Below are 72,089 nucleotides of genomic sequence, written 5' to 3'. Positions count from 1 at the left end.
TGAGAAAAAGGACCACAAAGTTAGTAATCTCGGGATTACTGCCTGTGCCACGCGACAGTGTGAGTAGGAATGAGATGAGGTTGAAGATAAATGAGTGGCTGAGGGATTGGAGCAGGGGGCAGGGATTCAAGTTTTTGGATCATTGGGACCTCTTTTGGCGCAGGTGTGACCTGTACAAAAAGGACGGGTTACACTTGAATCCTAGGGGGACCAATATCCTGGCAGGGAGATTTGCGAGGGCTACTGAGGTGACTTTAAACTAGAATGGTTGGGGAATGGGAATCAAATTAAAGAGACTAGGAGAGAGTAGGTTAGTTCACAAATAGGGAAAGCTAGTAGACAGTGTGTGAAGGAGGATAGGCAGGGGACAAAGATCAGGAACACTCAGACTAAAGATGTAGGGGACAAGGAAGAAAAAGATAACCAAGTTGTTTGCTCCATTAAGGATAAAAAGAGAGTAAGAGGTGGAGAGCTTCTTAAATGCATCTATTTTAATGCTAGGAGCATTGTGAGAAAGGTGGATGAGCTTAGACCATGGATTGATACCTAGGAATATGATGTTGTAGCTACTAGTGAAACGTGGTTGCAGGAGGGGTGTGATTGGCAACTAAATATTCCAGGATTTTGTTGCTTCAGGTGTGATAGAATAGGAGGGGCAAGAGGGGGAGGTGTTGCATTGCTTGTCAGAGAAAATATAACAGCGGTCCTCTGGCAGGATAGATAGTGGAATTGTCCAGGGAGGCTATTTGGGTGGAATTGAGGAATAGGAAAGGTGTAGTGACACTTATAGGGGTGTATTATAGACCACCTAATGGGGACTGAGAACTGGAGGAGCAAATTTGTAAAGAGATTCCAGATATTTGTAGTAAGCACAAGGTTGTGATTGTGGGAGATTTTAATTTTCCACACATAGACTAGGAAGTCCATTCTGTAAAAGGGCTGGATGGTTTGGAGTTTGTCAAATGCGTGCAAGATAGTTTTTTGCAGCAATACATAGAGGTACCAACTAGAGAAGGGGCAGTGTTGGATCTCCTGTTAGGGAATGAGACAGGGCAGGTGACGGAGGTATGTGTTAGGGAGCACTTTGGGTCCAGTGATCACACTACCATTAGTTTCAATATAATTATGGAGAAGGATAGGACTGGACCCAGGGTTGAGATTTTTGATTGGAGAAAGGCTAACTTTGAGGGGATGCAAAAGGATTTAGAAGGAGTGGATTGGGACAATTTGTTTTATTGGACGGATGTAATAGAGAAATGGAGGTCATTTAAAGGTGAAATTCTGAGGGTACAGGATCTTTATGTTCCTGTTAGGTTGAAAGGAAAGGTTAAAAGTTTGAGAGAGCCATGGTTTTCAAGGGATATAGGAAACTTGGTTCAGAAAAAGAGAGGGATTTACAATAAATATAGGAAGCTTGGAGGTGCTCGAAGAATATAAAGAATGTAAAAAGAATCTTAAGAAAGAAAGTAGAAAAGCTAAAAGAAGATACGAGGCTGCTTTGACAAGTAAGGTGAAAATAAATCCAAAGGGTTTCTACCGTTATATTAATAGCAAAAAGGATAGTGAGGGATAAAGTTGGTCCCTTAGAGAATCAGAGTGGACAGCTATGTGTGGAGCCAAATGAGATGGGGGAGATTTTGAACAATTTCTTTTCTTCGGTATTCACTATAGAGAAGGATATTGAATTGTGTAAGGTAAAGGAAACAAGAAGGGTAGTTATGGAAAGTATTTCGATTAAAGAAGAGGAAGTACTGGCGCTTTTAAGGACTATAACAGTGGATAAGTCTCCGGGTCCGGACAAAGTATTCCCTAGGACCTTGAGGGAAGTTAGTGTGGAAATAGCAGGGGCTCTGACAGAAATATTTCAAATGTCATTAGAAACGGGGATGGTGCCGGAGGATTGGCATATTGCTGATGTGGTTCCATTGTTTAAAAAGGTTTCTAAGAGTAAACCTAGCAATTATTGGCCTGTGAGTTTGACGTCAGGGGTGGGTAAATTGATGGAAAGTATTTTTAGAGATGGTCTATATAATTAACTGGATAGACAGGGTCTAATTAGGAACAGTCAACATGGATTTGTGCGTGGAAGGTCATGTTTGACAAATCTTATTGAATTTTTTGAAGAGGTTACTAGGAAAATTGACGAGGGTAAAGCGGTGGATGTTGTCTATATGGACTTGGGTAAGGTCTTTGACAAGGTTCCACACAGAAGGTTAGTTAGGAAGGTTCAATCGTTAGATATTAATATCGAAGTAGTAAAATGGATTCAGCAGTGGCTGGACGGGAGATGCCAGAGAGTAGTGGTGGATAACTGTGTCAGATTGGAGGACGGTGTGTAGCGGTGTGCCTCAGGGATCTGTACTGGGTCCAATGTAGTTTGTCATATATATTAATGATCTGGATGATGGGGTGGTATGCTGGCCTTTATTAATCAGAGCATTGAGTATAGTGGTTGGTATGTAATGTTGAAATTGTATAAGGCATTGGTAAGGCCAAATTTGGAGTATTGTGTACAGTTCTGGTCACCTAATTATAGGAAAGGTGTCAATAAAATTGAGAGGATACAGAGGAGGTTTACTAAAATGTTGCCTGGGTTTCATCTCCTAGGTTACAGAGAAAGTTTGAACAAGTTAGGTCTTTATTCTTTGGAGCGTAGGGGGTTGAGAGGGGACTTGATAGAGGTGTTTAAAATTATGAGCGGGGTTGATAGAGTTGACATGGATAGGCTTTTTCCATTGAGAATGGGGGAGATTCAAACAAGAGGACATGAGTTGAGAGTTAAAGGGCAAAAGTTTAGGGGTAACATGAGGGGGATCTTCTTTACTCAGAGAGTGGTAGCTGTGTGGAACGAGCTTCCAGCAGAAGTGGTTGAGGCAGGTTCGATGTTGTCGTTTAAAGTTAAATTGGATAGGTATATGGACAGGAAAGGAATGGAGGGTTATTGACCGAGTACAGGTCGGTGGGACTAGGTGAGAGTAGGAGTTTGGCATGGACTAGAAGGGCCGAGATGGCCTGTTTCCGTGCTGTAATTGTTATATGGTTATATATTAATTTCCTTGCCTTGTTATTGTATCCACACAAACAATTCCTACTGCAAATACTGATCCAGCTTCCCAGATTTCATGGTCGCACATTCACATTCCACACCTCTGACCTGGTTGGATAACATTTATAAACTTGATCCAGTTGCATTAATGCTCAAAATTGTCTTTTTGAATACAGGTCATTGATGTAAATTAGAAACAATGGAAATTCCAGCTCAGGGCCCTGAGGCTCATGCACATAACTTCCCTCTGCAGGAAACAAAAATCCTTGTTTGCTGATTTAAGCTGCTGAAGTGACACTGGCAATGTAGAATTTTCATGGCCATGGGTCTCCCAAATTCAGTTAACTCTTTCTGTGCTAATACGTGGCCCTCCGTTGGTCAAGGTCAACCATGGATGTTGCATCCTAGCTCTCCATGTTGTTGGTGCAGCACCATCTGTGGCTGACAAGACCAATGCCAGAGTGGCAGAATCTGTTGCAAAAGATGCATCTATAAGTGATCTCAGCTCTGCTGGAGATGTACTATTCCTTTCTGTAGGCCCCTTTGTTGATGGTAGAATCCCAGGTGGTGATGAGAGGACGTACAGGAGTGACATATGCCAACTAGTGGAGTGGTGCATTCTGACTGGCTGCATCATTCTCTGGTAAGAGGGGGCTATTGCACAGGACTGAAAGAAGCTGCAGAGGGTTATGAATCTAGTCGGCTCCATCTTGAGCACTAGCTTACAAAATACTCAGGACATCTTCAGGAAGCGGTGACTCAGAAAGGCAGCATCCATTATAAAGGACCCCCAGCACCCAGGGCATGCCCTTTTCTCACTGTTACCATCAGGTAGGAGGTACAGAAGCCTGAAGGCACACACTCAGTGATTCAGGAACAGCTTCTTCCCCTCTGCCATACAATTCCTAAATGGACATTGAAACCTTGGACACTACCTCACTTTTTTTTAATATACAGTATTTCTGTTGTTTGCACGTTTTTTAATCTATTCAATATACACATACAGTAATTGATTTACTTGTTTATTATTATTATTATTTTTCTCTTCTAGATTATGTATTGCATTGAACTGCTGCTGCTAAGTTAACAAATTTCATGTCACATGCCGGTGATAATAAACCTGATTCTGGTTCTGATCCTACCGCTTTCAGGAATTTTCCTAGCCTGACTTGAGATGCTGTTTCAGGGTACTTCTCCACGTGGTGCGGTTGGCTGCAAGTTCACCCCAGGACTCAATATTGATGTCCAGCACTTTCATGTTCCATTGGCAGACGTTTTGTAGCACAGTGGCCGACATCATAGGCTGTGCTTGCTGGACATGATGTGTTCCTTTTTGGGGTGTCTTTGTTTCATGGCTGCCTTTGTACTGCACAGTCCCCTTCATGGTGTTCAAAGTTCAACTATATTTATTATCAAAATATGTGTACATTATACAACCCTGAGATTCATCTTCTAACATGCAGCCATGAAACAAAGACACTCCAAAAAAGAACACATTTGTGTGTGTGTATATATATATGACTATCTAACATTCAATGTGCAGAAAATAAAAAAACACATTATGCCCAGAAAAAAGAACCCATAAAAAATAAAAGAATAAAATAACCCATAAAAAAGACCCAATGTGCAATGCAATGATAAAAAACAGCATGCAAACAGTAACCACAAGCAAGTAATGTTTCCAAACTGAAGTCCTTAAAGCAAGTCCCATAGAACTGAATAAATGCCATGGAGCAGCAATGTGAACCAACCCCCACCTCACTTCAGGCCTCTACACCCTGACCTTTTCAATCTGGCCCAGTGCTTAACTCTACATCCAAACATTGGGTTCTGCCACTTCGAGCAGCGATCTGAACTGACCCATACCTTGCTTCGGCCTTGCTGTGGATGGATTTGTTCATGCTCTCTAGTCTTGGTGGACAGCCTGCCTTAGAGAGGACCTGAAAGAGGCCATCTATGCTGACGAAGAGAATGCAGCATAGAGGGGGTTCTTTTGTTCTCTGGATTTCTTCTGGAGTTGCTGGAGAGAGAAAATCATGTCTACAGTTGACCTTGCAGTACAGAAGCCACACTGTGACTCTGGGTAGACATGTTCAGCCAACATCTGTGGGCATACCAAGAAGACTCAGGCAAGGACTTTCCCAACAACTCTCAGGAGATGCCCCTCCTGCTGTTACAGTCACTTCTCTCACCTTTGTTCTTGGAGAGGGTAATGATCATATCCTGTGGTATGGCTCCTTCCTGCCAGCACTGACAAAGGACTTCATGCAGTAGGGTAGTCATGCAGTGCTTGATCAGGTCTGGGGGAATCCCATCATTGTCTGGTGCCTTTCTTGAGGCCAAGCTGCCAATAGCCTTGCTGACTTCCTCTACGGTTGGCTGTTCATCCATTTCCTCCATTGTCAGTAGGCTCTCAATGGCATCCAGGGCTGAGGTGGTGACAGTGTTCACCTTCGAATAGAAGGCAGAGTAATGTTCTATCCATCTTTCCATCTGTTTGTCCCTGATTACTTCCCCATTGATGGATTTGAGGGAAGCCACCTTGCTCTGAGAGGGACTGAAGGCTTTCTTGATGCCATGATACATACCCCTGATATTGTCTGTCACTATGTATGGAACCGGAGGAAATAGCAGAGGTACTTAATGAATACTTTACTTCAGCATTCACTATGGAAAAGGATCTTGGTGATTGTAGTGATGACTTGCAGCAGACTGAAAAGCTTGAGCATATAGATGTTAAGAAAGAGGATGTGCTGGAGCTTTTGGAAACCATCAAGCTGGATAAGTCATCGGGACCGGATGAGATGTACCCCAGGCTACTGTGGGAGGCGAGGGAGGAGATTGCTGAGCCTCTGGCGATGATCATCATCAATGAGGACAGGAGAGGCTCCGGAGGATTGGAGGGTTGCAGATGTTGTTCCCTTATTCAAGAAAGGGAGTAGAGATAGCCCAGGAAATTATAGACCAGTGAATCTTACCTCAGTGGTTGGTAAGTTGATGGAGAAGATCCTGAGAGGCAGAACTTATGAACATTTGGAGAGGTATAATATGATTAGGAATAGTCAGCATGGCTTTGTCAAGGGCAGGTCGTGCCTTACGAGCCTAATTGAATTTTTTGAGGATGTGACTAAACACATTGATGAATGAAGAGCAACAGATGTAGTGTATATGGATTTCAGCAAGGCATTTGATAAGGTACCCCATGCAAGGCTTATTGAAAAAGTAAGGAGGCATGGGATCCAAGGGGACACTGTTTTGTGGATCCAGAACTGGCTTGCCCACAGAAGGCAAAGAATGGTTCTAGATGGGTCATATTCTGCATGGAGGTCGGTGACCAGTGGTGTTCCTCAGGGATCTGTTCTGTGACCTTTACTCTTTGTGATTTTTATAAATGACCTGGATGAAGAAGTGGAGGGATGAGTTAGTAAGTTTGCTGATGACACAAAGGTTGGATGTGTTGTGGATAGTGTGGAGGGCTGTCAGGGGTTACAGCAGGACATTGTTAGGATGCAAAACTGGGCTAAGAAGTGGCAGATGGAGTTCAACCCAGATAAGTGTGAAGTGGTTCATTTTGGTAGGTCAAATATGATGGCAGAATATAATATTAATGGTAAGTCTCTTGGCAGTGTGGAGGATCAGAGGGATCTTGGGGTCGGAGTCCTTAGGACACTCAAAGCAGCTGCGCAGGTTGACTCTGTGGTTAAGAAGGCGTACGGTGTATTGGCCTTCATCAATCGTGGAATTGAATTTAGGAGACGAGAGGTAATGTTGCAGCTATATAGGACCCTGGTCAGACCCCGCGTGGAGTACTGTGCTCAGATATGGTCACTTCACTACAGGAAGGATGTGGAAACCATAGAAAGGGTGCAGAGGAGATTTACAAGGATGTTTCCTGGATAGGGGAGCATGTCTTATGAGAATAGGTTGAATGAACTTGGCCTTTTCTCCTTGGAGCAATGGAAGATGAGAGGTGACCTGATAGAGGTGTATAAGATGATGAGAGGCATTGAATGTGTGGATAGTCATGGGCTTTTTCCCAGGGCTGAAATGGCTAGCATGAGAGGGCATAGTTTTAAGGTGCTTGGAAGTAGGTACAGAGGAGATGTCAGGGGTAAGTTTTTTACGCCGAGAGTGTTGAGTGTGTGGAATGGGTTGCCAGCGATAGTGGTGGACGCAGATACGATAGGGTCTTTTAAGAGACTCCTGGATAGAAAAATAGAGGGTTATGGGTAACTCTGGGTAGTTTATAAGGTAAGGACACGTTTGGCACAACTTTATGGACCGAAGGGCCTGTATTGTGCTGTAGGTTTTCTCTGTTTCTAAAATCACCTGGGTCAGGAACACCTGGATACTATGGCTAATAGTATCCTAAACACAAGAGTTATGCAGATGCTGGATATCCAGAGCAATACACACAAAATACTGGAGAAACTCAACATTCAGGCAGCATCTATGAAAATGATTCTGGAGTTTCTCCCTTCCTTTCCAGTCCTGATGAAGGGCCTCGGTCTGAAAAGTTATTCATTGTCATAGATGCAGCCTGAGCTGCTGAGTTTTGTGTGTTACCAAAAGTATCCTTACATGACAACGTTGGCCACTGGGGTCCTCCAGTCATCCACAGAGTTGGATCCTCCAGATCGCTGGAGTTATAATATTGTACATGCCCCAATGATTTAAAATAGGTTCACACTCCTGAGTTTAGTCATTAATATACAGACATAGGACCCTTCGTAAGCGCTCATCACAGACATGTAATAGAAAAGCATAACACAGAAACAGGCCCTTTGGCTGATCTAGTCCATGCCAAATCACTTAAGCTGCTTACTCCTCTCGATCTGCACTGGGACCATAGCCCTCCATACCCCTACCATCCATGTACCTATCTAAACTTCTCTTAAACATTGAAATCGGGCTCATGTCCACCACTTGCACATTCCACACTCTCACCACCCTCTGAGTGAAGTTTCTCTTCATGTTGTCCTTAAGCTTCTCACATTTCACCCTTAACCCATGACCTCTAGTTGTCATTCTACCCAATCTCAGTGTAAAAAACCTGCTTGCATTTAATATTTCCAAATCCCTCATAACTTTGTATACCTCATCAAATCTCCCCTCAATCTTCTACATTTCAAGGAATAAATGAATAAATATGACTGAGGTACTGCAGACCCAGTAATGTCTTTGTAAATTTTCTCTGTATTCTTTCAACCTTATTTACATCTTTCGTGTAGGTAGGTGACCAAAACTGCACACAATACTCTAAATTAGGCCTCATCAATGGCTTAAACAACTTCAACATGACATCCTATGTTCTGTACTCAATACCTTAATTTATGAAGGACAATATGCCAAAAGTTTTCTTTATGGCCCTATCAACCTGTGATGTCACTTTCAATGAATTATGGATCTGTATTCCCAGATCCCCTTGTTCTACTGCACTCCTCAGTACCCTACTGTTCACTGTGTAAGACCTACCCTGGTTTATCCTACTGAAGTACAACTCCTCACATTTGTCTGCAGTAAATTCTATGTCCCTTTAACACTCAAGATCACCATGAATTTCCTCACCAGCTAGTCACTTTAACCTACCCATATTAGTCTAAGGAGCTTGCATGAAGACACAAGGAAATACTAAAGTGAAAGTCTGAAATGGAATAAACCACTGGTCCTCACCAGTCAAGGATTTATGCTGAAATACAGTCTGGTTGGATTTCTGGCAGACCAAAACCCTGCCCAGTTTTGTTTCCAACATCCAGGTTTCTTCCAGAAAGGAGATAGTCAAGAACAGAAACTTTCTTTATTACATTTCAGACTTTAAGGTATCAAAAATACAAGATTCATCATCAACTGGTTACCTCATTAAATTTGCATGAAATGTAATCATTTCAGAGAAAATAGATTTTGAAGAAAATCAATTAATATTTTAAGTGCTAAATAACATATGCACTTTGCAGTAACCATTCAGAGAATTTATCTTGAATTAATAAATAAAGTTGGAACTCAAGGGAAAGTGCAAGGGATTGTGTTATTCTCTGGTAGTGTGGCTGTAGGCAACATCACTGTATCTATTCATATGCTGATAGAATTCTCATCCATTTTACCTCTTGCCCACTCCTGGGTGGCCTCCCATCTTCTACCCTCCATAAACCTAAAGTCATGGAAAACTTAGTCATCCGTTTCCATCAATTCCCAAGTGTCATTTCAAAGCAATGTTAATAAAGGGCAGTGCTGCTGTCATTCCCATTTTCCTGCTTTTATATTCACAGTACATTTGGCATAATATAGACTGAGACAGATAAACCACAATGGATAACTAGATCAGCTAACAATCATCCTCAGTCATCCTCAGAGTTGGGTCCTCAATTAAACGTAGAAACATAGAAACATAGAAAATAGGTGCAGGAGTAGGCCATTCGGCCCTTCGAGCCTGCACCGCCATTTATTATGATCATGGCTGATCATCCAACTCAGAACCCTGCCCCAGCCTTCCCTCCGTACCCCCTGATCCTCGTAGCCACAAAGGCCATATCTAACTCCCTCTTAAATATAGCCAATGAACTGGCCTCAACTGCTTCCTGTGGCAGAGAATTCCACAGAAGTCAGTTTAGTTTACTTTATAGGATGTAGGGACAAGGAAAGCAGTTATTATCCTCCCATAACTGACTGCGAGTAGGTGGTGGTAAGCTGTCCTCTCAAACCTTTGCTGTCTGTAGGAAGAGTATATTGTGAGACTTGACCCAGCAACAGTAAAGAACAATAAGTGGATGGTATGCCCTACTACATTTGTCCCACTATTGTGAGCCATAGTTTCAGCTGTCTTGATTCTCAACACCAAATTCCCTTTCTAAGTCTGTGCATCTCTCTCCCTCTCCTCCACCTTTAAGGTACTGCTTGAGACAAGCCACCTATCTCATCATCGTTAACCGAGCATTAATTTTGGACAGTGTAGTATATTGAAATATTTTACTACATGAGAGTTGGTGTATCAGTGCAAGCTAATTTTACGATATTAGCTTCAGGAAGACCATACAGCATATTTTTCCTTACATCCCTTTTATTTGTGCTTCCACCATTTAAGCAGTTTATAAATGGCAAATTGTGATTGAGATGCTTATAGTTTGTGTTGAATAATACAATCCACTGCCTAAAGCAATAATCTGTTTGAAACAACACAGTGCTGATAGCTGAGTGATGATGATTGTTCCCCATCTATTATGTATGATGGGAATGCAGCTGTATTGAAGGATTCCTTCTCACATTTCACTCTCTTGCATAAAAGGGTTCAGGTAGCTGTCAGTCACTGTGCAGTCTTTAACATAGATTGGGCTCTCACCTTGTGGTGAAGTAGGCTAATGTAACCTAATAAACCACCCTCATTCAGAAAATAATTCACATTTTCCTTTTACATACAAAGAGTTTCACTTTCCTTTTCACCGCATAAGCCTCCTCTGGGATGGAATAAGGAAGATTTCTTTGAGAAAGACAAATTAAAAAATGACAAAAATGCAACTTTTTAACAAAGATAGTAAAAAAAAGTTGCATTTTTGTCCCATCTTCAAAACATCCAAACAAAATATTTTTGAAGCCAGGCAACTGTGGCATTTCCTTTATGACATCAGTGATCTATGGCAGACCTATAGTAAAGATGCTATTCTACTACATATCTCTGGAAAACTTATAGAGATTGGAATTCAAGTCAATCAGGGAAGCAATAAGCAAAATTGGTTGGCACTATTCCTGTCTGACTTTCAAGTCTGATATGTTTATCAAACAGTCTACTCGAGCAACTCAGCAGATCGAGCAGCATCTGTGGGGGAAAGGAATTGTCTTCAGGTTAAAGTCCTGCATCAGTTAGGTGGCTACTGAATGGCTGATTGGCCACAATCCATTTTGCCTCCTTTTCAGAGTTAAAATGTTTAAGCCCTTCAATTATATAATGCTTAATTGTGTTTATAAATGACAACAATATTAACTGAACTCTGGACTTTTATCTTTGAAGCTTCAAGGTGTTTGATTGGGAATGCACTGCCCAAAGGTTGTGTAGAGATCTCAAGATTCGATTAGATTCAACTTTATTGTCATTGTGCCGAGTACAGATACAAAGCCAATGAAATGCATTGAGCATCTGACCAGAAATGCAAAGAATAATGTTATTTATAAAATAACTGCGAATAAAAAGCAAGTGCTACAGCACACAAATATAAAAGTACTGAGACAGTACAATATGGTGCAATACTGCTCAGCGCTGTGATGTGAGGTTCAGCAGGGTCACAGCATTCATGGGTAAAGAGCAGGGAAATGGGGCTAATTGAATTGTCCTTCCAGAGATGGTTGGGTCTCGTTCCCTGATAGGTAGTGTTCAGACAGAGACTTCATCAGGGGTTCCCAACCTTTATTATGCTATGGACTTCCTACAATTACCCAAGGGGTCTATAGACCCCAGGTTGGGACCCCTGCTTTAGGTGTATAAATAAATGAATTATGTTCAAATATGCTGCCAATGACTTTATATACTGGGCTTGATCTGTGTGCAGTACAAAGACAAGGTGTTTCTATCTTGTGCTTCTCCCTCCCCTCCCCCCCCCCACCTTTAACTCTACTCCTCATCATTTTTTCTCCAGTCCTGCTGCCCAAAACGTCAACTGTACTTTTTTCCATAGATGCTGCCTGGCCTGCTGAGTTCCTCCAGAATTTTGAAACATAGAAGTCTTAAGCACATTTACAGGCTCTTCGGCCCATAATGTTTTGCTGAGCATGTAACCTATTCTAGGAACTGCCTAGAATTTCCTGACCTCTTTTTTTGTGTGTGTTGCTCGGCTTTCTAGCAGCTGCAGATTTTCTCTTGTTTGCAGTTAGTCTGTATTTTCTTTGTGACCTGCTTCCTGTTTATGTGGATTACTGGTAAAATATTAGTCAGCCATGAAGCTCTTCTATGATTTTCCTCTGACCACTTGAACTGGTTCTTAGACAGAGCTGTTTCAGCAGCTCGAAGCACTTCCACCACACTGAAATCATTCTAAGAATAATTGACTTGTATCTATTCCTGGAATGACCTCCCTAGGGCGGAAGTACTTAGCCACAGTGCTTAGTACTGCTGAATGAACACAGATTATGTACAGTACTGCTGGAATTTTGAAGTTCTGAGTGATCCAACAAATTTTACTGTCACATTGGTATTTTGGACATTTCTAAATACAAAATATCTGTCAGGTTTTACCTCACAAACCAAATTCTAGAATGGCTTAAAACAATACTCTTTTAACTCATTACATGCACAAGAAGATGTAGTTTATACTGGTATCATCAAAAAAAAAAGATTTTTAACTAATGGATGTTCATTTCAGTGATGTACACCATGCACAATTTCCCATCAACTTCTGCCCACATCCGCCTCTCAAAATTCTATCAATCATTTATACACAAATACCAGTTTAGAGTAGCCAATTAATGTAACAGCACATATCTTTAGAATGTAGAAGAAAACTGGAGCACACTGGAGAAACTCATACAGTCACAGAGAAAATGTACAAACTCCACTCAGACAGCACTCAGTTAAGATCAATCTCCTGTGACTTCCCCACTGTTGCTTATTTCAGTCAATTTTTATTAAGGGTGAATGAACATGAGGATCTGAATAAAGAATCATTTCATGTGAAGGCAAGAGGAGAAAGCCTATTATATAAACACGGTGAAATGAAGCTGTCTGCAAGTGCTTCCAATGGTATATACTTGGAAGGTGCAATTTCTCTTTTTTTCTCTTTTATTAAGCATGTATTTACTGATGTTTTTGCAGCTGTAAGTGGCTGTGCATTGAATGGTAGGTTGAATCTTCAGGCTTTCCTTTTGTCAGTTCTGAAGACAGCATCCTTCCTGTGCCTGAATGCCTGAAGCAGTCCATCAATATCATTATCCATAACGTGGATCTATACAACTGCACTCTTTTATTCCTTCTCTGATTCCCTGGTCAAACTTGCTCATCCAAATTTAAGGGAGGATTGCTCCAACTGATGAGCTTTATTCCATAAGTGTTTTAATAACCTTGTAATGTCAAAAATTGCTCTTCAACTGTGTATTTAGATCAAGAATATAGGCATGGAAATTGCCAGTGCAAAGGTCAAAAACTGGCCAAGTAGTGAATAAGGATTTGACTTATGTCTGAGAAAACTGCACAAAGAAGCAATTGAGCTTCTAAAAAATACACATACAATATGAATATACATTTTAAAGACAAGAAATGGAGAACATTTTCAGTGGAAAATGAAATCTTGACTTTCCTTCCTCTTTTCACGGAATTGAATGAATAGTTTTATATTGCTTTACAATTTAATGCTGAATATTATATTGATTTGATATTTCTAAATTTCCAGCTGCTCTTTAGCAATAAAATCAAAATATAATTCAATAAATTATGCATCAGAAAAAATATTTTTACAACGTTTATGTAAATAACTTAATAGAAGCAGGAAATTAGATTATTCGCTTTCCTGCACTGAACCTATTTTTATTCCAAACAATTTCAGCATCAGAGAATTAACCTATACCGACAAGATGGAATCAATAACCATTCAGGCTTTAGCACAGAGTTCCTTTTGGAACAGCTATGATTACTTTTTAAATCAATATATTGCTCCGCAGCTAATTACTGGCATTTATTTCAGAATCCTGCAGTTCTCTCTAAAAAGAATTAATTCTTGAAAGCTTTCCACAGGCTGTTCAATAGCTAAATACATATTCATAACATTGTTTCCATCTAAAGTGCTCAGGTTTGCTTAGTTTGGTCTGAAATAGAAAAGGAAATGGGCTGAAAATGCAGCATATGTTTGATTTATAGATCATTTTAAAGAGTTTAATTGCCATAGTAATTAACAGAACTTGCACTGTAGTACAAGTGAATTGATGAAAAATTGCCTGCTATTTAAAAGTCATTTTAAAATTATCAGTTGTCCATGTGGAACTAGAGTTATTATAGCAACAGACTGATGTTTTAAAGCTTTTTGGAAGATGGGTCTTCTTCTCCTCTACAATTATCTCTCCCTTTTTCTTCATTGCTTTGATTCATGCTGAAAGGTGTCAATAGCCATGAGCTATACTCAGCTACCTCACCAAATGAAACACAAAGCCAAAGTACGCATATCCCTGATTTAAACATATGAATATCACACACAGTGGGAAAATCTAACAAAAGGTAAGCGGATAGTAGAGACTCAGTGGGTCAAATTAAAGCAACATATTTAAAATTACAATGGGAGCTATGTATAGGTCCCCTGGTAGTAGCTGTGAAATGGCAGAATATATTAAAGCAGAGGTTAGTGAATAGTGCAGCAAAGGAAATGTGATCTTAGTGGGCATTTAAAATTTGATATGTATGGGTATAAGCAGAGATTTCAGAAGAGTGATATATTCCTTGGATAGATCAGGACAGTTTTTTGGGACAACATATCATAAGACCATAAGACGTATGAGCAGAATTAGGCCATTCAGCCCATCGAGTCTGCTCCACCATTCCATCATGGTTGATCCTAGATCCCACTCAACCCCATACATCTGCCTTCTTGCCTTATCCTTTGTTGCCCTGATCAATCAGGAAACTATCAACATCTGCCTTAAATATAGACATGGACTTGCCCTCCACTACGGTATGTGGCAGAGCATTTTACAGATTCACCACTCTTTGGCTCAAAAAAAAAATTCCTTACTTTCTCCTTACTTCTGTTCTAAAAGGTTGCCCCTCAATTTTGAGGTTGTGACTGTTAGTTCTGGATATTCCTACCACAGGAAACATCCTCTCCATAGCCACCCTATCTAGTCCTTTCAACATTTGGTAGGTTTCAATGAGATCCCCATGCATTCTTCTAAATTCCAGTGAGTACAGACCCAAAGCTGCCAAATGCTCCTCATATGTTAACCTTTTCATTCCTGGAATCATCCCCATGAACCTCCTCTGGACTGTCTCCAATGACAACACATCCTTTCTGAGATAGGGGCCCAAACTGTTGACAATACTCTAAGTGCAGCCTGACTAGTGTCTTGTAAAGCCTCAACATTATCTCCCTGCTTTTGTATTCTATTCCCACTGAAAAAAATGCCAACATTGCATTTGCCTTCTTTACCACAGATTCAAACCTGTAAATTAACCTTCTGGGAGTCTTGTACGAAGGCTCCCAAGGCACCTCTGATGTTTTAACCTTCTCCCCATTTAGATAATAGTCCGCACTATTGTTCCTTATACAAAAGTACATTATCATATATTTCCCAACGCTGTGTTCCATCTGCCACTTTTTTCCCCATTCTTCCAATTTGTCTAAGTCTTGCTGCAATCACATTGCTTCCTCAGCACTACCTATCCCATCCAACTATCTTCGTATCATCCGCAAACTTTGCCACAAAGCCATCAACTCTATTATCCAAATCACTGACAAACAACATGAAAAGTAACGGTCCCAATACTGACCCCTGAGGAACACCACTAGTCATTGGGAGCCAACCAGAAAAAGCCCCTTATATTCCCACTCTTAAAGATAGGGGAGTCAAGGGATATGGGGAGAAGGCAGGAACGGGGTACAGATTGTGGATGATCAGCCATGATCACAGTGAATGGCGGTGCTGGCTCGAAGGGCTGAATGGCCTACTCCTACACCTATTGTCTATTGTCTATTTCCCTTTACAGAAGCCATGCTGACTTTGACATATCTTATCATTAGTCTCCAAGTATCCCGAAGCATCATCCTTAATAATGGACTCCAACACTTTCCAAACCACCAAGATTAGGCTAAATGGCCTACAATTTCCTTTCTTTTACCTTCCTCCATTCTTAAAGTGTGCAGTGATATTTACAATCTTCCAGTCCTCCAGCACCATTGAAGAATCAAGTGATTCTTGACAGGCCATGACCAATGCATCCATTATCTCTTCAGCATTCTCTCTCAGGACTCTGGGATGTAGTCCATCTGGTCCAGGTGATTTATCCACCTTAAGACCTTTGAGTTTGCCAAGCACTTTTTCCCTTGTAATGGCAATGGCACTCACTCCTGCTCCCTGACACACATGGACCTCTGGCACACTGCTAGTATCTTCCACAGTGAAGACTGATGCAAAGTACCCATTAAGCTCATCTGCCATTTCTTTGTCCTCCATTACTACTTCACCAGCTTCATTTTCCAATGGTTCAATATCAACTCTCACCTCCTTTTCACTCTTTATAGAACTGAAAAAGCTTATCGTCTTTATATTATTGGCTAGTTTGCCCTCATATCTCATCCTTTCCATTCTTAGAGTACTTTTAGTTGCCTTTTGTTGCATTTTAAAAGCTTCCCAATCATCCAACTTCCCACTCACTTTTGCTACCTTATATGCCCTTTCCTTGGCTTTTATAGAATCCTTAACGTCCCTTCTCAGCCACATTTGAAAACTTTTTCTTCTGTGGGACATATGTACCCCGTGCTTGTCATAAGGGGGCATTGGTGGCAGACCCAAATGCAAGACACAGGCACTGAAGTACTAGGAACAGGACTAGGAGTGTCAAGAAGGCAAGGGAAGTCAGGAGGAAATGATGCTGGACATGAACGCAGATCCTGGACAAGACAAGAACACTGGGCCAGGGCTAGGGCTTGATTAGGATAGTGGAACCAGGACATGGAATTAGGAACTAGGAGCCTGGGCTTGGACTCCGAACCAGAGACTGGAGAAGGACCCGAAACATGGGTCTTGACTCAGGCTCGGACACCGGATCTAGGCGAAGACATGACGAGGCTTGGGTTCTTCAAGGCTTGGGTATGGACTCCGAGCCAGAGACTGGGCAAGGACCCAGAGCCTGGGACTGGGCTCAGACTCCAGAACTAGGCGAGGACAAGACATGGGTACAGGATGAGGAGAGGCAACAGGACTGGACGTGAGACCCTGGACAGGACAAGAGAACCCCAGCACAGGACAAGGGAGCCCCAGCACCGGGCTGGGCAAGTTACTCCTGGGCTGGGCGAGACACATGGACAAGACGAGAACACAAACCCATGGCTAGGACAGAACAAGGTTCTTGGATCATGGCTAGGACAGGACAAGGTTCTTGGATTGTGGCTAGGACTGGACGAGACCCCGAAGCCTTAACTTGGTCGGGGGAGAGACAAGGACGCAGAGCCTTGGTCGGGGGAAACAGGAACATGGTACACCGAGCCAGGACCCCTCCTTGGAAACAGGACGTAGGGCTGGGATTCATACACAGAATGCAGAATATGATGAGACGGTTCCAAACACAAGGCAGCAGTAGATGGCTGGACCTACCTAGCAAAGGCGTGGACACAGACAATTCCCAACACTAGGCAACAGCAAACGGCTGGACCTACCTAGTGAAGGCAAGGAAACAAAGACAGATTCCAACACTAGGTAGCGGCAAACAGCCAGACCTACCTAGCGAAGGCGTGGACACAGACAGTTCTAAACAACAATAGACCGTTCCTTATCTTGCTACGGCAATGGAACTTGACAGCGGTGGAGGCAAGGGGAGGCGAAGGGAAGGCAGGGGAAGGGATACAGACAGGGGGTATAGACAGGAACAGTCCAGCAGCCAGAGGCTTCTTCTACTTCTTCTTCTATTTCCGGCTGTTTAGATGCATCTAGGCATATTACAGCCCTCTGCAGGATGTATAATTAATTATAGAACTTCAAGGAATTCAAATTCTCGATTATAACCTAGTCTCATGTATAAACTGAATAATAAACTATTCAATCAGATGTTGATTCTCTTGATAGCCAAACAAAGATTTAATAGAAAACCAAAATAAATTTAAGCCAGATAGCCTCTTAAACAACATGCTTCTTTCAATTTTGTATTGATTACAGCTCAGCGAAACATGCTGGGCTGTCTCTGGACTACCACAGTCACATAATCCAGTAGGATGTTTTCCTATTATCTTTAAATAATAGTTTAACCCACAATGCCCCAACCCAAGTCTTGTTAATTTCACCATATCTCTGCGATTTAAAAGGTAACAGTCTGAGACCTTTTTAACTAGTGGGTGACTAGAAAAATAATGCCTGCCCCTTAATTCATTTTTCCAAACCTCCTGCCACTTCTTCTCTATACCTTTTTTAATCCTACTTCTCAATTCTGCTCTGCCTAGGGGAACTCTAATTTCTACTTGCCTGCTCTGTAAGGAAGACTTTGCAATGCCATCCACAATTTCATTTCCCTCCACCCAGCATGCCCAGGTATCCATGAAAATCTAACTGCACAATTCACCTTCCCTACTGTAAACAACACTAAGAGAATCTCAATAACTATGTCAGGACGAGCTTTTGATTTACTCCATTTCCAGCCAGAGGCTGAATCATGAAGCTATTTATGAAGCCAGCCCAAACGAGAATCAGCCGCCTCAACAGAAACTGGGGAAAACCGGAAAACCTGGAATAAGGAACATGGACCGGACCATGAACCGGAATGCGGATTTCACGGACTGAACCATGACAGTGCCTTGTGAACTATTCCCGGGAACTTCAACCATCTCTGCACTGCCGCCATCCCTGCCAGTATCCTCCTCCAATCCAGCTGTGCAAATTCCTTTCTCTTGTCTCTGTAATTCCCTTTATTCCATTTGATATGTGACTTATGCTTCTCCCTCTTAAAGTGCAGTATGGATTCAATCATATTATAATCACTGCCTCCTGAGGGTTCCTTTACATTAAGCTCCCTAATAAGATCTGGGTTATTATACAACACCCAGTCTAAGATAGCCTTTCCCTGAGTAGGCTCAAGCACAAACTGCTCTAAAAAGCTACCTTGTAGGCATTCAACCAATTCCCTCTCTTGCGATCTGACACCAACTTGATTTTCCCAATCTCCTTGCATATTGAAGTCCCCCATTACAATTGTGACATTACCCTTATTACAAGCCTTTTCCAGCTCCCTTTGCAATCCAACCCCATATCTTGGCTACTATTTGGAGACCTATATATGATTCCCATAACGTTTTGTTTATCCTTACAGTTTCTTAACTCCAGCTACAAAGATTCAACATTCTCTAACTCTCTGTCACCTCTTTCTAAAGATGTAATTCCATCTCTTAGCAACAGAGCCACACCACGGCCTATGTCTTCCTGCCTGTCAAAATATATCCTTTGATGGTAAACTCCTAACTATGGCCTTCTTTCAGCCACAACTCAGTGATGTCCACAATGTCATACCAACCAATCTCTAATTACACCACGAGTTCATCCACCTTATTCCGAATGCTACACGCATTTAAATATAGCACTTTCAGTCCTGCATTCTTCGCCCTTTTGAATTTTGCCTCTGTGGTACAATTTTACTTTTTGCTCTGTCTGCATTTGTACTCAGTCAGTGGCTTGTCCTTCCTTAAATTCGTGTTAAATGTATCATCTACTTGTAAACCTGCTGGCTCATCCTCAGCTCTATCATCCTGGTTCCCATCCCCCTGCCATATTACTTTAAACCACTCCCAACAGCTCTAGTAAACATGCCCACAAGAATATTGGTCCCTCTTGGATTCAAGTGCAACCTGTCCCTTCTGCCTCAGAAGAGGTCCCAATTATTCAGAAATCTGAATCCTTGTCCCCTGCTCCAATTTTTCAGCCACACATTTATCAGCCAACTCATCCTATTCCTATCCTCACTATCATGTGGCATAGGCAACAATCCTGAGATTACTACCCTTGAAGTCCAGCTTCTCAGCTTCCTTCTTAAATCCCTGTATTCTGTTTTCAGGACCTCCTCCCTTTTTCTACCTATGCCCTTGGTACCAATATGTACCACAACGTCTGGATATTCACCCTCCCATTTCAGAATATTGTGGTCACATTCAGAAACATCACGAACCCTGGCACCTGGGAGGCAAACTACCATCCGTGTTTTCTTTTTGCATCCACAGATTCGTCTGTCTGACCCCCTGACTATAGAGTTCCTCATTACTGCTGCCATCCTTTTCAGTTCTCTACCCTTCTGAGCCATGGGGCCAGACTCAGTGCCAGAAGCACGGCCGCTGTTGCTTCCCCCAGGTAGGTTGTCCCCCCAACAGTACTCAAAATGGAGTACTTATTGTTAAGGGACCACAGAGATGCTCTCCACTATCTGATGGTCTCCTTCCCTCTCCTGACAGTCACCCACTTACCTGTCTCCTGTAGCCTTGGGGCGACTACCTCCCTTTAGCTCCTATCTATCACCTCTTCACTTTCCCCAACAAGCCGAAGGTCACCGAGCTGTAGGTCCAGTTTCTTAACATGGTCTCAAAGATCTGCATCTCGATGCACTTGGTGCAGATGTGGCCATCGGCGAGGCTGGTAGTTTCCTGGAGAAGTGATTATATTTAAATTTGCACCATACCTCAAAGTGAACTAATAGGATAGACTGAGAAAAATAAGCTCCGCCTCTTCAAAGCCAAGAAACAAAATCTGAACTTTTGATATTAGGAAAAAACTGTTTATTCCAACATAAAATTTTGGAGCTCTCTGCTACAAATGGTTACTTGTTGCTAGGTCAAACGTTCACTTTAACTCTAAGTCTGGCAAATTTCTGTTAACCATAAGGGATATAGGGCAAAGATAGTTATATGGATTTGGATCAAGGATCAGTCATGGCCTGAATGAATATTGGAACAAGCTTGAGGTGTTAACTTGTCTACCTAGGCCACTGAGTCTATTGAAACACGTAGTAAATATACTTAAGAGAGGTAGAGGTTCTCATTAAAAGGCGACTAGGACAGAAAAGTGATAGAACTGCAGAAAAATACACACCTCTAAAAATAGTCCCCAAGAGACAACTGTCTTTAAACAGCTTTACAACTCAAAGAAGCCAGGTTTTCAAAATACGTTTTTATTCACATATTAATGGAATCAGACTGTGACCACCTCAGCATACAAGTACAACAAAGTGCTATTGGTCCTTAAATAGTGTTTGATGGATTGAAATGCTGCTCTGATTGAAGTACTACTTCTTTTTATTCTTGATGTACATTACATTTTGCAGTAGAAGGAACCACCAGGAAAACTAAATACGATTGTGTATACTGCAGGAACAAGGTAGGACCCTTGAACTTCAAATGTGTGTACAATCCAACTCAGATCTTGACTGTGCACAGCTGGCAAAATTTAACATGTGTTATGGACTTTCAATCCCACTTTGACCACCAGATGAGGGCTCTGTTTTCACTTGCACCTAGGCTGCCCATCTCCAGTTGATACCATATTCAGAATTATGTGTTCTTCCTTAATATCAAGCAGATCTATTGATAAATCTATATCATATCCAAGAGATTCAGGAAACCTACAAAAGGTAGTATAACATTTATAGTTAATATAGAAAATGCTGGAAAAACAACTCAGCAAGTCACACAGCACCCATGGAAAGAGAAACAATAAACATTTGAGGCTAAAGGCCTTTCATCAGAAGTATTTTTAAAAGTGGTGTCTTGCTGGCATAAGAAGCACAAGTACAGAATTTCTTTTTTTTAAATAATGAGGTTCAGGACTCCTTCCAATATATTAGTCTGAACTACCTAGCTTCACTATGGAGTATATATTAAGAAAATAAATTCCATTTGCATTAATTGAAAATCATTTCCTTATAGTTTTCTCCATAGTGGGAAAAGCAACATTCAGTTTAACGCAAAACCACACTTTAAATATTGGTACAAAGAGGCAAGTTATGTGAATCACAAACAAGAGAAAATCTGCAGATGCTAGGTGGATGCCTGTTATAGGTTGAGTTTTCATGTGATTCACTAAATTTATTCTATTAACCAAAAAAATATTGTGGTAAAATCCACCAACAACATTCTCCACTACAACAATCTGACCTTAAACAAGCTTTGATGTTGTATAAATCATCCGCAACTATTTCACTTAAGTGAACAATGAAGATTTTTTAAAAATCTATTGCATACTTCTGATCCAGCACTCTAAAGAAAGCATTATGAAGTGCTTTTAACTATCCTTGAGGTTGCTGTGGGCTGTACACTTGGACTGCAGTCAACTTTTCAGCATCAAGAACATGGTACGGTTGTTAATGGAAACTCTGAAAGAGAGCACAGGAAATAGACATCAATTCCTTTCACTCTAGTAATGAAACACTGTGCCACTGATTCAGAAACAGCACACTCCACTTAGCAATTTCCTCAGTAAAGTGGCATTAAAATGCTTTCTTCTCTTTTGCAGAGGCTTGTCCTTCCTCTGCTTAATAATGATCTGCCAGATGCCTGGAGGGTCAGGACATATTGAGAATCTGTCACTAGTTCAATACAACTTTCTGTAGTCTGTAATTATTTTTTTTCCTTCAATTACTCTGTTTCTGAGTCTGAACTCGTGATCCCCAAGATCAAAATGCTCCGTGGTGTCTTCTGATTCAGATTAAGTCTGGGCCTTTGCTCCTTCTGCTGTCAGTGGAAATGGCTCCGCCGGGCTTAGTAGCTAAACCACACGTGAAGGCCAGGAGCTGAACTTGGTTGTCAGAGGCTATTTGAGATGCACACCATTGGGAGCATTTAATCGGTAGTGGGAAATTATTCCCATTACCACCCCTGGCTATGACAGCCTAATGTAATCTGTTGCACTAGCAAAACAGTAAATAGCTTGCACATCACCCTGAGATGGGATATTGGTGGCTAGAAAGTTGTGAAATGGCTATAAAATAGTCAAGAATTTACATGAACATCAGACAAATTATGAAGATGACATAAATCATCTTAATGTCAGTTTAGCTCATGTATCCAGTTCAGATTTTAAACACCAGAATACAAGGTCTTTGAAAAAGGCTAAACAATATAATTAAAACACTTTATCATACAATATTAAACTTGCAAATCGATTTACCATAAATATTGATGACATTAACTTCATCAGTATTTTGGAAAACCATTTTGGGAACCTCTTGGCTTCTTGGGAAAAGTGATCACAATATAAATAATATTGAAAGAGAAGTGATATGACACCAGTGTCTTAAATCTAAACAAGGCAAAATATGACAAAAGGTTGACTATTGCAAAGTGAGAACTATATTAGGATTTATACAATAGACAAGCAATGCTCAAGACTGAAGAAATTAATACACAGTTTACAACAAATGCATATTCTCATAAGATATGAAAACTCAGAAAGAAAAGTAATCTTCTTGTGGTTTACAGGAAAGGTTGTGAACTAGCTACTAGGAAAATGCTTATGAATTGCAGTGAACATCAGGACAAGGAGAATTTCAGAAGTTGGCAAAGGAAGACCAAGTCATTGATCAGGTGAAAGTAGACCATAAAAGCAATTTAGTGAGAAACATAAAAACTGACGACAAAAACTGTAAATATATAAGAAAATTCTTTAACGATAGTTAAATTGACTCTATTACAGACAATGGAGAGAAATTATATTGGGAATAAGGAAATAGCAGAACAATCAAAAAATATTTTGAATCTGTCTAGAATTTTTCACATAGATTGGAAGGAGCAAATTTAACCATTTTTACTTAAGACGAAGAGAAACAGAGAACAACAAGTCTTATATCAGTAGGAGGGAAAACACTCAAATCAATATTTCACAATGCACCATGAAAATAATAATAGGACCGAGCAGAATTGATATAGATTTATGAAAAGGAAACCATGATGACAAATCTGTTGGCTTTTTGTTTCAGGATATAACTAGCAAAATAAAAAAAAGCAAACAATGGATGTGGCATACTTGGACTTTCAGGAGATGGTTCCAAATAGAATATCATTTAAAAAAAGGCTGCTGCCTGTGCAGTTGGGGTTCTATACAGTACTTGGCCTTTATTGCAAGAGGAAAGAGGCTTTGTTTTGTGCTTGTCACTCTATTTGTTGTTGTATTTATTATCACCAAGTATAGGATTTACTCTGAGAGCTTTACACAAGCAAGGAGTTTCATTGCACCCTGGTGTATATGACAATAAACTAATCTGAATCTGTAGAGATGCAATTGCTCAATATGTTCAAATCAGGGATAATATATTTTTGCATATTAAGGAAATTGAGGAATGTGAAGCTAATACAAAAAAGTAGCTGTGAGTTAATGACCATATTAAGTGGCATAACAGGTGCAAGGCAGCAAATGGCCTATTCCTGCTCCTACATCTTATATCCTTACTTAATTCTCCCATCTGCAAACAAAGAATGCTTCTCTTTTAGAAAACAGACCCTAATTAAAGTTGAGCACTAATTGGTTAAAAATATTTCATTTTAATCATAGTCAGATACTGATAAATTTAATCTTGTATCTGAGGACACAAATATTGACATTTACAGGTACTAATAGCTATGCTTCTGTTCAGGCTACGACAAAGCAGCTACAAGCAAATAATTGTTTCTTCACTTTCAAGTGCAGGGAATTATGTTTAATATTGTTATGTTTGATAACAGAATTTGATTAAAACAATCCTGATAAATAAACCTTTATCAGTTTTGGAAATTCAATGACAGAACCAGCATATTGTATTGATTTTTAAAGCTTTTGCTATTTCACAAATTAAATGCAATTATTAATCACTTTAACTGTATAAATTGATAAAATACAGATCACCTGCAAAAAGTAAATATACAAGTCCTTTTTTACTCTCCAAAGGCTTCTTGGAATTTATGTATCCCTTCCAATTCAACAGAAGATTTTAGTCAAATGTGCATCCCATCATATGCAGTCAATAAAACACACAGAACCTCTGGGCCTCTGTCCTCACTAGTGGCAACCTCTGTGACCTCTGTTGTAACTGGAGAACTTTCCCACTATTTGCTTATTACTGACAGTTTCAGCAACAGACAAACTTACTGTTTCAGATCCCTGCTTGGGTCAAGTGACTCAAGGTCATGCCGCAAAGCAAGTAGTCTAAAGCCTTCACTTAGCCATGGTAAAGTATAAGACAATTGTTAACTGACTGAAATTAGTGTGAACTAAATCATCCGCCAGCAACAAACTGCAAGGCAGACGAGAAGCCAAGGGTAACTGAGGAACCTGATTTAAGATAAGGGAAGTGAAGTGTGTACATGGAGAGGAATGTTTATTATTGAAATCGAAGGCATATAATAAACTGAAATCAGACATTGGGATCAGGATGAAAGAGATCTTCTATATACTTGCAGGAGGTGTAATGCAGGCAGCCTGCCTAAGCTCACTTAGGGCAAGATTCACATGAATTCAGAGTAGCTGATCAAAGAACACAATTTATCAATTTTACCACATTATTAGATACATACTAATATACAGGGTCATCAGCTATTCGGCTAATACAGAGAACCTTAAGTTTTCAACACCTTGACAGACAGTCAGCAATCACATTGTCTGTTCCTTTTATATGTCTTATTTTAGTATCAAATTCCTGTAAGACCAGGCTCCAACTTAGCAACATTTTGTTTTTATCCTTCATAGTGGCCAAAAACACTAGTGGGTTGTGATCAGTGTAAATTACCAGTGGTTTCCGTGCCAGACAAAATGTTGTAATGCTAGTATAGAAACATAGAAACATAGAAAATAGGTGCAGGAGTAGGCCATTCGGCCCTTCGAGCCTGCACTGCCATTTATTATGATCATGGCTGATCATCCAACTCAGAACCCCGCCCCAGCCTTCCCTCCATACTCCCTGATCCCCGTAGCCACAAGGGCCATATCTAACTCCCCCTTAAATATAGCCAATGAACTGGCCTCAACTGTTTCCTGTGGCAGAGAATTCCACAGATTCACCACTCTCTGTGAAGAAGTTTTTCCTAATCTCGGTCCTAAAAGGCTTCCCCTTTATCCTCAAACTGTGGCCCCTCGTTCTAGACTTCTCCAACATCGGGAACAATCTTCCTGCATCTAGCCTGTCCAATCACTTTAGGATTTTATACGTTTCAATCAGATCCCCCCTCAATCTTCTAAATTCCAACGAGTACAAGCCCAGTTCATCCAGTCTTTCTTCATATGAAAGTCCTGACATCCCAGGAATCAATCTGGTGAACCTTCTTTGTACTCCCTCTATGGCAAGGATGTCTTTCCTCAGATTAGGGGACCAAAACTGCACACAATACTCCAGGTGTGGTCTCACCAAGGCCTTGTACAACTGCAGTAGTACCTCCCTGCTCCTGTACTCGAATCCTCTCGCTATAAATGCCAGCATACCATTCGCCTTTTTCACCGCCTGCTGTACCTGCATGCCCACTTTCAATGACTGGTGTATAATGACACCCAGGTCTCGTTGCACCTCCCCTTTTCCTAATCGGCCACCATTCAGATAATAATCTGTTTTCCTATTTTTGCCACCAAAGTGGATAACTTCACATTTATCCACATTAAATTGCATCTGCCATGAATTTGCCCACTCACCCAATCTATCCAAGTCACTCTGCATCCTCTTAGCATCCTCCTCACAGCTAACACTGCCACCCAGCTTCGTGTCTTCCGCAAACTTGGAGATGCTGCATTTAATTCCCTCATCCAAGTCATTAATATATATTGTAAACAGCTGGGGTCCCAGCACTGAGCCTTCGCCTGCCATTCTGAAAAGGTCCCATTTACTCCCGCTCTTTGCTTCCTGTCTGCTAACCAATTCTCTATCCACATCAATACCGTACCCACAATACCGTGTGCTTTAAGTTTGCACACTAATCTCCTGTGTGGGACCTGTCAAAAGCCTTCTGAAAATCCAAATATACCACATCCACTGGTTCTCCCTTATCCACTCTACTAGTTACATCCTCAAAAAATTCTATGAGATTCGTCAGACATAATTTTCCTTTCACAAATCCATGCTGACTTTGTCCGATGATTTCACCGCTTTCCAAATGTGCTGTTATCACATCTTTGATAACTGACTCCAGCAGTTTCCCCACCACTGACGTTAGGCTAACCGGTCTATAATTCCCCGGTTTCTCTCTCCCTCCTTTTTTAAAAAGTGGGGTTACATTAGCCACCCTCCAATCCTCAGGAACTAGTCCAGATTCTAACGAGATTTGAAAAATTATCACTAATGCATCCACTATTTCTTGGGCTACTTCCTTAAGCACTCTGGGATGCAGACCATCTGGCCCAGGGGATTTATCTGCCTTCAATCCCTTCAATTTACCTAACACCACTTCCCTACTAACATGTATTTCACTCAGTTCCTCCATCTCACTGGACCCTCTGTCCCCTACTATTTCTGCAAGATTATTTATGTCCTCCTTAGTGAAGACAGAACCAAAGTAATTATTCAATTGGTCTGCCATGTCCTTGCTCCCCATAATCAATTCACCTGTTTCTGTCTGTAGGGGACCTACATTTGTCTTTACCAGTCTTTTCCTTTTTACATATCTATAAAAGCTTTTACAGTCAGTTTTTATGTTCCCTGCCAGTTTTCTCTCATAATCTTTTTTCCCCTTCCTAATTAAGCCCTTTGTCCTCCTCTGCTGAACTCTGAATTTCTCCCAGTCCTCAGGTGAGCCACTTTCTCTGGCTAATTTGTATGCTTCTTCTTTGGAATTGATACTATCCCTAATTTCTCTTGTCAGCCACGGGTGCACTACCTTCCTTGATTTATTCTTTTGCCAAACTGGGATGAACAATTGTTGTAGTTCATCCATGCAACCTTTAAATGCTTGCCATTGCATATCCACCGTCAATTCTTTAAGTGTCATTTGCCAGTCTACCTTAGTCAATCCACGTATCATACCTTCAAAGTTACCCCTCTTTAAGTTCAGAACCTTTGTTTCTGAATTAACTATGTCACTCTCCATCTTAATGAAGAATTCCACCATATTATGGTCTCTCTTACCCAAGGGGTCTCTCACGACAAGATTGCTAATTAACCCTTCCTCATTGCTCAAAACCCAGTCCAGAATAGCCTGCTCTCTAGTTGGTTCCTCGACATGTTGGTTCAGGAAACCATCTCGCATACATTTCAAGAAATCCTCTTCCTCAGCACCTTTACCAATTTGGTTCACCCAATCTACATGTAGATTGAAGTCACCCATTATAACTGCTGTTCCTTTATTGCACACATGATGGTCAGTAACTGCTTTTCCACAGTGGAATAATTTCTCTGATGGATATTAAATTTCTTAGAAAAATAAGTCACTGGGTGTTCAATTTCCTCTTTGTCTGTCTGCAACAGCACCGCCCCGGCTGCTTCGTCGCTAGCATCTGTTGCTAGAGAGAAGGGTTTTGAAAAGTCAGGCGCATTCAATACAGGGTGGTGACACAGAATCACCTTCAGACTCTCAAAGACTTGTTGACAAAGGTCGTTCCACACAAACTTTGCATTCTTCGGCAAGAGCTTAGTAAGAGGGAGGGTATTATCCGCAAAGTTTTTGCAAAACTTCCGATAGTACCCCACCATCCCCAAGAACCTTCTCAGGGCTCTCTTGTCCATCGGGATGGGAACTTCAGAGATAGCCTGCATCGGTGCCAGCTGCCCCCGTCCTACCACAAATCCCAGATATGTGACCTTAGCGTGGCTGAACTCACTTTTTGCGAGGTTCACTGTCAGGTTGGCTTCAGACAGCCGTTTAAACAGTTCCTCTACTGCCACAATGTGCTCCTCCCATGTGTCACTCCAGACCACTAAATCGTCAATATACGCTTCTGTGTTCTTTAACCTTTTTATCACTGAATTAATCATCCTTTGGAAGGTCCCTGGGGTGTTTTTCATGCCAAAAGGTAAAACATTATACTCGTATAACCCGGATAGAGTGACAAATGCTGAGATTTCTCTAGCCCGGTCAGTTATAGGAACACACCAGTACCCTTTCAGCAAATCGATCTTTGTGATGTACTTAGCTCTCCCCACTTTATCGATGTAATCGTCTACAATTGGGATGGGGTAAGCATCAGTTTTTGTGATGGCGTTCACCTTTCTGTAATCTGTACAGAATCGTATGCTCCCATCGGGTTTCGGGACAACCACACAGGGAGAAGCCCATTCCGATTTGGATGGCCTAATAATATCTGTGGCTAGCATGTGTTCAATTTGTTTCTCCACTAGCTTGACCTTCTCTAATTTCATCCTATAGGGGTGTTGTTTAATAGGTTGGTCTGAGGTGACAACAACATCATGTACCATCCCCTTGCATCGCCTCGGGACATCCGGACATATGTCTGCGTGCCGGTTAATTAGCTTTATCAGCAGCTCGCTGTGTTCAGGGGTTAGGTGAGAGACCTTATCAGCAAAATTGGCCAAAACAACAGAGTTCTCCAATCGGGTCGGCACCATATTTATCTTTTCAAGATGGGTTTTCCCCATATCATTTGGCACCCCAGTCTCATTAATTTTCGTGATAACACCAACTAGATCTGCTTTCTGATAGTGGTAAGCTTTTAACATGTTAATGTGTACCAACTGTATGGGTTTACGCCTGTCCGGCGTTTCAATAACATAATTCAAAGGGTCTATCTTTTTAATTACCTTGTACGGACCGTGGAATCTTGCCTGGAGGGGGTTGGCTACCACTGGGAACAGAACTAAGACCCGATCGCCCACTTGAAACACTTGTTCGCGGGCATGCCTATCATACCATTGTTTCATTTTAGTTTGGGAGTGTTGTAGATTTTCTTTGGCAAGGTCACAGATCCTTGTAAGCCCTCTCACAAAATTTTAAAACATAATCAATCACATTAACTTGGATTGCCGGACTGGACCATTGCTCTTTCAGTAAGGTCAGGGGGCCTCTGGGCTGATGCCCAAAGACGAGCTTGAATGGGCTGAACCCCAATGACTCCTGAACCGTGTCCCTCACGGCAAATAGCAAAAGAGGCAAAGCATCGTCCCAGTCCCTAGCATTCTCCTGACAGTAAATTTTAATCATAGTCTTTAATGTTGCGTGGAATCATTCCAATGCCCCTTGGGACTCGGGGTGTTACGTGAAGGCCAAAATCGGCTTTGTTCCCATCTTATCCGACATCCGTCGGAATGTGTGAGATGTGAAGACACTCCCCTGATCTGACTGGATTTCTCTGGGCAGCCCCACTGTAGTGAAAAATTTCACAAGCGCCTTTACCGCTGCGGGAAACTTGACGCTTGCCAGGGGCACCGCCTCTGGAAACCTGGTGGCGGCACACATCATAGTCATCACATAGAACCATAGAACCATAGAAACTACAGCACAGAAACAGGCCTTTTGGCCCTTCTTGGCTGTGCCGATCCATTTTCTGCCTAGTCCCACTGACCTGCACACGGACCATATCCCTCCATACACCTCCCATCCATGTATCTGTCCAATTTATTCTTAAATGTTAAAAAAGAACCCGCATTTACCACCTCGTCTGGCAGCTCATTCTCGCCCACTCACAGTTCTGGGCAGGGGACCGACAAAATCCACAATTACTTGGGAAAAAGGTTCCCCGAAAGCGGGTATCGGTCGAAGGGGCACTTTAGGCAGGACCTGGTTCGGCTTTCCTACCACCTGACAGGAATGACACAGTCTACAATATTCAACAATATCCTTCCTCATGTTCGGTCAGTAAAACTCTTTCATAATTCTATCGACTGTCTTCCTCACCCCAAAATGTCCACCGAGGGGTATCTTGTGGGCCAGGTTAAAAATCTCGCCCCTATAAATTTTCAGCACTACCACCTGGTATACCACCCCCCACTCCTCATCTGCGGACACGGTACTTGGTCTCCACTTCCTCAACAGTACTCCCTCCTTCACATAATAGCCCACGGGTTCCCTTTTAATTTCTGCTTCAAAGAGAGCTGTCTCCGTCAAAACCATCAGCTCCTCATCTCGTTCCTGGGCCTGTATAAATTCCTTCCTCGCTAATGATAAATCTACCTCAACTCCCTCACTTCCTTCCACTCCACTATGCTCCTTCTTCTCACTTTCTAACCCCTCCTGGTACAAGGCTGGTAAAAACATCTCAGCTAAATCTACATTCACTTTGGCAGCCTTTCTGGACATGCGCTGAGTTACTGCGCAAACGGGATAAACCTGTGAGTCCATGGGCGGGTCCTCAGTCCTGGCAGGCTTGCTCGTCAGCTTTACTGCTGGGTACACATCTCCACCTGCAAGGTCGTTACCGAGTAAGACCTCTACGTCTTCCATCGGTAATTCGGGCCTCACCCCTATCGTGACCGGTCCAGAGACCAAGTCACTTTTCAGGTATATCTGGTGCAAAGGTACTGCGTCAGTCCCTTTCCCAATGCCTTTTATCACACTGACCTCCCCAGTCTCGGTCTCTGCACTAAATTCTAACACCTTCCTTAAGATCAATGACTGACAAGCCCCAGTGTCTCTCCAGATCCGTACTGGAACTGGGGTTGACCCCTCCTTCACCGACACCAATCCGGCTGAAATAAACTTCTCGTGCTCTTCCTGAACTCTATCAGACCTCTTCTCCCCTAGCGGTTTGTTTGCTGGCTCAATACAGCCAATCGGAGTCGTTTTCCCTTTCCCCGTCTCCTTCTTTGGGGCAAAGCACCTGGACGCAAAGTGACTGGCTTTCCCACAATTATAACATACGACCCCAGGAGACTTCCTACCAAACTGCTTCCTGTCTTCCTTATCCTTCTCACTAGTCCCCGGCTTACTTTCTGGCTTTTCCAGCGGACTCTCTCCGCCCTCTCGACTACCCTTGTGGTAGCTTTTACTCGGGGTAAACTTCGCTTTGTGTGTTAACACGTATTCATCCGCTAACTTAGCAGTTGCGGCTAAGGTTTCTGCCTCTTTTTCATCTAGATAGGGCCTCATACCTTCAGGGACACAACCTTTAAATTGCTCAATCAGTATTAGCTGTAGCAGTCTGTCATAATTCTCAGTGACCCCTTTCGAGGTGCAGCAACGATCACAATACATCTGCATCTCATGGGCAAACTCTAAATATGTGCGGCCCCACTGCTTCCTCGCATTCCGGAACTTCTGCTGGTATGCCTCTGGGACCAACTCATAAATCCTGAGTATAGCCTCTTTCACCACATCATACCTCTGGGCATCTTCTGCTGACAATGCCGAGTAAGCTTGCTGGGCTTTTCCTTTAAGTGCGCTCTGAAGCAAAACAGCCCACTTATCCCTCAGCCAGTCCTGACTTGCAGCGACTTTTTCCAAAGTGTAGAAGGTACGGATCAACATCGGCCTCCTCAAATGGGGGAACCAGCCTAACCTCCTGGGTCGCCCTGAACCCTCCACCTTGGTTCGGCATGGGCCCCTGCGCTAGCGTCATCCTTAACTTCTCCAGCTCAAATTCCCTTTCCTTCTGCTTCTCCCTCTCTCTCTCTTGCCCTTCTAACTGTTTCTCTTCTGGTTCTAGCTGCCTTACCCGGAACTCGTGCTCGAGTCTCAATTTTTCCATCTGCAGCTGTACTGCTTCTCCACCAGGTTTGCCCATAGATAACCACCTCCAGCTCCCCATGAGGAAACACACCTTTAGATACATAATGCTCAACGATAGCTCTGTGCATCTCCGCTCTCCTCATTGTCGGCTTCCCCTTAAAAAGATTCAACCGTTTGGCCACAGTTGCCAATTCTGATTTCCTGGCATCCTCTAATGCCCCCAAGTTTGGCACTTTTAGAAATTCCTCAATCTCCATTTCTGCTGTTTTCCCTTTCTTTCTTTCGGGAATTTTAACCCAATCAATTTACCCAGTCCCAAATTTGGCATTCAAAATCGCGGACGAGATCCCCACTTATGTTACATACCCTGTAACTGGGTTGCCAAACCAGCAGAAATGGACCATTAGTTGGAGTCTGGATTACTGGAAACTAATAAAGTTTTATTGAAGAAATAAGTAAAACAGTACTCTAATTGTAAGGATATAAATGCAACAGGTTAGCAATGATAAAACACACATGTACACAGAACTAGGGTAGTAGGAATCAACCAAGCTCTATCGCAGTCTAGGGGTAAAATGTTCAGTCTCAAGTGACGAAGAGTTCAGTTCAGCTTAGTACAGTTGGCAGTAATCGCTGTTGTGCCATTGGAGAGAGAGCGAGAGAGAGAGAAATGCAAATTTTGATTCAAGCAACCTTTGATGTTCTTCGCAGTTGGCTTTCGGGCAGACCCTTTTATGTCTTCTATCCCACTGTGGTCACCGACTGTGATCCCTCCGTTCCAGATACAACCGTTCTTCCGCGGTGAACCTGGCACCCAGGCAAGGGCGGACACAGACACCAGGTTCCCGCCGATCGTACCTTTTCACCCTGTCAGTCTTTGGTCGGTTCCCTCGAATCAGACCTCCAAGCTCCCACCAACTTGTGGGGGAACACCGCTCTTCCAGGGTCTCGTTATCTCGTGATCTTGTGGTGTGTCGTGCCTTAGCGAACCTGTTCTTTTTATCTCCTTGCTGGGGTATCGCCTGTCCATCAAACTTCAAACAATTCAAGTTCAAAGCAACCGGTCTGTCAATATTCTGAATTGTGTCTCTTTTCATTATCTCTCTCTCTTCTCTCATTAATATTTTGAATGTTTCTCCATTGTCTCCCTTATCTCTCTCTCATTAGCATCAATCTTCTGATAACTTGGTTTTTCGTCACAGGGCGTACAGGAGTGAGGTATGCTAACTAGTGGAATGATGCTGAAGCACAATGTCAGTAAGATAAAAGAGCTGATTGTGGACTTCAGGAAGGGTAAGATGAGGGAACACACACCAATCCTCAGAGAGGGATCAGAAGTAGAGAGAGTGAGCAGCTTCAAGTTCCTGGGTGTCAAGACCTCTGAGGCCCTAACCTAGTCCTGACATATCGATGCAGTTATAAAGAAGGCAAGACAGCATCTATACTCCATTAGGAGTTTGAAGAGATTTGGTATGTCAACAAATACACTCTAAATCCTCTATAGATGTACCGTGGAGAGCATTCTGACAGGCTGCATCACTGCCTGATATGGGAGGCGGGCTACTGCACAGGAGTGAAAGAAGTTGCAGTGGGTTTTAAATTTAGATGGCTCCATCTTGGACACTAGCCTACAAAGTACCCAGGACATCCTTAGGGAGTGGTGTCTCAGAAAGGCAGCATCCATTATTAAGGACGTCTAGAACCCAGGGTATGGGTTCTTTTCTCACTGTTACCATCAGGTCGGAGATACAGAAGCCTGAAGTCACACACTCAGCGATTCAGGAACAGCTTCTTCCCCTCTGCCCCTCTGCCAACCGATTCCTAAATGGACATTGAACCCTTGGACACTACCTCACTTTTTTAATATATATTATTTCTGTTTTCTGCATGATTTTTAATCTATTCAATATACATATACTGTAATTGAGTTACTTATTTATTATTGTTTTCTTCTTCTATATTAGGTATTACATTGAACTGCTGCTGCAAAGTTAACAAATTACAAGATACATGCCAGTGATAATAAAACTGATTCTGATTCTGATTGTAAATGCTGAAAGGAAACTGTAGCAATAAGCCCATTTGTTATTGAAAAAGAAATACTGCTGTACCTCTCATCAGGGTGGCATGGTAGCATAGTGGTTAACATAATGCTTTCTAGTGTCAACAGCGGAATTCGTTTCCCACCAGAAGTTTGTACACTAGCCCGTGAATGCGTGGGTTTCTTCTAGGTGCTTTGGTTTCCTGCCACATTCAAAAGACGTATAGGCTGGGATTAGTGAATTGGCACATTCTCAGACTGTGTTGGTCGTTGACACAAACAATGCATTTCACTGTATGCTTTGCTGTTTCAATGTACCTGCAACAAATAAAGTTAATCACAGAATCAGAATCAGGTTTAATATCACCAGTGTAGGTTGAGAAATTTGTTATCTTAGCAACAACAGTACAATGCAGTACATGATAATATAGAAAGAATAAATAAATTACAGTAAATACATACATACACTGTATATATGTATGTATATTAAATAGTTGAATTAAGAATAGTAGTGTAATGACAGAAATAAAAAAGTGAGGTAGTGATTAGGGGTTCAATGTCCATTTAGGAATCAAATGGCAGAGGGGAAGAAGCTGTTCCTGAATCGCTGAGTGAGTGTCTTCAGGCTTCTCTACTTCCTTCCTGATGGTAACAGTGAGAAGAGGGCATGCCCTGGGTAATGGGTGTCCTTAATAATGTATGCTGTCTTTCTGAGGCCTTTCTGAAGATGTCTTGGATACTACAAAGGCTAGTACCCATGATTGAGCTGACTAGTTTTACAGCTCTCTGTAGCTTCTTGCAATCCTGTACAGTAGCCTCCCCATACCAGATAGTGATGCAGTCAGTTGGAATGCTCTCCACAGTGTACCTGGGGAAGTTTTCAAGAGTTTTATAACCATATAACATATAACCATATAACAATTACAGCCACCTCAGGCCGTCTCAGACCTTCTAGTCCATGCCGAACTCCTACTCTCACCTAATCCCACCGACCTGCACTCAGCCCATAACCCTCCATTCCTTTCCTGTCCATATAGCTATCCAATTTAACTTTAAAAGACAGCGTCGAACCTGCCTCAACCACTTCTGCTAGAAGCTCGTTCCACACAGCCACCACTCTCAGAGTAAAGAAGTTCCCCCTCATGTTACCCCTAAACTTTTGCCCTTTAACTCTCAACTCATATCCTCTTGTTTGAATCTCCCCCACTCTCAATGGAAAAACCCTATCCACGTCACTGAGTCTGGTTCTGCAGTGCAGAAGGGAGGGTGGAAAAAGAGGAAAGCGATAGTGAAAGGGGACTCGATAGTTAGAGGTGCAGATAGGAGGTTCTGTGGTCGTGACAGAGAATCCAGGATGGTTTGTTGCCTCCCGGGTGCCAGGGTCAAGGATGTCTCTGATCACTTGCACGACATTCTCAAGTGGGAGGGGGATCAGCCAGTTGTCGTGGTGCACATCGGTACCAATGATATAGCAAGGAAGAGTGGGGAGGTCCTGGAGAGTGAGTATAGAGAGCTTGGTAGGAAGTTGAAAAGTAGGACCTCGAGGGTGCTAATCTCAGGATTGCTACCTGTGCTACGTGCCAGTGAAGGTAAGAATAGGATGCTCTGGAGGATGAACAAGTGGCTGAGGAACTGGTGTAAGGGGCAGGGTTTCAGATTTCAGGAACATTGGGACCTCTTCTGGGGCAGTTGGGACCTGTACAAGAGAGGCAGGTTACACTTGAACTACAAGGGGACCAATACCCTTTCAGAGAGGTTTGTTAGTGCTATTGGGGAGGCTTTAAACTGGATTTGCAGGGGAATGGGAACCAGAGTGCCAGAGCTGACAGTGTGGCGGGGAGAAAATAAATGATGTTAACAGTTCAAGCAAAGACGCAAATAGAAAGGTTATGAGTGGTGGTAAAAATCTTCTGAGGCGTATATATTTCAATGCTAGGAGTATTGCGGGGAAGGCAGACGAGTTGAGGGCGTGGATTGACATGTGGAATTATGACGTTATAGCAATTAGCGAAACTTGGCTACAGGAGGGGCAGGACTGGCAGCTCAATATTCCAGGGTTCCAATGTTTCAGATGTGATAGAGGCAGAGGAATGAAAGGTGGGGGAGTGCATTGCTTGTTAGGGAAAATATTACAGCAGTGCTCAGGCAGGACAGATTAGAGGGCTTGTCTACTGAGTCCTTATGGGTGGAGCTGAGAAACAGGAAAAGTTTATATGTATTATAGACCACCCAATAGTCAGCGAGAATTGGAGGAGCAAATCTGCAGAGAGATAGCAGGCAACTGCAGGAAACATAAAGTTGTGGTGGTAGGGGATTTTAATTTTCCAGATATTGATTGGGCCTCCCATACTGTTAGGGGTCTAGATGGTTTAGAGTTTGTAAAATGTGTTCAGGAAAGTTTTCTAAATCAATATATAGAGGTACCAACTACAGGGGATGCAATATTGGATCTCCTGTTGGGAAACAAGTTAGGACAAGTGACAGAAGTGTGTGTAGGGGAACACTTTGGTTCCAGTGATCATAACGCCATTAGTTTCAACTTGATCATGGATAAAGGTAGATCTGGTCCTAGGGTTGAGGTTCTGAACTGGAAGAAGGCCAAATTTGAAGAAATGAGAAAGGATCTAAAAAGCGTGGATTGGGACAGGTTGTTCTCTGGCAAGGATGTGATCGGTAAGTGGGAAGCCTTCAAAGGAGAAATTTTGAGAGTGCAGAGCCTGTATGTTCCTGTCAGGATTAAAGGCGAAGTGAAGAGGAATAAGGAACCTTGGTTTTCAAGGGATATTGCAACTCTGATACGGAAGAAGGGAGAGTTGTATGAAATGTATAGGAAACAGGGAGTAAATAAGGTGCTTGAGGAGTATAAAAAGTGCAAAGAAATACTTAAGAAAGAAATTAGGAGGGCTAAAAGAAGACATGAGGTTGCCTTGGCAGTCAAAGTGAAGGATAATTCAAAGAGCTCTTACAGGTATATTAAGAGTAAAAGGATTGTAAGGGATAAAATTGGTCCTCTTGAAGATCAGAGTGGTCAGCTATGTGCGGAACCAAAAGAAATGGGGGAGATCTTAGACGGGTTTTTAGGTCTGTATTTACTAAGGAAACTGGAACTGGCATGAGGTCTATGGAATTAAGGGAAACAAGTAGTGAGATCAGGGAAACTGTACAGATTGAAAAGGAGGAGGTGCTTGCTATCTTGAGGCAAATTAAAGTGGATAAATCCCTGGGACCTGACAGGGTGTTCCCTCGGACCTTGAAGGAGACTAGTGTTGAAATTGCGGGGGCCCTGGCAGATATATTTAAAATGTCGGCGTCTACAGGTGAGGTACCAGAGGACTGGAGAGTGGCTCATGTTGTTCCATTGTTTAAAAAAGGATCGAAAAGTAATCCGGGAAATTATAGGCCGGTAAATTTGACGTCGGTAGTGGGTAAGTTATTAGAGGGAGTACTAAGGGACAGGATCTACAAGCATTTGGATAGACAGGGACTTATTAGGGAGAGTCAACATGGCTTTGTGCATGGCAGGTCATGTTTGACCAATCTATTGGAGTTTTTCGAGGAGGTTACCAGGAAAGTGGAAGAAGGGAAGGCAGTGGATGTTGTCTACATGGACTTCAGTAAGGCCTTTAACAAGGTCCCGCATGGGAGGTTAGTTAGGAAAATTCAGTCGCTAGGTATACATGGAGAGGTGGTAAATTGGATTAGACATTGGCTCAATGGAAGAAGCCAGAGAGTGGTAGTAGAGAATTGCTTCTCTGAGTGGAGGCCTGTGACTAGTGGTGTGCCACAGGGATCAGTGCTGGGTCCATTGTTATCTGTCATCTATATCAATGATCTGGATGATAATATGGTAAATTGGATCAGCAAATTTTGCTGATGATACAAAGATTGGAGGTGTAGTGGACAGTGAAGAAGGTTTTCAGAGCCTGCAGAGGGACTTGGACCAGCTGGAAAAATGGACTGAAAAATGGCAGATGGAGTTTAATACAGACAAGTGTGAGGTATTGCACGTTGGAAGGACAAACCAAGGTAGAACATACAGGGTTAATGGTAAGGCACTGAGGAGTACAGCGGAACTGAGGGATCTGGGAATACAGATACAAAATTCCCTAAAAGTGGTGTCACAGGTAGATAGGGTCGTAAAGAGAGCTTTTGGTACATTGGCCTTTATTAATCAAAGTATTGAGTATAAGAGCTGGAATGTTATGATGAGGTTGTATAAGGCATTGGTGAGGCCGAATCTGGAGTATTGTGTTCAGTTTTGGTCACCAAATTACAGGAAGGATGTAAATAAGGTTGAAAGAGTGCAGAGAAGGTTTACAAGGATGCTGCCGGGACTTGAGAAACTCAGTTACAGAGAAAGGTTGAATAGGTTAGAACTTTATTCCCTGGAGCGTAGAAGAATGAGGGGAGATTTGACTGAGGTATATAAAATTATGATGGGTATAGATAGAGTGAATGCAAACAGGCTTTTTCCACTGAGGCAAGGGGAGAAAAAAACCAGAGGACATGGGTTAAGGGTGAGGGGGGAAAAGTTTAAAGGGAACATTAGGGGAGGCTTCTTCACACAGAGAGTGGTGGGAGTATGGAATGAGCTGCCAGATGAGGTGGTAAATGTGGGCTCACTTTTAACATTTAAGAAAAACTTGGACAGGTACATGGATGAGAGGTGTATGGAGGGATATGGTCCATGTGCAGGTCAGTGGGACTAGGCAGAAAATAGTTCAGCACAGCCAAGAAGGGCCAAAAGGCCTGTTTCTGTGCTGTAGTTTTTCTATGGTTTCTATGGTTTCTAACTCTATCAATCCCCCTCATAATTTTAAACACCTCTATCAAGTCCCCTCTCAACCTTCTACGCTCCAAAAGATTAAAGACCTAACTTGTTCAACCTTGGACATTTTAGTAAACCTCCTCTGTACTCTCTCAATTTTATTGACATCTTTCCTATAATTCGGTGATCAGAACTGTACACAATACTCCAAATTTGGCCTTACCAATGCCTTGTACAATTTCAACATTACATCCTAACTCCTATACTCAATGCTCTGATTAATAAAGGTCAGTATACCAAAAGCTTTCTTCACCACCCTATCCACATGAGATTCCACCTCCAGGGAACTATGCAGCATTATTCCGAGATCCCTCTGTTCTACAGCATTCTTCAATGCCCTACCATTTACCATGTATGTCTTATTTTGATTAGTCCTTCCAAAATGTAGTACCTCACATTTTTCAGCATTAAACTCCATCTGCCATCTTTCAGCCCACTCTTCTAACTGGCCTGAATCTCTCTGCAAGCTTTGAAAACCTACTTCATTATCCACAATGCCACCTATCTTAGTATCATCTGCAGACTCACTAATCCAATTTACCACCCCATCATCCAGATCATTAATATATATGACAAACAACATTAGACCCAGTACGGATCCTTGCAGCACACTGCTACACACCATCCTCCAATCTGACACACAGTTATCCACCACTACTCTCTGGCACAATCCCCGTTTCTAATGACATTTGTAATATTTCTGTCAGCGCCCCTGCTATTTCCACACTAACTTCCCTCAAGGTCCTAGGGAATATCTTGTCCGGACCCGGAGACTTATCCACTTTGATATTCCTTAAAAGCACCAGTACTTCCTCTTCTTTAATCGTCATACTTTCCATAACTACCCTTCTTGTTTCTTTTACCTTACACAATTCAATAGTTCTAAGTGATCTTTAATTAAGATCTTCTATCCTTACTTTTTTTCATCTTGTCCTGACCCAAAAAAAAGATGCAGTTGTTTATTCTAGTGGAAATGGCTGATTAGCAGAACCAAACACCTTCAGTACATTCCCAAAATCGACATTTTCTTGAAGAGTAATCACTATTTCAATAAAAGAAATGTGGAAGGCATTTTGATCATGAAAATTGCCCCAGGCAGAATGACTATGGCCAAATAAACGTCTTTGGTACTATTGCCTGAGTTATATACTGGCGAGGGCTGTGAATAATGCACTGCTTGTCTCAGACTACAGTCACAAGACATACTACAACACCTCTGACAGTGCAGCACTACCTCAGCGGTGTGGTAGAGCGTTACTGTGGATTTTTGAGGTCAAATTTCTGGAGTGAAATTTGAGCTGCAATCTTCTGACTCAACCACACTTTCACTGCAAATGGTAAATTGGATACAATCAAATCATACCTGCCAGACATTAAACCGAATAAACAGGATAGTTTATTCAGTTTAAAGGAAGAGTCAAATTGCAAGAGTAAACCCCGCTGAAGATTGTGCTTAGTGAGACCACCAGCCTGAAGCAAGAATAACGAACTGCTAGAACAGTAGACAAAGAGAAGAGATAAGGGAAGTGATTTCCTATCAGGGAAAGTATAATACGCTAAGATCAGTAAAATGGACACAACTGTTACAGATCGGAACAACAAAGATGAACTAGATATTTCCAGTGGCTATAATGCTGGCAGGCTACCTAACCCTGCGTAGGACAGAAAAGAGTTTTGTCTGAATGTTTTGTCCTAGCGGAGAAGTTTTCAAGCCTTCTTTTCAAGCTTTAAGTCATTGGAAAAGGTTTGTGAGAAACTATTATCCATTACCTATTTACCACTTCAATAGCAAAGTGCAAGTTTGGACATGCCTCTGCATGTTTGTGTCCTTTCCAAGATAGTAGATGAAATACAGAATTGCACAGGACCAAAAGAAGCTACAGAAGGTTGTAAATCTAGTCAGCTCCATCTTGGGCACTAGCCTGCAAAGTACCCAGGATATCCTTAGAGAATGGTGTCTCAGAAAGACAGCGTCCATTATTAAGGACCTCCAGCACCCAGGGCATGCCCTTTTCTCACTGTTACCATCAGGTAGGAGATACAGAAGCCTGAAGACACACATTCAGCAATTCAGGAACAGCTTCTTCCCCTCTGCCATACGATTCCTAATTGGACATTGAAGCTTTGGACGCTACTTCACTTTTTTTTAAATATACAGTATTTCTGTTTTTGCACATTTTTAAAAATCTATTCAATATGCGTTTAATTTAGATTTTAATTTCCCAAACATCGATTGGCATGTCCCTAGAGCGAGGGGTTTAGATGGCGTGGAGTTTGTTAGGTGTGTTCAAGAAGATTTCTTGACACAATATGTAGATAAGCCTACAAGAGGAGAGGCTGTACTTGATCTGGTATTGGGAAATGAACCTGGTCACGTGTCAGATCTCTCAGTGGGAGAGCATTTTGGAGATAGTGATCACAACTCTATCTCCTTTACCAGAGCATTGGAGAGGGATAGGAACAGACAAGTTAGGAAAGCATTTAATTGGAGTAAGGGGAAATATGAGGCTATCAGGCAGGAACTTGGAAGCATAAATTGGAAGCAGATGTTCTCAGGGAAATGTACAGAAGAAATGTGGCAAATGTTCAGGGGATATTTGCGTGGAGTTCTACATAGGTACGTTCAAATGAGACAGGGAAAGGATGGTAGGGTACAGGAACCATGGTGTGCAAAGACTGTTGTAAATCTAGTCAAGAAGAAAAGAAGAGCTTATGAAAGGTTGAAAAAGCTAGGTAATGATAGAGATCTAGAAGATTATAAGGCTAGCAAGAAGGAGCTCAAGAAAGAAATTCGGAGAGCCAGAAGGGGCCATGAGAAGGCCTTGGCGGACAGGATTAAGGAAAACCCCAAGGCATTCTACAAGTATGCTAAGAGCAAGAGGATAAGACATGAGAGAATAAGACCAATCAAGTGTGACAGTGGAAAAGTGTGTATGGAGCCAGAAGAGACAGCAGAGATACTTAATGAGTACTTTGCTTCAGTATTCACTACAGAAAAGGATCTTGGCTATTGTAGGGATGACTTACAGTGGATTGAAAAGCTTGAGCATGTAGATATTAAGAAAGAGGATGTGCTGGAGCTTTTGGAAAGCATCAAGTTGGATAAGTCACTGGGACCAGACGGGATGTACCCCAGGCTACTGTGGGAGGCGAGGTAGGAGATTGCTGAGCCTCTGGCAATAATCTTTGCATTATCAATGGGGGCGGGACAGGTTCTGGAGGATTGGCGGGTTGTGGATGTTGTTCCAATATTCAAGAAAGGGAGTAGAGATAGCCCAGGAAATTATAGACCAGTGAGTCTTACTTCAGTTTGGTAAGTTGAAGGAGAAGATCCTGAGAAGCAGGATTTATGAACATTTGGAGAGGCATAATATAATTAGGACTAGTCAGCATGGCTTTGTCAGAGGCAGATAATGCCTTACGAGCCTGATTGAATTTTTTGAGGATGTGACTAAACACATTGATGAAGGTAGAGCAGTAGATGTAGTGCATATGGATTTCAGCAAGGCATTTGACAAGGTACCCCATGCTTATTGAGAAAGTTAGGAGGCATGGGATCCAAGGGGATATTGCTTTGTGGATCCAGAACTGGCTTGCCCACAGAAGGCAAAGAGTAGTTGTAGATGGGTCATATTCTGCATGGAGGTCGGTCACCAGTGGTGTGCCTCAGGGATCTTTTCTGGGACCCTTACTCTTAGTCCTCCATATCCAACCATAGGTTTTAAGGCTAAATATTGTTTCAATTCACAAGCGTTTTTACATTAACCCAATAAAGATGAAGTGATATCTCCATACTTTTAACATGTTCCTTGGAACAAAAACAAAAAATAGGTTAATATTTTTGCAGTAGCTTAGTGAGAAAAAGCAAAAATATTTCAAACACCAGTTGTCCCCTTTAGAAGTACAGTCATACCAGTTAGTCCAGATCCAAAGGCACTGATGTCATAGAAGAAAGGGGAACATGTGGGAGGAGTGAGTAAGGAGAAGAAAACAGAGGAATGAAAGAATCAAGTAACATTTGACTGGTACAAAATACTATCAAAGAAGGAGAGAAAAATGACAAATGTAACAGTAACATTAATAAAATAATATTAGTAGCTTGCCAAAACAAGATTCGTATGGGACCACAACAAACACTACATGCATTTTGCCTATTTGTGCAAAATTGTGCAACAGTGGCCTTTTTGCTAGTGGTTGGCACTTGTTGGTCAGTAGCCACCATGTGCTTTGTTAAAGATGAAGAAAGCACAGAAAACCTCTGTGAAATGGATGTATTACCATGATTGTTGCCAGGATAACCAGGCATTGATCAGCTGGAAATTAATGTACTTTCTATTTCACTGGCAATACATGTCTGTGTTGACTTGAGATAGATACAGACAGTACAAGTACAGTTAGAACCACTCTGCACCATGGGAAATAGGAAATTTTTGCACAATCATTTGTTTATTCTTCCTATTACACTCAATTTTCTTTCATCAGGCAATCCTTATTGTAAACAGCAAGATGTTTCATATCTCCTACTCCAATATGACCTTGGCACTTATCAGCAAAATAATCTTTGCCCTGCTTGGAAACTGCAGTCATAGCTAATGCAAGTGGTATATTTCTGTGATCACAGGTGCCTTATACTGCATATCTTGGTCTTATCCATTAGGAGAACAAAAGTCATATAATCATAGAGAAATACAGGTCCTTCTGCCCACTGTGTCCATGCCAACCATCATGCATGTACCAGTACTTGGCCTACATTTGGCAATTCAGGTGCTCAAATAAACACTTCTTGAATCCAAATACCTACCTCCATCACACGTTCAGGTTGTGCATTCCAGATTCCAATCATCTTCTTTGTGAAAAGTTCTTGCTCAGATTCTCTCAAAACCGCTTATCATTTACCTCAACCTATGGCCTCTAGTTGTAGGTGCCTCTAATATGGTGCAATATTTCCTACGGTCTATTCTACCTACACCTTTATTAGGTACACCTGTACACTTGCTCATTAATGCAAATATCTAATCAGCCAATCATGTGGCAGCAATTCAATGCAAAGAAGTTCAAGAGGTCCAATTGTTGTTCAGACCAAACATCAGAATGCATAAGAAATGTGATCTAAGTGACTTTGACCATGGAATGATTGTTGGTGCCACAGAGGGTGATTTGTGTATCTCAGAAGCTGCTGATCCCCTGGGATTTTCATGCACAGCAGTCTCTAGAGCTTACAGAGAATGGTACAAAAAACAAAAAAACATCCGGTGAGTGGCAACTCTGTGGTAGAAAATACCAGTTAATGACAGAGGACAGAGAGGAATGGCCAGATTGGTTCAAGCTGACAGAAACATGATGGTAACTCAAATAATCATGCATTGCAACAGTGGCGTGTCGAAGAACGTTTCTGAATGTACAACATGCCAAAACTTGAAGTGGATGAGCTACAGCAGCAGAACACCACAAACATACGCTTAGTGGCCATTTTATTAAGTACAGGAAGTACCTAATAAAGTAGCATCTTCTCATTCTTTGAGCACTGCCTCAGAGCAAGGGGAATGGCAATAAATTCTGTCCTGAAACTTCAAAATCCCTGAAAGGTTTTACAGTTATAAAGACTGGTAAGTTTTATTCAGACATAAACCTGCAGTAGATGATAATTCCTTTAAATAGCATTGGTGGTGCATCCTTCTCTCTCCTGAATATATACTCAGCTTTGCAAGAATAAGATAGGGTATTTCCCCACAAAATTAAATACTTCATTTCATTAAAGCTCCAATCAAGCAGCACTGAAATCAATCACTCTTTGACTGAAATTAGCTGCACTTACTCTGAATCACTTGCCAATAATGCAGCTGCTGCAATTCACTCCAGAGGTGGTTTCAGTTGCATATGGAGTCAATTCACCATATAGAACTTCCAAGCAAAAGGCACCTCAGAGCTGATTTTATAGCAATTTGACTTTGATGTTCAAATATTTTAATTACAGAGTTATTAACATCATAAATCAGTGATTTGCTTTGTTTATGCCTCCCCTCTCGCTGAGTGATCCCTCTCTGCCCCTTTATTAGGGACAGAGAGAGCCTGTGGAATGTCAAATAGTCAAGTGAACAATTAGTTTTTTTTGTACTGCAGTTCATGGTCTTTCTTGTGGGCTTTGCTATTGCTTGCTTAGTGGGTGGAGTGTGCTGATTTTTTTTTGCTAAAGTATGGGGTGCTTTGCTGCTGCTTGTTCATGCGGGGAGTAGGGGAGCTTTGGGGTTCTGACGTTTTTACTGTCACTCATTCTTTGAGGCACTCTTCTGTTTTTGTGGATGTCTGCAAAGAACAAGGATTTCAGGATGTATGTTGTATACATTCTCTGATGTTAAATGCAACTATTGAACTATTAATGCACAATTGGAACATTTCCTGATTATTCATAAGATATGGTAAATACATTAAATTATTGGCCAGTCTTGCAACGCAATTATCGTCACATCATCCCTGCTGATCCCCGATATCATATCAAGCCCGAACTATTTTTTATAACTAGAGGCATTAATTTCAAGGATTTTGTATAAGACATAATCAGCATGTGGATTATTTTAAGCAGTTCAAATGGTAGATTTAATCAGTTGCTCGCACATCAATTTAAAATGCAAATACCATTGGGATGTGTCTGTCATTGGCATAGTTTCTGTGTCTCATATCAGGCAGCCAGGTTGCCTTCAATCTCATCACAACAGAGCCTCAGAAACTCCTATCACAACAGTAAGTAAGTCCTTTTCACTATAATGTTCTGTCCACAGTGGACAAATTGGAGATGAATTTCTCTGTCCACTGAAAATGTTAGATCAGTCATGATTCCAACAACTTCAATTTTGTTTTAGTTTTTCAGTATCTGCCATGTACAGGTAAGCCCCATGTTAGTGCAGTTCAAGTAATAGAAATTTGTCCTTCCACAATTCACAAATCACTCCCCAACGATCTGAGAAGTGTAATAAAAAGAATGTGCTCACAGAATGTATGTGTCAATTTTTATTTGTTTTCAATTCACATGAACAGATAATGTAGCTGCACATTATGGAAAATCACGGTAGACACCCACTTCCCACCTGTAATGTAGGGGTCGCCTGTATTTTTTTTTACATTGTTTAATTGGATTGTGAGGCTTTGGGACAGACCATTACTTTGTGGATAAAATCTGCTGACAAAATCCCTCCCTTATGGAGGTGCATATTCTTTCAAATTCTGCTTGTACAGATGGACAGGATTAGGCCCTTAAGTGCCTCAAAGCTGTTTACAATGGAACTGTCTATGCCTTCCATTTGAGAATCACTGTCTAAAAGGAAATTTGTACAGAATCTGAAATGACTAGCCTGAAAGCAAAATACTGTGGATGCTTGAAATATGAAACATAAACAGACAATGCTGGAAATACTTAGCAGATCAGGCTACAACTATAGGAAGAGAAACACAACTTTGACTAATAAAACAGATCAGCCTAAATATCAACTATTTCTCTCTCTACAGATTCTGTCTGATCTGTTGATGTCCATATTGGGTTGACTTTCTGTTTCTGTTTAGCCTATCATGATTTTGCTGATATTGAGACTGATTTTAATAACTTCCTTTGACTGCAAATTGCTGTAACTCCCCCCATAAATATTTTTTTTTGTGTGGCTGATATTATCTGTCCTCTGATGTAGTTTAATGTGGTCAGCCCAACATCAATAAATAAGTTCATTGTTTGTTACCTAAGACAACTTTACTCATGAGATCGATGTTTAGCTTATAACCATTCAGTACTTGCTCACAAGCTTAGGGCAATACTACTCTATGAGCAGCCAAGTTTTTCAGCTGTGAAATACTGTATCTGAAATTCTCTCCTCACTTTGCTGCTGCTTTCTTCCTCATGGCATTCCTTCAGATTTTTCACCAATCTTCAGATACCTGCTCAAATCTCTAATTATATTGTTCTGTGTCAGATGTTATACGTTAATACTCTTGAGAAGCATTTCACTTTATTAAAAGCATTGTTTAATTAAAATTTGTTGTCAAAACTTGATGATTTAATCAAAGCCATTGATAAGGTAAACATAAATTAAATAAAACTCCATTACATGTAGTATTAACATAAATGAATATCATATACAAACATATAATTTAAGACATGTATACATGTGCTAAAATAACTATTAATAAATATGTTTCCTTCTCCCACAATTGAGGGTATTAATTGGTTCAGTTATTATTTGGTAGTCTCCTGGGTACAATGTGTCAAAAACTGATACATCCAATTTTTTAAATTAATTTTAAACAGGCATGTTAATCTTCAAAATCCTATATTTTAAATTGACTGATAAATGAACATTTGACCCATTTTAGTCAAGAAAAGCATTTTTGTAAATATGCTCATGTCTTCATATTATATAGTGGGACCAAAAACCTGGGACAAATGAGGAAGAAAATATTTTTATTCTTTTATATTGATGGCAAAAATAGAGCAAATAAAATAAAGTTTAATTGCCAGCAAATTGTTGTAACTGTTGTTCAAAGTTAGTTTACTATGTTAGAGTGATACAGCAGAGTAACAAACCCATTACATTAAAACTGACCTTTTGCAATATATACACAAATCTCATTTGTCTGCAATTAATCTGTATTTTCTATATCTTGCCTGATTAACTGCCTGCCTGGATATCCCAGAAATACAGTCATTACAGTTGATTCTGCCATCTCTTCTAGCAGTAAGTTCCAGATGGCAACAACTTTCTGTGTAAAAATAAAATCCCACAAATCCCCTTCAAAACACTTTTCTTTCATCTGAATCCATGCCATAGTGGTTTTTGATACCACTACCAATGGAAAAAGAGATTCCGACTATCTACCCTTTCTATCTGGTTATCCCACAGCCCTCTTCACGCCACAGATAACAAATCCAACCTGTATAATTTCTTCCTCAAACTAAAGACCGCTAATCCAGGCAACAACCTGGTGAACCTCCTCTGCACTTTCTCCAGTGTAACTATATTGTTCATATGGTGTGGCAACCAGAACTACACACAACACACCAAGTGCAGCCCAATCAGGTTGTGTAATGTTGAAACATATGATGACTAATAGCTTCTAAATACATGTAGCAGGGTTGGATTTAGGAGGATGACTTAGAAAACTCACTCAGAACTTACCTGTAAATTCCTGCAGGAAAATGTTAAAATGTAGATCCTGTATTCACTTTTAGTGCTGTATTATCAGAATTTTACTAGACCTCTCAAGAATCTGAAAGTCAAAATATAGCTGTTACTTCTGTTACCTCACTGTTAAGAATACAAAAGGCAAAAGTTTGATGCTCTTTTTAAATCTGAGGTTCATATAAAATCCAAGTGTAGGATGCTATGAATTACATTTCTGAAGGATATTCATTGTCCTGGGCCAAGCTCAGCTTTCTAAACACAGCAGCTGACCCTTCTAGAGATCAAAGAGTTGTTTTTTGAGTAAGTTAAGCTTTCAACAAACATTCTTTGTTCAGCTTCTTGTCATAAATGGACCCAGTTTTCAGTTTCTAATGTAACTGGCAAACAGTAAACAGTCTGAAGTTAATAGGAGAGCTTTGCAAACAAACAGTCCACAGAGCACAGACTACTGCCCCGCAGCACCGGGCTGATTGCAGTGTAAGAAAATGGAATTATGTTAATTGGGTTTGTATCAAACCAGACAACACTGGCTAAGTTCAAGGAAGCTTGCAGACCAGATTGATACTATAATCAAATAGTTGATCTATCAATATTTGAAAGATTTGTGTACTCAGAGGGTACACTTGCAGCATTACTTACGGTCATCTGGGAAGTCTGTCCCCAGAAGCCTTTAGATTCTGAAAAGGTATCTGAAAAAATATTACGTGTGTGAAGTCACCCAAATGGCAAAAAAAACAGTATAAGTAGTAGAGAGCAGTCAAGCTTATTAGGAATGGTCAAGGATCATCAAGAAGAATGACAGAAAGAGAGGGTGAACTAGAATCCATTCCTCTGCTTTCAATTTCTGCAATGGACAACTTATTCATTTGCAACTTGTTGATATGTCTTTTTACCTTACAGGAATTTGTTGTAAGGGGGGCGCCAGGAGTGGACCCAAAACCAAGACACAGACACTGAATGTGTCAGGAAGAAATGACGCTGGACATTGACACAGGCCCTGGACGAGACTAGGATACAGGGCCTGAGCTAGGACTAGACTAGGAAAGTGGAACATGGATGCAGAACAAGGAACTTGGAATCTGAACAAGGACACCGAGCCAGAGACTGGACAGGGACCCAGAACCTGGGTCTTGACTCGGGCTCGGACTCCAGATCTAGGCTCGGACAAGACGTGGCAAGGCAACAGGACTGGACGTGGCGGCAGGACGTGGGACTCCTGGGCAGGATGCAGGACCAGAACTGGATGAGGACGCAAAGCTAAGACTTGGACTTGGGAGACTGGAACACAGAACCTTGGTCTTGGGAGACAGGAATGCAGAACACAGAGCCTTGGTCTTGGGAGACAGGAATGCGGAACACAGAGCCTTGGTCTTGGGAGACAGGAACACGGAACACAGAGCCTTGATAATCTTGGAAGACAGGAATGCAGGACACAGAGCCTTGGTCTTGAGAGACAGGAGCGTGGAACACAGAGCCGGGACCCCTTCTTAGGAACAGGACGTAGGGCCGGGGCTCATACACAGAACACAGAGAGACAGTTCCCAACGCAAGGTAGTGGCAAACAGCCGGACCTACCTAGCGAAGGTGTGGACACAGAGACAGTTCCAAATAACAATAGACAGTTCCTTATCAAGACACAGCAAGGCTTCAGTTTTGCTCTGACGGCGATACAGGCGAGGTTGCAGGCAAGTCTTCAAGCCAAGGTTTCAGGCAGAGGTTGCAGGCAAGGCTTCAGGGGGAGGGGGAAGGGGAAGGGGAAGGGGAAAGGGACAGTCCAGCAAATGAAGCTGAACCCAGGAGCTATTTATGTAGCCAGCCCAAAATGAGAATCGTGTGCCTCAATTAAGGCACCAACAGAACAAGGGAAAACTGGAAAACCTGGAATACGAATCGATGGACCGGACCGTGAACCAGAATGTGGACTTCACAGACTGAACCATGACAGAATTGTACTTCTGTTTTAGAAATCCTCTGAGTTTTAGAAATCATTTGTAATTTGGAAGTCTTTTTTAGGATAGAAATCCTCTGTGAGTTTTTAATGTGCTTAAAGATGTTATTTCTGTCACCCTGCTGAATGAATTTAAATGTGTATCACTGAAAATAAATGAACTGTGTTTAAACTACTTTGTTAGCTGGAAGTATCTCCTCCTTGGTAGGGAGAGCGGACCCACCACTCAAATAGTGGGGATTGGCAGCTAAACTCACTGTGAAAAATAAACAGGGAAGTGAACTAGTCTTTGAAGATTGGGTAGTGACAGCATAATCTCCCTATAGTGAGAATACTCAAGGCTATTTATATCGGATGGGATCTCCGTTTGAGTTTAGAACTTTGTGGTCAGCAAACTCAATACCATCATAGTTGGCACCCGACGTGGTCATGTTATACCAAAAGTATTAATTTAGAAAGAATTATTATTTAGTAGTCATCCAACTCAGAGCACACTCAACGAGTGCTATAGCACCCACCAAGCACTATAAAATGGTCAACATCTTGGTTTCCAGCAGTTGCTCAGACAAATGTTGGTCAAAATCATAAATCTTTTTATAGTATAGTTGAAATATGAGATAATACCCTGACTGCTCCTCAAATTGAACATGTTAAATATTTTATTCTTCAAGTCAGAGCCTAGAATGATGAAAGGATAGAACGTAGTTTCGGATGCAGATTAGACAGACTAAACCCCACTGTATGACTCTGCCATTTTGATACAGGTGCAGACATTTCAATGACAAATTCTGATATCATTTGAGGCAATAAGCTAGGGGTGCTGATAGGGAAAATTAAAACTGTAGGTATACATGGAAACAAGGTGAGGTGCCTTCCTGTACAGATATATGAGATTAAATGAACAATAGAAGTAGCCGCAAAGTCTATACACCAGTGTGTCCCAGATTGTTCTAAACCATTGCTTTTAATAGGAACACCAGATGCTTCCTGTTGAATTCATACTATAATCAAACCAATAAATGATGCAACTGCACTGGATGAATGAGACATTACATATCCAGAAATAGCTGGACTATCATCAGGATAAAAGAAACAGAACAAAATTTCAGCCCTAAACGCTGACTGTACTTTTTCCATAGATGCTGCCTGGCCTGCTGCCTCCAGCATTTTGTGTGTGTTGCTCAGATTTCCAGCATCTGCAGATTTTCTCTTGTTTGTGATTTGAGAACACAATTGAAATATATTTTGTACAAATATTATGACCATCAACACAACATCCTAACCACTGTGCAATGATTGATATTGAATCAACTAAATTAGGGTGCAATCCTTTCCCATGCATGAAACGGTGGCATATTCCCGACCATAGAAGAAAGCAATCTCAACAGGAAACTGTAGACTCCCTTTATAAACAAGATGCTTTGATAAAAGATTTAACTCACCCATATTCGCCATAGCAAAACCTGATGGATGATGGTAATTGGTCATTGACTACGTTGTCCTGAACAAACACAGAACTTAATTTGACCCAACAACATTCATTACAACAAATGCTGCAAGGATTGAATTGTAAAAACTATAAATCATGCACTCAATGTCTCACAATATCAGTGAACCAGACTCCCACAAGGTTTTTGGAATAGTCCACGGATATTTTCTGCAGAAGTCATTCAGACACTACAGGGAATATCAGATATTTGTGCCTATGTTGATGATGTGCACTGCACACCCAACAAACTGGGCGGGCATTTAACACAGATTGAGACTGTCATTAACAGACAGAGGCTATGTAATTAGCATTAAAAAATCTCAACTTTGTCATACAGGAATAAATTTCCTAGGCAGGACAATTACCAAGTAAGCGCATGGCTTAACCCCTGAATTTCAACAAGATGTTGCTCGAGTAAGATAGTCAAAGACCCTAAAAGCCTTACAATCAACCCGAGGCCTATTGAATTATGCTCGAGCTGTCATACCTCTCTACTCTCAATTGTCAAAACCATTATATGACTGATGTCCTCTGAAAAATGAAATTCCTTTTGTTTTTACTCCAGAAGATTATGAGGCAGTAGAGAAATTAATGAATGCAGATTAGCAAGCATAGACCTTCGGATAAGAGATTCTCTTAGCAAAATCTCTAGTTCTGCAAATTTGTGCTTCTCCAGAATCTGCATCATCCACCTGCCATAATGCCAGAAAAGAAACACTAGCCCCCTTACACTATGCCTTATAATTTCACCTCAACAGACAGAAATTTATTGCTTTAGAATGACGTCTTACTATGGTATGCTAGACACTTATTGCAGAAAGACCACTGCAAGGGGACAAAACAATTATTATATAACCAAAGTATGTGAATTTGAAAAATGATAGGAAATTACCAACAAATGAACGAAGAGCTACCATAACTAGATATACGGAATGCAAACACTTTTACAAGATGACTCCTTAAAGTGGGAATACATTCCTGAGAGCTATGACTTATAATCATTTACTTGTCATGGAAGATGAAGGACCATCTCCTCTACAACCTAATATAGTGCAGCATCCTTCAGAGCACTATTCTCATATATGGTGCTGAGATGGATCAGTGATGATCCACTCAATTACAGGCAGGAGCAGGGATTATTAAAGGCAAATTTTTATTGGAAACTTAATTTGAATCACATGAGTTGCAAGCGCATCATTTTGGGGATCGTACAGCTCAATTTGCAGAGACTAAAGCCCCAGATTTATATCTAAAACAAGTAAGGACAACAGAATCAGTCTTGATATGTACTAATATTAGTTATGTTAGGAATGCAGTAGAATGAGATCTTCTCATCTGGTCAACTACCAGATATAACCATATAACCATATAACAATTACAGCACGGAAACAGGCCATCTCGGCCCTTCTAGTCCATGCCAAACTCTTACTCTCACCTAGTCGCACCAACCTGCACTTAGCCTATAACCCTCCATTCCTTTCCTGTCCATATAGCTGTCCAATTTAACTTTAAACGACAACATCACACCTGCCTCAACCACTTTTGCTGGAAGCTCGTTCCACACAGCTACCACTCTCTGAGTAAAGAAGTTCTCCCTCATGTTACCCCTAATCTTTTGCCCTTTAACTCTCAACTCATGTCCTGTTGTTTGAATCTCCCCCACTCACAATGGAAAAAGCCTATCCATGTCAACTTCATCTACCCCCCTCATAATTTTAAATACTTCTATCAAGTCCCCCCTCAACCTTCTACGCTCCAAAGGATGAAGACCCAAATTGTTCAACCTAAATGGAGATGGAAAACATACAGAGGTAAACTACTTCCATGTTTGTCCACATGGAAGAATATTTATGTGTAACTCTCTCACTGGAGCTCGTACACAAATTTGGCTCGTTAGCAAACTCTGCCAACAGCCATGTGACTAGCAGTGAAAAGGCCACCTTTAATGAACAATATATGTCTAGGGTCAGTATGATTTGGGTTCAACCAAACAGGAAAGGTGGGATGTTTCGGTTAAGGAACATTGATTGTAGTGAATGTTGTGCAAATACTGCTCCATGCAAAATTATTGTTCACCAGAAAATTAACAGATCGTAGACCGGCATAAAATCACAAAGAAATATATTTACCAAATTTATAGTTACAGAAAAAATTAAAAGGGCTCATTACAAGTAAACCAGTCCAATATGCACATAAATGTTGGAACTCATTTCTGAGGTAGTCAGGGGTGTATTGCTGTACTCATATGCATTCTGCATGAAAGCACCCGCCACAGCCCGAACTTCCCTCAAAGACCATCTCAGACAAACTGGCCCTTCCTCCTTGGAGCCATTCATCTGCACAAAGCACTTCTTACAATGGGGTTTCTCCTTCCAACAGCATTCTGCGGCATCTTCCCTTGTGTCCCGCTCCGCAGCTCCTTCCAAAAAGACCCCAAACTAGACTACTGCCCTTTAGAAAGCTGTTCCAACCCAGCTCTTCAGATCCTTCTCTACATCCCACAATTCTGATTGGCTGACACCACATTCCTAAATTATCTTTAGCCGGTCAAAACACTCTTGCCAGCAGGACACACTGCTTTCACAAAAGACTGCTAAAATAAAATACCTAACAGCATAGCAGTAGAAATCTTAACCAGGGCACTATATATGAAAGATTATTGATTTTCCCATTAATACAGATGTTATGTATCCTGGGAAATATTGCCGGCCTCTCACACAGATATGGTAATAAACAAGTAAAACACGCTGTCAGGATGGACTTTACTCTGGTAAGGGAGGCGGGTTTGGTCATAACTGTGTACATACATCAACTGATGTCTCTGGACACATCTTCAGTGATGTTCCTGGAATCATTGGGTGTTTCGAGTCTTTCAACATCATACAACCTCCTCCAGGTGACCCAGCCGGGGCTGATCTGACCCCAGCTTGTGTCCAGATGGCAAGCTACTTATGACTCCATGGCTCCCCTCTTTTGAGCTACAGCCATCTTGAGGCCCTCTCTGCTGCATCGGTGGTACTGCGGATGGCTCTCCTCTTCCTCTCTCCCTTGATGCCCAAAATGCTGAAGGCTCTAACTAAAGAACGGTCTACGAATCCCCTACAACCAACCTCCACTGAGAGACACCTCGCTCTCCATCCAGCCTGCTGACAGTTGCTGACCAGTCCTGCGTACTTGGAGAGCTTCCTTTCAAAGGCCTCCTCCAAGCTATCTTCCCATGGGACTGTCAGCTCCAGCAGCACCACTTGCTTAGTAGACTCAGACACTAGGGCAATGTCTGGTCGCAGGATGGTGGCTGCGATATGGTTGGGGAACTTCAGCTGCCCTTCGAGGTCCACCAACAGCTGCCAGTCCCTTGCAGAGGTCAGAATACCTGCAGATGTCCTTTTGGCAGGTATTGGTTGCTCCCCAGCTCTGACAAAGGCAATGGTCTGCTTGGAGGGTCGGGACTGCTTCGCCCACTCAACTCCTGCGCTGACGGTTTCAGCGATGGTCTTCAGGACCTGATCATGCCTCCACCTGTACCGTCCCTCACCAAGTGTCCTTGCACAGCCGCTGAGGATGTGCTCCAGGGTTCCTCGCTTGGAGCACAGTGGGCACGCAGATGACTCTGCCTTGCCCCATGTGTGCAGGTTTGATGGGCTTGGAAGCACATCGTACACTGCCTGGATGAGAAATTGGATGCAATTTCTTAAAGCATCATTGTGGTTATTTTTTATTTGTTACTGCCTGGATGCAATTTCTCATCCAGGCAGTAACAAATAAAAAATAACCACGATGATGCTTTAAGAATTCTCCTAGGTACTACTAAACCCAATTCCAAAGGATTTCCAACACAGTATAAATATGAAGCTGATGGTGAAGCTGTTTGGGTTTTCCATCTAAAAGTGATAAGCAAATACCTCCTGTCCACAAGTAGGAAACACTGATTCAGGAAGCCCACCAAAGATGCGGATTCAATCATGGTGGTGGACTTATGCAAAATTGTTATACTGGTGGCCTTACATGTAAGTGATTCAAAGTCAATGTAAACTTTATTATCTGGGTACATACATGTCACCACTTACAACCTTGAGATTCTTTTCCTACAGAACAGTCACTATAAACAGGATCAATGGACAACAAACTGTGCAAATACAGATATAAATAAATAGCAAAATTAAATAACAAGATAATATAGCCCTTAAATGAGTGTAGTTATCCCTTTTTGCTCAACAGCCTGATGGTTGAGGTTTATATTTATATGATGGGACCAGGGCAGGTCTTCTGAGATAGTAAAACACAGGAATTTAAAGCTACTGACCCTCTCCACCTCTTATCCGCTGATGATTTCTTGCTCATGGACCTCTGGTTTCCCTCTCCTGAAGTCAACAATCAGTTCCTTGGTGTTATTGACATTGAGTGAGAGGTTGTTGTTATTACACTACTCAGCCAAGTTTTCAATCTCCCTCCTGTATGCAGATTCATCACCACCTTTGATGTAGCCCACGACAGTGGCATTTGTGGTAAATGCCATTCTTTGCAAATTGTAAAGAAGATCTGACCCATAAAGGATCAGTCTCAAGACCACCTCCTATAAGACAAGCAAAAGCAACTGCACCAATGCAGGTGTGGCAAATTGATTATATGGGCTCATTTCCATCATCACAAGACAACCCACCTTATCGGAAACCTCATACGTCTTTGTATGGGATATAAACGGTTAGGCTTCACGATTTCTTGTAGAGACCACAACCTTCACAGTACTCTAAAACTCTATAGTTAAAACTCTATACTGGCAACCGCCCCCCGCGCGCCCCCTCCCCCGCGTACATGCCAACTGAGGTCTTCCTTCAGTGGTAAAGGCTTTCAAGCCATGTATGAACAAACAGACATACAAGTGGAGTATAACACTCCATTCCAGCTGCAATCTAGTGGCGTGGTAGAGTGAAGGATCAAGAGATTATGCAAGGCCTGGCAGAACTGGTCTACTCCAGAGGCAAAGGAGAGGCTACACTTGTTCCTGAAGGCAACTGTCTGTAACCAAAGTGCCAATTGTGAAAATAAAAGTACTCAACAATGTTACACATTATTTCTTAATGTACAGTATCCACCTAATTTCATCCGAATCGCTAACTCAGGCCAACCATTGCTTACACACTATACAGCCATTCTCAAAGAACTAAGGGAGTTTATGGGAATTCAAGAGAAAGCAACAAGAGAGAACATGACAAGACAGTTTGGAGACCACAAAAAGGGGACTATGTCAAAAAAATGAAATTCCATGTAAATAATTCTGACACTAGTTTCCATCCTAGATGGAAACCTCCTTGCCTCATTACCCAGGTTATGAACAATATGTCTGTAGTAATCAAGAGTGGGATGGGGGAAACTAGACTGTAAGTAAAGGCTAACTTTGAGGAGATGCGAAAGAATTTAGAAAGAGTGGATTGGGACAATTTGTTTTATGGGAAGGATGTAATAGAGAAATGGAGGTCATTTAAAGGTGAAATTTTGAGAGTACAGGATCTTTATGTTCCTGTTAGGTTGAAAGGAAAGGTTATAAGTTTGAGAGAGCCATGGTTTTCAAGGGATTTTGGAAACTTGGTTCAGAAAAAGAGAGGGATCTTCAAAAAATATAGGCAGCTTGGAGATAATGAGGTGCTCGAGGAATATAAAGAATGTAAAAAGAATCTTAAGCAAGAAATTAGAAAAGCTAAAAGAAGATATGAGGTTGCTTTGGCAAGTAAGGTGAAAATAAATCCCAAGGGTTTCTACAGTTATATTAATAGCAAAAGGATAGTGAGGGATAAAATTGGTCCCTTGGAGAATCAGAGCGGACGACTATGTGCGGAGCCAAAAGAGGTGGGGGAGATTTTGAACAATTTCTTTTCTTCAGTATTCACTAGGGAGAAGGATGTTGAATTGTGTAAGGTAAAGGAAACAAGAAGGGTAGTTATGGAAAGTATGACAATTAAAGAAGAGGAAGTACTGGCACTTTTAAGGAATATAAAAGTGGATAAGTCTCCAGGTCCGGACAAGATATTCCCTAGGACTTTCAGGGAAGTTAGTGTGGAAATAGCAGGGGCTCTGACAGGAATATTTCAAATGTCATTAGAAACGGGGATGGTGCCAGAGGATTGGCGTATTTCTCAAGTGGTTCCATTGTTTAAAAAGAGTTCTAAGAGTAAACCTGGCAATTATTGGCCTGTGAGTTTGATGTCAGTGGTGGGTAAATTGATGGAAAATATTCTTAGAGATGGTATATATAATTACCTGGATAGACAAGGTCTGATTAGGAACATTCAACATGGATTTGTGCATGGAAGGTCATGTTTGACAAATCTTATTGAATTTTTTGATGAGGTTACTAAGAAAGTTGACAAGGGTAAAGCGGTGGATGTTGTCTATATAGACTTCAGTAAGGCCTCTGACAAGGTTCCACATAGAAGGTTAGTTAGGAAGGTTCAATCGTTAGGCATTAACATCGAAGTAGTAAAATGGATTCAGCAGTGGCTAGATGGGAGATGTCAGAGAGTAGTGGTGGATAACTGTGTATCAGATTGGAGGACGGTGTTTAATGGTATACCTCAGGGATCTGTACTAGGTCCAATGTTGTTTGTCATATATATTAATGATCTGGATGATGGGATGGTAAATTGGATTAGTAAGTATGCAGATGATACTAAGATAGGTGGCGTTGTGGATGATGAAGTAGGTTTTCAAAGCTTGCAGAGAGATTTAGGACAGTTAGAAGAGTGGGCTGAAAGATGGCAGATGGAGTTTAATGCTGAAAAACGTGAGGTGATACATTTTGGTGAGACTAGTCAAAATAGGACATACATGGTAAATGGTAGGGCATTGAAGAATGCTGTAGAACAGAGGGATCTAGGAATAATGGTGCATCGTTCCCTGAAGGTGGAATCTCATGTGGATAGGGTGGTGAAGAAAGCTTTTGGTATGCTGGCCTTTATTAATCAGAGCATTGAGTATAGGAGTTGGGATGTAATGTTGAAATTGTACAAGGCATTGGTGAGGCAAAATTTGGAGTATTGTGTACAGTTCTGGTCACCGAATTATAGGAAAGATGTCAATAAAATTGAGAGAGTACAGAGGAGGTTTACTAAAATGTTGCCTGGGTTTCATCTCCTAGGTTACAGAGAAAGGTTGAAGAGATTAGGTCTTTATTCTTTGGAGCGTAGAAGGTTGAGGGGGGACTTGATAGAGGTGTTTAAAATTATGAGGGGGATAGAGTTGACGTGGATAGGCTTGACGTGAAATCCTGTTCACTTGAGGAACATCTCATAGACACATTGCCCAGGGATAATACATCCAGAATGTTTTGCTGTTTTCAGAGTAAGACAGACTCAAACTCTAGGAAGAAATATTGTTTTGCTGTATTTTTTTCATATCTGTGCGTATTGTTCTGTCTGCCTTACTTACCATTTACTTTATCACAGGCAAAGTCACATTTACTACAGAGATTGTCTCATCTGGCTTGGATACCTCTAAATATTAATAATGCAGAGAATATTAGATTCAGGGGATTGGCCAACAAAGAAAATTCTAATTTAAATACCACCAACGCCCTTATCCCCTGGTCATATGTGAACCAATACACTGGAACTCATAATCCTTGCAAAGCGATTGCTCCTGTCAACTTAAACATTCACTCTGACAACATTGCAGATTAAATGAACACAAATACATGGGAAGACAAAGAATCACTTGCAGAAATGATTACCCTTACAAAACCAAAAGATTCCAGCCATGCCTTGACAATGCTCACTCACTCTGATAATAACACTGATGTGATCCTTCGGTTCACTCGGAAGATAGAAATTTCTGATGACAGAAGTTGTTCAGGCACCCCCATCAGAGGATCATCCACTTAGAACAGAGAATATAGCAAACCTACAGCACATTACAGGCCCTTTGGCCCACAAAGCTGTGCCAAACATGTCCTTACCTTAGAAATTACCTGGGGTTACCCATTGCCCTCTATTTTTCTAAGCTCCATGTACCTATCCAGGAGCCTCTTAAAAGACCCTACCATATCCATCTCCACCAGTATCGCCGGCAGCCCATTCCACGCACTCACCACTCTTTGCGTAAAAAAACTTACCCCGACATTTCCTCTGTACCTACTTCCAAGCACCTTAAAACAGTGCCCTCTCGTGCTCGCCATTTCAGCCTTGGGAAAAAGCCTCTGACTATCCACATGATCAATGCCTCTCATCATCTTGTACACCTCTATCAGATCACCCTCCGTCGCTACAAGGAGAAAAGGCCGAGTTCACTCAACCTATTCTTATAAGGCATGCTCCCCAATCCAGGCAACATCCTTGTAAATCTCCCTTGCTCCCTTTCTATGGTTTCCACATCCTTCCTGTAGTGAGGCGAACAGAACTGAGCACAGGGGGGTCCGAGCAGTGTCCTATATAGCTGCAACATTACCTCTCGGCTCTTAAACTCAGTCCCACGATTGATAAAGGCCAATGCATCATATGCCTTCTAAAACAACAGTCAATCTGTGCAGAAGCTTTGAATGTCCTATGGACTCAGATCTTCCACACTGCCAAGAGTCTTACCATTAGTACTATATTCTGCCATCATATTTGACCTACCAAAATGAACCATCTCACACTTATCTGGGTTGCACTCCATCTGCCACTTCCCAGCCCAGTTTTGCATCCTATAAATTTCCTGCTGTAACCTCTGACAGCCTTCCACACTATCCACAATACCCCCAGCTTTTGTGTCATCAGCAAATTTACTAACCCATCTCTCCACTTGGTCATCCAGGTCATTTATAAAAATCACGAAGAGAAGGAGTCCCAGAGCAGATCCCTGAGGCACAGTGGTGGTCACCAACCTCCAAGCAGAATATGACCCGTCTACAACCACTCTTTGCCTTCTGTGGGCAAGCCAGTTCTGGATCCACAAAGAAATGTCCCCTTGGATCCTATGCCTCCTTACTTTTTCAATAGGCCTTGCATGGGGTACCTTATCAAATGCCTTGCTGAAATCCATATGCACTACATCTACGGCTCTATCTTCGTCAGTGTGTTTAGTCACATCCTCAAAAAATTCAATCAGACTCGTAAGGCACGAAGGCATGCTGACTATTCCTAATTATACTGTGCCTCTCCAAATAGTCACTTCTTAAGGTTTATAAAAGAAGTCACTCTCAAAGTAATCTGATGAATCAGTCTACGTTGCTTATCTCAAGATAGCAACGCAAGTCCAGTTTTAAGGCATGATTTATGATGGCTGCAACCAAGAATATTTCTTTATTTATTTGATACAGTGTGGAACAGGTCCTTCCAGACCAACAAGCTGCACTGTCCAGCAACCCATCTATTTAACCCTAGCCTAATCACAGCGCTATTTACAATAACCAATTACCCTAATAGCCAGTACATCTTTGGACTGTGGGAGGAAACTAGAGCACCCAGAGGAAATCCACACATTCATGAGGAATGTGTACAAACTCCTTACAGCAGATACCAGAACTGAACTCTGAACTCCCACAGCCTGAGCTGTAATAGCATCACACTAACCACTTTGCTACTGTGACACCCTCACACCAGGTCTGGAAGGACTTGATATTTGTCAACAATGGCTTGAAGAAACTTAGTCCAATCAAACTAAAAATTCTCGATGTACTACTAGAGTAACTGAACTGACACATCAGAGGAGCTAGACACCTCCTTTCATAAGTTTCCTTTGCAGACTCATACTAAGCACCTGACTGGTTTAACACTTTAGCTGAAACAATAGCTAAGACCATTCCAGCTATTGCAAATTTAACTTCCACAGCAGTGAATACAGTTTCCAAGTGGATTGGCACTACTTTAAATTGGGCTAAAGATTCTTTTTCACGGTGTTCCAATGGAATGTTGTTGAAATGTTGAAGCTTGCAAGGACCAAAATTTGGTGACTTCTGCCTTTTGTATAAGGTCTCTACTCCTAAGACTCCCACTAACTCCAATACCTGATCTGCACAACCAATGGATTATCCCTTGTATGTCAGCTTGGCTAAATCTACATCGTACTTGTCTTTTACCTATTCCTCTAGTCCACCCTCAACCCAGGAGAGATGAAGAGCAGGACCTATACTAATCATGTTATCCTTGTTCCTCTCCTTTCCTTAGTCCTGATCACTAATGTTGTAGACGGGCATGCGTGTTTCTCACCTTATCTTGAGAGAGGGCCAGGATGTGTCTGTTGACCATTTGACCTGTTTGCACAGCAAGGGGCTGGTTGTAGTGTAAGAAAATGGGGTTATATTAATTGGGCTTGTATTAAACCAGACAACACTGGCTAAGTTATTTAGTTCAAGGAAGCTTGCAGACCAGACTTATACTATCACTTAGCACATCTATTAACAGACCTCTCAATATTTGGAAGATTTGTGTGCTAAGGGTATCTGGGAATTCTGTACCCAGAAGCTTTTGGACCATCTCTGTGAAAAGGTATCTGAAAAAAATAACTCATCCAAGTGTAAAAAAAAACAGTATAAATTTTAGAAAGCAGTCAGGCCTGTTAGGAATGGTCAAGGAACATTAGGAAGAATGACAGAAAGATAAGGTGAACTAGAATACATTCCTCCGCCTTAGATTACTGCGACAAATAACTCATCCATCTGTAACTTGTTATCTCATAGGAATTTTCCTGTGTCTTACAAGTCCTTTGTGTCTTAGAAATCATTTATAATTTAGAAATTTTTTATAAGATAAAAATCCACTGTGAGTTTTAAATGTGTTTTAAGTGTCTGGATTTGAATGTGTAATACTAAAAATAAATGAACTTTCTTTAAACTACTTTGGTATCTCCTTGGTAGGGGGGCCCTCCCTACCAAGCTTAAATAGTGGATATTGGCACGAAACTCACTGTGGAAGATAATCAGGGAAGTGAACTAGTCTTATAAGACCCTAGTAAAGGCATCCATTAGTCTTACGAGACCATGGATCTATGCCTGGAAAGTCTTTACTCTTCAGGGCACAGGTCTGGGCAAGGTTATATTGAAGACCAGCAGTTGCCCATGCTGCAAGTCTCCCCTCTCCATGACACCAATGTTGTCCAAGGGAAGGGCATTAGGACCCATACAGCTTGGCACCGGTGTCGTCGCAGGGCAATGTGTGATTAAGTGCCTTGCTCAAGGACACAACACGTTCCCTCGGCTGGGGCTCGAACTCACGACCTTCAGGTAGCTAGTCTAATGCCTTAACCACTTGGCCATGTGCCCACATCCTATAAGACCCTGAGACCTGAAGATAAAGAAGCAGAATTAAATCATTTGGCCCATTGAGCCTGCTCCACCATTTCAGTTTGGCTGAACCATTTTCCCTCTTGGCCTAATCTCCTGCCTTCTCCCTGTATCCCTTCATGCCCTGATTAATCAAGAATTCATCAAACTCTGTCTTGAATATACCCAGTGATGGCCTCCACAGTAGTCAATAGCAATGAATTCCACAGGATCACCACTCTCTGGCTAAAGAAATTCCTCCTCATCTCTGTTCTAAAAGGACATCCCTCTATTTTGAGACATAGGAAACATCCTATCCACATCCTCTTTAACCAAACCTTTCAACATTCGATAGGTTCAGTGAGGTTGCACCTTATTCTTCTGAATTCCAGAGAGTACAGGCCTAGAGCCATCAAGTGCTCCTCATATAACAAGACTTTCAATCCCGGAATCATTTTTGTGAACCTCCTTTGAACCCTCTCCAGTTTCAACACATCATTTCTGAGATAAGGGACCCAAAACAGCTCACCAAGTGAGGCCTCACCAGTGCTTTATAAACCCTTAACATTACATCCTTGCCTTCACAATCTCTGCATTCACCTCTTTCAGAACCCTGGGGTGTAGGCCATCTGGTCCAGATGACTTATCTGCACTCAGACCTTTCAGCTTCCCGAGCACCGTCACCCCTATTAATGGCAGCATCACACACTTCCGGCCCTTGACACTCTTGAACTTCCAGCATTCTGCTACTGTCTTCCACAGTGAAGAATGATACAAAATATTTCTTCAGTTTGGCCCCCATTTCCTTATTCCTCATTACTACCTTTCCAGCAGTCCGATATCTACTCTTGCCTCTCTTTTCCTCTTTATATATCTGAAGAAACTTTTGACATCCTTGTTAATATTATTGGCTACCTTACTTTCATACTCCATCTTTTCCTTCTTTATGACTTTTTTAGTTGCCTTCTGTTGTATTTAAAAGCATCCCAATCTTCTAACTTCCCATTATTTTTTACTCTTGTCCTCCCTTTGGCTTTTATATGGGCTTTAATTTCTCTTGTCAGCCACAGTTGTGTCATCCTGTCTTTAGAATACTTCTTCTTTGGGATGTATATATCCCACTCCCAGAAATTCCTGCCATTGCTGCTCTGTTGGTATCCTTGCTAGTGTTCCCTTCCAATTAATATTGGCTAGCTCCCCTCTCAAGCCACTGCAATTCCCTTTACTCCACTGTAATACTGATACATATGATTTTAGCTTCTCCTTCTCAATCTGCAGGGTGAATTCGATCATATTATGATCACTGGCCCCTAACGGTTCTCTAATCAATTTCGGTTTATTGCACAATACCCAATCCAGAATAGTTGATGCCCTAGTGGGGCTCTAAAAAGTTATCTTATAGGCATTCTAAAAATTCCCCTTCTTGGGATCCAGCACCAACTTGATTTTCCCAGTCTACCTGGATACTGAAATCCCCCATGGCTACTGTAACATTCCCCTTTTGACATGCATTTTCTATCTCCCATTGTAGACTACATCCTTACTACTGTTTAGAGGTTTATATACAACTTCCATCAGGATCTTTTTATCCTTGCAGTTCCTTAGCTCTACCCACAATGATTCTACACCTTCCATTTCTATGTCACCTCTTTCTAACGATTTGATTTCATTTTTAACTAGCAAAGCCACCCCACCTCCTCTGCCTACCTGCCAGTCCTTTTGATACCATGTCCTTGGACATTAAGGACCCAGCTATAATCTTCTTTCAGCCACAATTCAGTAATGCCCACAATGTCACGCATGCCAATCTGGAACTATGCCAGTAGTTCCTCTACCTTTGAAGAGTAAATAGCTACAGTATAACCTCCCTTTAGTGAGGTTACCCATAGCTTTCTATATCAGATAAGGCTTAAGGTCTTCGACTGAGTTTAGAACTTCACAGTCAGCAAACCCAATACCATCACATTTTCATATACAGTACAAGAAAACAAATGTTTATAAGAATGTGTACATAAATCATAGTACATAAATCAGAAATAATTATTTTCCTGTGATTATAAATCCATCTGGTTTCATTTGTCTGTGACTAAAGATGATGAGAATTATTTATTTATTTAGAGATAGAATGCAGAGTATGCCCTTCCAGTACTTTGAGCTGGAAGGGCATACTTCCAGCTCAAGGGCACAGAAACCCGAGATAACCCTAATTTAATCCTGACCTCATCACGGCACATTTTACAATGACCAATGAACCAACCCGGTACATCTTTGGTCTGTGGGAAGAAACCAGAGGACCCAGAGAAAACCCACGCATTCCACTCTCAACAGAGCGAGAGTGGGAGTTTGTAGGACGGGAGACAATATGGTGAAGTGGGGTTTAAAGACCGGTGAATCCTGTGAGTGTGGCGAAAGGGTAAAGAACATTGAACACGTTCTACGCAACTGTCCACTCTCACCTGATTTAGCTGACACTGACCTGCTCAACATCAACCGAACAACACTAGAGCGGCTGGCTGTCTGGTATGACAAGCTATGATGATGACGGGGAGGGCGTGCAGAGAGACTCCTTGCAGAGGACGCCGGGATTGAATTATGAACTCTGATGCCCCAAGCTGTAAGTGTCACGCTAATCGCTACTATGGCAGATTTATGATATAGACCAAAAAATGTGAAACAAAAACTGCTTTCACAGATAGCCTGGGCCTCATTGTTATTAATGGTCATGAGGTAGTGATCTGTCCTTTAGAAGAGACTTCGCATTATGTCCCCAGTAGGTTACAGTGTAGAGAAAAACAGAGGAACCCTGGTGACCTGCACTGTTCCAACAGCATTAAAACCCGTTACTTATTGCATGGCTATTTACTGGACAGAATGACTTCCTTATTTGCCATAGACAATCAGATGATTTTTAAAATGTCCAGCATGTTTGTCACTTTGAAACTCAAAGAAATTTAATAAACTGCTGTAAAAATACAAGCTTTCACCCCAATACATATTCAGAAAACAGGAAGAAAATTAAAAAAAATAACCAATTGAAATGCAACACAGCCTCTCAGTTGGTGCTACTAAGAATATGGTATTAGTTTCATCTTTTAAGAAGTTGTCTGCAGGCAAAATGGTGCAGTTCAATTTTAATTTTAGTGTCAGTGTTATCACAGAATTCCATTAACAGAAACAGCCTTGATGGGACTGCACAAAATGTGCCTTTCATCACTTCAGGTCAATCTGCACAGTTATGGAGGGGTAGGAGGGTGTACAGGGCTTGTTGGCAGGGGGGTGATTCTGGTGCATTTAGTGGGATGTGAAACATAGGGATGTCAGTCACACACAGACATCTCACAAACGTAGAAACAGAAAATTGGAGCAGGAGGATGACATACTGAAACATTTTTTTGTCTTGTACCATTTAAATCATAATTTACTTTTTAATTCTTCTTTCCAAATGGATAACCTTACATTTACCCACAGTAATCCTTCATCCATGTCATTAACGCAGTCTGTAAATAGGTGAGGCCCTAACACTGATCATTGCGGTCAACCACAATTTTACAATTCATTCCAGAATGAAATGTGTTAATGTCAGCATGGTTTCCTGAAACAAAAATCCTGCCTGACAAACCTACTGCAATTCTTTGAGGAAATTACAAGCAGGATAGGCAAAGGAGATGCAGTAGATGTGGTGTACTTGGATTTTCAGAAGACCTTTGACATGAAGCTGCTGAGCAAAATAAGAGCCCATGGAATTACAGGGAAGTTACTAGCATGGGTGGAGCATTGGCTGGCCGGCAGAAAACAGGGAGTGGGAATAAAGGGATCCTATTCAGCAGGCTGCCGGTTATCAGTGGAGTTCCACAGGGGTCGGTGCTGGGATCGTTGTTTTTTAAGATGTATGTCAATGATTTGGACTATAGTATTAATAGATTTGTGGCTAAATTTGCCAATGATACCCAAAGATAGGTGGAGGAGCGGGTAGTGTTGAGGAAACCGAGAGCCTGCAGAGAGACTTCGATAGTTTCGGGGAATGGGCAAAGAGGTGGCAAATGAAATACAATGTTGGAAAGTGTATGATCATGCACTTTGGTGGAAGAAATAAATGAGCAGACTATTATTTATAAGGGGAGAGAATTCAAAATACAGAGATGCAAATGGACTTAGGAGTCCTTGTGCAAGATACCACAAAGATTAACCTCCAGGTTGAGTCGGTTGTGAAGAAGGCGAATGCAATGTTGGCATTCATTTCTAGAGATATAGAATATAAAAGCAAGGATGTGATGTTGAGGCTCTATAAGGTACTCGTGAGACCACATTTGGAGTATTGTGTGCAGTATTGGCCTCCTTATTTTAGAAAGGATATACTGACATTAGAGAGGGTTCAGAGAAGATTCATAAGAATGATTCCAGGAATGAAAGGGTTACCGTATGAGAAACATCTGGCAGTTCTTGGGCTGTATACCCTGGAGTTCAGGAGAATGAGGGGGGGATCTCATAGAAACATTCTGAATGTTAAAAGGCCTGAACAGATTAGGTATGACAAAGTTATTCCCCACAGTAGGGGACTATAGGACAAGAGGGCATGACTTTACGATTGAAGGACGTCCATTTAGAACTGCGATGTGGTGAAATTACTTTAGTCAGAGGGTGGTGAATCTGTAGAATTTATTGCCACGAGCAGCTGTGGAGGCTAAGTCATTGGGTGTATTTAAGGCCGAGATAGATAGGTTCTTGATTAGCCAGAGCATCAAAAGGTATAGGGAGAAGGCCGAGGAGTGGGGATGACTGGAAGAATTGGATCCGCCCATGATTGAATGGTGGAGCAGACTCGATAGGCCAAACGGCCTACTTCTGCTCCTATAAGTTATAATATTATGGTCATGGTCTTTGCATCACTCCAGAAATATGACTGGGCACATGCAGGTGCAGGCACTCGCAGGTGCAGGCACACCTTTGTATCCCAGTCTATTTTCCAAGACACGAATTACAAGATGTCATATTTTCCCATGCAAAGCTCCTTATGGTCTGCAACTCTGCTCATCAAGAACTGCACAGAACTCTCGGGTGGAGGACTTCTACAGAAACATAGGGTTGGGGTACTTGGTGATTCTAGTGTGGGTCAAAATACAAGCAGGTAGTAAATGCTCTATGATATAACCATATAACAATTACAGCACAGAAACAGGCCATCTCGGCCTTTCTAGTCCGTGCCGAACTCCTACTCTCACCTAGTCCCACCAACCTGCACTTGGTCCATAACCCTCCATTCCCTTCCTGTCCATATATCTATCCAATTTAACTTTAAACAACAACATCGAACCTGCCTCAACCACTTCTGCTGGAAGCTCATTCCACACAGCTACCACTCTCTGGGTAAAGAAGTTCTCCCACATGTTACCCCTAAACTTTTGCCCTTTAACTCTCAACTCATGTCCTCTTGTTTGAATCTCCCCCATTCTCAATGGCAAAAGCCTATCCACGTCAACTCTATCAATCCCCCTCATAATTTTAAACACCTCTATCAAGTCCCCTCTCAACCTTCTACGCTCCATCTCTTTTGGCTCCGCACATAGCCGTCCACTCTGATTCTCGAAGGGACCAATTTTATCCCTCACTATTCTTTAGCTATTTATTTAACTGTATGTGCGGAACCAAAGGAAATGGGGGAGATCTTAAATAGGTTCTTTGCGTCTGTATTTACTAAGGAAACTGCCATGAAGTCTATGGAATTAAGGGAAACAAGTAGTGAGATCATGGAAACTGTACAGGTCGAAAAGGAGGAGGTCCTAGCTGTCTTGAGGAAAATTAAAGTGGATAAATCCCCGGGACCTGACAGGGTGTTCCCTCGGACCTTGAAGGAGACTAGTGTTGAAATTGCAGGGGCCCTGGCAGACATATTTAAAATGTCGCTGTCTACAGGTGAGGTGCCGGAGGATTGGAGAGTGGCTCATGTTGTTCCGTTGTTTAAAAAAGGATCGAAAAATAATCCGGGAAATTATACGCCAGTAAGTTTAATGTCGGTAGTAGGTAAGTTATTGGAGGGAGTACTAAGAGACAGAATCTACAAACATTTGGATAGACAGAGACTTATTAGGGAGAGTCAACATGGCTTTGTGCGTGGTAGGTCATGTTTGGCCAATCTATTGGAGTTTTTCGAGGAGGTTACCAGGAAAGTGGATGAAGGCAGTGGATATTGTCTACATGGACTTCAGTAAGGCCTTTGACAAGGTCCAGCATGGGAGGTTAGTTAGGAAAATTCAGTCGCTAGGTATACATAGAGAGTATACCTAGCGGTATACATACATAAATTGGATTAGACATTGGCTCAATGGAAGAAGCCAAAGAGTGATAGTAGAGAATTACTTCTCCGAGTGGAGGCCTGGACTAGTGGTGTGCCACAGGGATCAGTGCTGGGTCTATTGTTATTTGTCATCTACATCAATGATCTGGATGATAATGTGGTAAATTGGATCAGCAAATTTGCTGATGATACAAAGATTGGAGGTGTAGTAGACAGTGAGGAAGGTTTTCAGAGCCTGCAGAGGGACTTGGACCAGCTGGAAAAATGGGCTGAAAAGTGGCAGATGGAGTTTAATACAGACAAGTGTGAGGTATTGCACGTTGGAAGGACAAACCAAGGTAGAACATACAGGGTTAATGGTAAGGCACTGAAGAGTGCAGTGGAACAGAGGGATCTGGGAATACAGATACAAAATTCCCTAAAAGTGGCGTCACAGGTAGATAGGGTCGTAAAGAGAGCTTTTGGTACATTGGCCTTTACTAATCAAAGTATTGAGTATAAGAGCTGGAATGTTATGATGAGGTTGTATAAGGCATTGGTGAGGCCGAATCTGGAGTATTGTGTTCAGTTTTGGTCACCAAATTACAGGAAGGATATAAATAAGGTTGAAAGAGTGCAGAGAAGGTTTACAAGGATGTTGCCAGGACTTGAGAAACTCAGTTACAGAGAAAGGTTGAATAGGTTAGGACTTTATTCCCTGGAGCGTAGAAGAATGAGGGGAGATTTGATAGAGGTATATAAAATTATGATGGGTATTGATAGAGTGAATGCAAGCAGGCTTTTTCCACTGAGGCAAGGGGAGAAAAAAACAGAGGACATGGGTTAAGGGTGAGGGGGGAAAAGTTTAAAGGGAACATTAGAGGGGGCTTCTTCACACAGAGAGTGGTGGGAGTATGGAATGAGCTGCCAGGCGAGGTGGTAAATGTGGGTTCTTTTTTAACATTTAAGAATAAATTGGACAGATACATGGATGGGAGGTGTATGGAGGGATATGGTCCGTGTGCAGGTCAGTGGGACTAGGCAGAAAATGGTTCGGCACAGCCAAGAAGGGCCAAAAGGCCTGTTTCTGTGCTGTAGTTTCTATGGTTTCTATGGTTTCTAGAAACCGTTTGGATTTATTTTCACCTTACTTGCTAAAGCTGCCTCGTATCTTCTTTTAGCTTTTCTACTTTCTTTCTTAAGATTCTTTTTACATTCTCTATATTCCTCGAACACCTCATTAACTCCAAGCTGCCTATATTTATTGTAAGTCCCTCTCTTTTTCCGAAGCAAGTTTCCTATATCCCTTGAAAAATGGCTCTCTCAAACCTTTAACCTTAAAATTTCACCTTTAAATGACCTCCATTTCTCTTTTACATCCTTCCCATAAAACAAATTGTCCCAATTCACTCCTTCTAAATCCCTCACATCTCCTTTAAGTTAGCCTTTCTCCAATCAAAAATCTCAACCCTGGGTCCAGTCCTATCCTTCTCCATAATTATATTGAAACTAATTGTATTGTGATCACTGGACCTGAAGTGCTCCCCAACACATACCTCCGTCACCTGCCCTGTCTCATTCCCTAACAGGAGATCCAACACTGCCCCTTCTCTCGTTGGTGCCTCTATGTATTGCTGCAAAAAACTATCTTGCACACATTTGACAAACACCAAACCATCCAGCTCTTTTACAGAATGGGCTTCCCAGTCTATGTGTGGAAAATTAAAATCTCCCACAATCACAACCTTGTGCTTACTACAAATATCTGCTATCTCCTTACAAATTTGCTCCTCCAGTTCTCAGTCCCCATTAGGTGGTCTATAATACACCCCTATAAGTGTCACTACACCTTTCCTATTCCTCAATTCCACCCAAATAGCCTCCCTGGACAATTCCACTATCTATCCTGCCAGAGAACCGCTGTTATATTTTCTCTGACAAGCAATACAACACCTCCCCCTCTTGCCCCTCCTATTCTGTCACACCTGAAGCAACGAAATCCTGGAATATTTAGTTGCCAATCACACCCCTCCTGCAACCACGTTTCACTAGTAGCTACAACATCATATTTCCAGGTATCAATCCATGGTCTAAGCTCATCCACCTTTCTTACAATGCTCCTAGCATTAAAATAGATGCATTTAAGAAATTCTCCACCTCTTACTCTCTTTTTATCCTTAATGGAGCAAACAACTTGGTTATCTTTTTCTTCCTTGTTCCCTACATCTTTGGTCTGAGTGTTCCTGATCTCTGTCCCCTGCTTATCCTCCTTCACACACTGTCTACTAGCTTTCCCTATTTGTGAACTAACCTCCTCTCTCCTAGTCTCTTTAATTTGATTCCCAACCCCCAACCATTCTAGTTTAAAGTCACCTCAGTAGCCCTCGCAAATCTCCCCGCCAGGATATTGGTCCCCCTAGGATTCAAGTGTAACCCGTCCTTTTTGTACAGGTCACACCTGCGCCAAAAGAGGTCCCAATGATCCAAAAACTTGAACCCCTGCCCCCTGCTCCAATCCCTCAGCCACTCATTTATCTTCCACCTCATTGCATTCCTACTCTCACTGTCGCGTGGCACAGGCAGTAATCCCGAGATTACTACCCTTGCGGTCCTTTTTCTCAACTCCCTTCCTAGCTCCCTATATTCTCCTTTCAGAACCTCTCCCCTTTTCCTACCTATGTCATTGGTACCTATATGTACCACGGCCTCTGGCTCCTCTCCCTCCCACTTCAGGATATCTTGGACGCGATCAGAAATATCCCGGACCCTGGCACCAGGGTGGCAAACTACCATCCCGGTCTCTGGACTGCGTCCACAGAATCGCCTATCTGACCCCCTTACTATCGAGCCCCCTATTAC

Source organism: Mobula birostris, chromosome X (assembly GCF_030028105.1).
Source record: "Mobula birostris isolate sMobBir1 chromosome X, sMobBir1.hap1, whole genome shotgun sequence".
NCBI classification, from domain to species: Eukaryota; Metazoa; Chordata; class Chondrichthyes; order Myliobatiformes; family Myliobatidae; genus Mobula; species Mobula birostris.
Note: the sequence above shows the minus strand (reverse complement) of the source record.